Source organism: Taudactylus pleione, unplaced genomic scaffold, assembly GCF_031769625.1.
Source record: "Taudactylus pleione unplaced genomic scaffold, aTauple2 ptg000066l, whole genome shotgun sequence".
NCBI classification, from domain to species: Eukaryota; Metazoa; Chordata; class Amphibia; order Anura; family Myobatrachidae; genus Taudactylus; species Taudactylus pleione.
Genome location: NW_028284468.1, coordinates 28,102,806 through 28,174,894, shown reverse-complemented (window position 1 = coordinate 28,174,894; position 72,089 = coordinate 28,102,806). Strand labels below are relative to the sequence as shown.

General features: G+C 46.8%; 1 protein-coding gene across 1 annotated transcript; it reads right to left on the bottom strand.

Annotated features, from left to right (window-relative positions):
- Positions 1-14,469: 14,469 nt before the first annotated feature.
- On the bottom strand, positions 14,470-68,487 carry LOC148534548 (LITAF domain-containing protein-like). The gene is made up of 5 exons (XM_088466910.1): positions 68,375-68,487; positions 25,940-26,004; positions 24,010-24,072; positions 16,572-16,731; positions 14,470-14,818 (listed from the first exon to the last, which is right to left on the bottom strand). The coding sequence occupies exons 2-5, from the start codon at positions 25,989-25,991 to the stop codon at positions 14,710-14,712; spliced, it is 384 nt and encodes a 127-aa protein (XP_088323036.1). The 5' UTR covers positions 25,992-26,004; positions 68,375-68,487; the 3' UTR covers positions 14,470-14,709.
- Positions 68,488-72,089: the final 3,602 nt, after the last annotated feature.

Below are 72,089 nucleotides of genomic sequence, written 5' to 3'. Positions count from 1 at the left end.
AAGTTTATTGCATTGTGTAAAAAAAAAAAAAAAAACAATTAAGCTAATTGATATATTGATTGGCATGTTACGATTGAGGGAGGTAGGCAGAATAAACGAGCAGTTAATCGAAATGTGACAGTCCAACTTCCGGGTAGTACTAGTGCGTGCGTTCCCTTCAAACCACTTTGGGGATGTACGCTCGCTATTTGGCACGCTCGTTAGTTAGAGGAGGGGTCGCCTGAGTTTGGGGAGGATGTTTTGATGCGAACGAAAATACGAGCGTGTGCCTGAATTTAAATATTTTTTTACGTTCGCCCAACGTACGAACGGTCACTTGCGTCCGGGTCTGAATGAGGGCCTTAATCCCAGAGTAACTTGCATGTATACAGAAAGATTGATGTTTTTACAAGTTATTCAATTCTACTGACTCATTAAGACCCAAGGGACTCAAACTCTTCATTTTAAAAATCCAGAAGGCCTTTCTGCATAGTGTGTTGAACCTGTCGCCTCCCCTTGGGTTACCTTAATTTGTTCAATAGCCGTCCCTGTGATGTTTTGTAGATTACCTATACTGCAACCTGATAGAATATGGTAGATTATGATGGACTTCATATTTTTATGTTTCATCTGTGTTCCAGAAATCTTTTTGTTAAGTGTTCTTGTGGTGCGTCCAGGGCTGGTGCTTCCATTAGGCAGCTGCCTAAGGGCGCCGGGGACATGACGGGCGGCCAGCTGAGGCTGCCTTGGAGGGGAAATGGTGTTGCCTCTCTCCTGGAAGCCACTTGTGCTGGCTGAGACATGGGAAAACGTGCCTTCCCCGGCAGTGGGCACTTCTCTACTCCCGCTGCCACCCCCCATGACTACACAACACCGGATACTGGGCAAAGAGCAGAAAAGAGTGGGAGGAACATCGGTGTGTGTAGAAAATAGCAGAGCGCCAGCGCTTCAGACTCTCCACCCCACGTGTGACATCACCCGTCATCGTACTCTACCTGTCCTGTGACTGTCTTCCTGGATGCGCACCTCCAGCCCTGTGTACCACCTGCCGTCTTCTGTTCCAGGCTGTGGCCGGGGTGATGACCGGGTGAGTGCTGCCCTGGAGCCTGTCCTGCTGCTGGCGTTGGCCGGGGCTGAGCCCAGCAGGTGTAACGACTTTTTGCTGTGGCTGCTGCTGGGGAGAGGGCAGCAGCAGTACCATGTGGTCTGCTTCCCGGGAGACGTGCGGGCAAGTGCTAACTCTGAGTAACAGGCTGGCTCTGAGCTGCAGGCAGGTCTGCGAATTGAATTCTGCTGGCCTCTGCGATCATCCAGCCGATGCAGGGGTCATCACCCAGTGTATATATATATATATATATATATATGTGTGTGTGTGTGTGGGCAGCGCACAATAAACACTAATTCCCTAAGTTAAAGGTAAAATTACACAAATGTGTAACAAGTGCAATATGTGTGCCCAGGGGCTGGCTGGCAACTTTTAGCCTGGAGGGCAAATGCATGCAGGCGGCCCTGGCAGAGGAGTAGCGTGTAGCCACGGTGCCCGAAGAACGTGCGTGCTACGGCGCCGCCCCCCCTCAAGTGTTTCAGGGAGGAGGCGGGTCCATATGGGATTAATGTAAGGTAAAAATAAAGATATGGGGCAGCCCCCTGTCGTAGTGCCCATATGCAGCGCCCCCGTGTGCCACAGGAGATAACACCCTTATGCAGGCCTCCAGTAGTGCCCCCAGTAGTGATCCCCCCCTATGCAGTGCCCCTTGTGCCCCCAGTAGTGGTCCCCCCTGTTCAGTGCCCCTTGTGCCCCCAGTAGTAGGCCCCTTATATAGTGCCCCCAATAGTGGTACCCCCTATGCAGTGCCCCCAGTAGCAGTCCACCCCCCCATGCAGTGCCCCCAATAGTGGTAACCCTTATGCAATGTCCCTTAAATAGTGGCCCCAGGAGTAGTCTCCCCCCTATGCAGTACCCCCACTATTGCCCTTTATATAGAGCCCCCAGCAGTGGTCCCTCACAGTGCACCCAGTGGTAGTCCCCTCCCCCTATGTAGTGCCCCTAGTAGTAGTCCCCTCCCCCCTATGCAGTGCCCCTAGTAGTAGTCCCCTCCCCCCTATGCAGTGCCCCTAGTAGTAGTCCCCTCCCCCCTATGCAGTGCCCCTAGTAGTAGTCCCCTCCCCTTGTAGTGCCCCCAGTAGTAGTAGTAGTCCCCCCTTGTAGTTCCCCCAGTAGTAGTAGTCCCCCCCTTGTAGTGCCCCCAGTAGTAGTAGTCACCCCCCTTGTAGTGCCCCCATAGTAATCTACCCCCTGGTAGTGCCCCCTGTAGTAATCCCCCCCTGGTAGTGCCACCATAGAAATCCCCTCCCTGGTAGTGCCACCATAGAAATCCCCCCCTGGTAGTGCCCCCATAGTAATCCCCTCCCTGGTAGTGCCACCATAGAAATCCCCCCCTGGTAGTGCCCCCATAGTAATCCCCCCCTTGGTAGTGCCCCCATAGTAATCCACCCCCTTGGTAGTGCCCCCATAGTAATCCCCCCCCTTGGTAGTGCCCCCATAGTAATCCCCCCCTTGGTAGTGCCCCCATAGTAATCCCCCCCCCTTGGTAGTGCCCCCACAGCAATCCTCCCCCTTGGTAGTGCCCCCATAGTAATCTACCCCTTGGTAGTGCCCCCATAGTAATCCCCCCCTTGGTAGTGCCCCCCATAGTAATCCCACCCTTGGTAGTGCCCCCCATAGTAATCCCCCCTTGGTAGTGCCCCCACAGTAATCCCCCCCTTGGTAGTGCCCCCCCAGTAATCCCCCCCTTGGTAGTGCCCCCATAGTAATCCCCCCCTTTGTAGTGCCCCCATAGTAATCCCCCCCCTAGTAGAGAGAGACTTAATAAAAATAAAAAAAAAACACTTACCTGAAACTCCCGCTCCTGGTCCCGACGCTTCCACCGGCTCCTCTGGCCGCTTTGCATTATGGGAGAGACGTCGTCATGACGACGACTCTCCCATTACCCACTGCGGGAGCCGGAAGATGGCTCCTGCAGTGGAAGCAGCGGCAGCCGATGAGAGTCTGACAGACTCTCAGCGGCTGCTGATTACAGCAAACACACAGCTGCCGGCTCCGGCGGCTGTGTGTTTGTACTGTGTAGCGCTGACCGGACTCCATCTGGTCAGTGCTACACACGCGGTGCAGTCTGTGTCACACAGACTGCACCGGCCCGCGGCCCGCATAACGCTGCGGCCCGAGGGGCACGTGGCACCCTGCCCCCCGGCCCAGCCTGCCACAGTGTGTGCCCGCCCCGGGAAACTAAGAGGAGGAGCCCAGGAGTCAGGACTGGAGAAGTTCTGCTTGTGCCCCTAGGCTGCAGTGGATCCTGGACAGCAATCTGCACCAGGCATCTGTTCATCTGGATTGCAGCCTCACCAGCATTCCCACCAGGAGGAGCTCGCATACGCTGAAACATCCATACCCCCATGAGGGATTCCAAAAGGGTGCAAGGCATTTCCGGGAGGAGGACACATTACATGCTATTGAATTAGCGTTATCTGGTATGCAGCCTCTATATATAATTATTGCGCTATTTACAAGAACATACTTTTTTCTTTATAAGGTGTTCCAGTTGATGACATCCCATTCAAACCTATCCACTTTGATTAACCCATCCCTGGAGCTCAGATAAGTCTAAAAGATTATATTTTTGGTCCGCACACTTATTTCTATGAGCACTCGTTACCACTGGAGTTTAAATACTACACTATTAGGCGCATGTCTTCTTAAACCTCTGTTTCATATATATATATATATATATATATATATACTTACATACACATACACACATGCATGCATACATACTAGGGGTGAGCGGGTTCGGATTTCTGAAATCCGAACCCCCCCGAGCCCCCCCGATCCGAGTCCGATCCGAGTCAGGCTCGACTTTTCCCGCCTGACTCGGATCTGAAATCGAGGCAAAACGTCATCATCCCGCCTTCCGAGTCTCGCGGGTTTTGGATCCTATATAAGGTACCCGCGTCGGCGCCATTTTCTCACTCGGCTGTGGACAGTGAAGAGGGAGGGTGGGAGTTAGGGCTGTGTAGTGTAGTGTAGTGTAGTGTAGTGTAGTGCTGCTGTTGTCCACTACTTCAAAGTCCATAGGGGCTGGCTGTGTGGTGCTGTGCTGCTGTTGTTAATAGGGGCTGTGTCCACTACTTCAAAGTCCATAGGGGCTGGCTGGACTGTGTTGTGCAGTCAGTTCTCCATAGGGGCTGTGTCCACTCCAAAGTCCTGTGCAGTGTCCCAGTCCTAAAGGAGTGCTGTAGTGTTGTCCAGGGGGTGCTCTGTCCATCAGGGGTGCTCCCCCCAAGTGCTAAAAAAATAATATATTTTCTGTGTTTGTGAATTGTGTGCGCAGTAGCCGCACGTGCATCAACAAAGTAGTGCCAAGCGTGCGCCTGTGTCATAAGTAAAGGGCCGGCTGGCTTGACCGTTAAAGGGTGCTGTAACCCCCGAAAGTACACTCCAGTCCAAACCAAAAAAAAATTATTTTCTGTGTTTGTGAATTGTGTGCGCAGTAGCCGCACGTGCATCAACAAAGTAGTGCCAAGCGTGCGCCTGTGTCATAAGTAAAGGGCCGGCTGGCTTGACCGTTAAGGGTGCTGTAACCCCCGAAAGTACACTCCAGTCCAAACCAAAAAAAAAATTATTTTCTGTGTTTGTGAATTGTGTGCGCAGTAGCCGCACGTGCATCAACAAAGTAGTGCCAAGCGTGCGCCTGTGTCATAAGTAAAGGGCCGGCTGGCTTGACCGTTAAGGGTGCTGTAACCCCCGAAAGTACACTCCAGTCCAAACCCAAAAAAAAATTATTTTCTGTGTTTGTGAATTGTGTGCGCAGTAGCCGCACGTGCATCAACAAAGTAGTGCCAAGCGTGCACCTGTGTCATAAGTAAAGGGCCGGCTGGCTTGACCGTTAAGGGTGCTGTAACCCCCGAAAGTACACTCCAGTCCAAACCAAAAAAAAAATTATTTTCTGTGTTTGTGAATTGTGTGCGCAGTAGCCGCACGTGCATCAACAAAGTAGTGCCAAGCGTGCGCCTGTGTCATAAGTAAAGGGCCGGCTGGCTTGACCGTTAAAGGGTGCTGTAACCCCCAAAGTACACTCCAGTCCAAACCAAAAAAAAAATTATTTTCTGTGTTTGTGAATTGTGTGCGCAGTAGCCGCACGTGCATCAACAAAGTAGTGCCAAGCGTGCGCCTGTGTCATAAGTAAAGGGCCAGCTGGCTTGACCGTTAAAGGGTGCTGTAACCCCCGAAAGTACACTCCAGTCCAAACCAAAAAAAAATTATTTTCTGTGTTTGTGAATTGTGTGCGCAGTAGCCGCACGTGCATCAACAAAGTAGTGCCAAGCGTGCGCCTGTGTCATAAGTAAAGGGCCGGCTGGCTTGACCGTTAAGGGTGCTGTAACCCCCGAAAGTACACTCCAGTCCAAACCAAAAAAAAAATTATTTTCTGTGTTTAGCCGCACGTATATATCAAATCGATATAACATAAATGGAGGACCAAACTTTCTCCGATAAAAATAAAATAGAGAAAGATCAAGAACCACTTCCTCCTAGTGCTGAAGCTGCTGCCACTAGTCATGACATAGACGATAACATGCCATCAACGTCGTCTGCCAAGGCCGATGCCCAATGTCATAGTAGAGGGCACATACAATCCCAAATGGCAAAGTTCAGGAAAATGACCTTGAAAAAGACATTTAAATCAGCTGAAGAGAAACGTAAACTTGCCAATATGCCATTTACGACACGGAGTGGCAAGGAACGGCTAAGGTCGATCCCTAGTATGTTCATGACTAGTGGTTCAGCTTCACATGACGATGGAAGCCCTCCTCCCACTAAAAAAATCAAAAGAGTTAAGCTGGCAAAAGCACAGCGAAGAACTGTGCTTTCTAAGAAGATATCACAAATCCCCAAGGAGAGTCCAAGTGTGGTGGTGGTTGCGATGCCTGACCTTCCCAGCACTGGACGGGAAGAGGTGGCTCTTTCCACCATTTGCACGCCCCCTGCAAGTGCTGAAAGGAGCACCCACAGTCCACTTGCTGATATGCAAATTGAAGATGTCACTGTTGAAGTACAACAGGATGAGGATACTGGTGTAGCTGGCGCTGAGGAGGAAGTTGGCGAGGAGGATTCTGATGGTGATGTGGTTTGTTTAAATCAGGCTCCGGGGGAGACAGTTGTTGTCCGTGGGATGAAAAAGCCCATCACGGTCATGCCTGGGCAGAAGACCAAACATTCCACCTCTTTGGTCTGGCAATATTTCTATCCAAATCCGGACAACAACTGTCTTGCCATATGTACCATATGTAAAGGTGAAATAAGTAGGGGTAGGGACGTCAACCACCTAGGAACATCCTCCCTTATACGGCACCTGCAGCGCGTTCATAAAAAGTTACTGTCAAGTTCAGAAACTTTGGCTAAGACCGTAAGCAGTCCAGGGACACCTAAATCCCGTTGTCCTGTTGTATCCAAGCGCCTGCAAACCACACCGTCAACTCCCTCCTCGTCAATTTCCTCCTTAGTCAGGATCGGAAGTAGTCCTGCAGGCCATGTCACTGGCATGACTGACTCTCCTATCCGGGATTCCTCTGGAGGATCCTGCATTGCTACGCCTACTGCTGCCGCTGCTGCTGTTGCTGCTGCTGGGAGTCGTTCATCATCCCAGAGAGGAAGTAGGAACACCACTACTTTTACTAAACAATTGACCCTCCAACAGTCCTTAGCGAGGAGGATGAAGTACGACAGCAGTCATCCTGAAGCAAAACGTATAACTGAGGCCTTGACTGCTATGTTGGTGTTAGACGTGCGTCCGGTATCCGCCATTAGTGCAGTGGGATTTAGACAATTGATGGAGGTAGTGTGTCCCCGGTTCCAAATCCCGTCTAGATTCCACTTCACTAGGCAGGCGATACCGAGACTGTACAGAAACGTCAGAAAAAGTGTCCTCAGTGTCCTGAAAAATGCCGTTGTACACAATGTCCACTTAACCACGGACATGTGGACAAGTGGAACAGGGCAGACTAAGGACTATATGACTGTGACAGCCCACTGGGTAGATGTATCACCTTACGCAGCAACAGCAGCAGCGTCACCAGTAGCAGCATCTCAGAAATGCCAGCTCGTTACAAGGCAGGCTACGCTGTGTATCACCGGTTTCAGTAAGAGGCACACCGCCGACAACCTCTTAGAGAAACTGAGGGAAATCATCGCCCAGTGGCTTACCCCACTTAGACTCTCCTGGGGATTTGTGATATCTGACAACGCCACCAATATTGTGCGGGCATTACATCTGGGCAAATTCCAGCACGTCCCATGTTTTGCTCACACAATAAACTTGGTGGTGCAGAATTTTCTGAAAAGCGACAGGGGCGTGCAGGAGACGCTTTGGGTGGCCCGAAAAATTTCTGGCCACTTTCGCCATTCAGCGACTGCGTGCCGAAGACTGGAGCGCCAGCAAACACTCTTGAACCTGCCCCGCCATCACCTGAAGCAAGAGGTTGTGACGCGGTGGAACTCAACCCTCTATATGCTTCAGAGGATGGAGGAGCAGCAAAAGGCCATACAAGCCTATACATCCACCTATGACATAGGCAAAGGAGGGGGTATGCACCTGACTCAAGCGCAGTGGAGAATGATTTCCGTGTTGTGCAAGGTTCTCCAGCCCTTCGAACTTGCCACACATGAAGTCAGTTCAGACACTGCCAGCTTGAGTCAATCATTCCCCTCATCAGGCTTTTGCAGAAGCAGCTGGAGAAAGTGAAGGAGGAGCTAAGACGGAGCGATTCCGCTCGGCATGTGGGACTTGTGGATGAAGCCCTTCATTCGCTTTGCCAGGATTCCAGGGTGGTCAATCTGTTGAAATCAGACCACTACGTTTTGGCCACCGTGCTCGATCCTAGGTTTAAAGCCTATGTGGTGTCTCTCTTTCCGGCCGACACAAGCCTGCAGAGGTGCAAAGACCTGCTGGTGAACACACTGTCAGCTGAAGCGGAACGTGACACGTCAACGGCTCCTTCTTCATTTTCTCCTGCAACTGGGGCTGCCAGGAAAAAACTTAGGTATCCTAAGCAACCCGCTGGCGGTGATGCAGGGCAGGCAGGACCAAGTTTGGACATCTGGTCCGGACTGAAGGACCTGGCAACAATTTCTGACATGTCTACTGTCACTGCATATGATACTGTTACCATTGACAGAATGGTGGAGGATTACATCGGTGACAGCATCCAAGTAGGCATGGCAGACAGTCCATACCTGTACTGGCAGGAAAAAGAGGCAATTTGGAGGCCCCTGTACAAACTGGCTCTATTTTACCTGAGTTGCCCCCCCCTCCAGTGTGTACTCCGAAAGAGTGTTTAGTGCAGCCGGGAACCTTGTCAGCGAAAGGCGTAGGAGGTTGCTTCCACAGAATGTGGAGAAGATGATGTTCATCAAAATGAATTATCAGCTCTTCCAGGGAGACCAGCCTCCAGAAGGTACAGAGGGACCTGTGGTGGTGGATTCAAGTGGGGACGAGTTAATACTTTGTGAGGATGAGGATGTACACACTGAAGAGGGTGAGGAATCGGTGGATGAGGAGGATGAGGATGACATCTTGCCTCCATAGAGCCAGTTTGTGCAGGGACACATTAATTGCCAGCTTGTTTTGTGGGGGCCCAAACGAACCAATCATTTCAGCCACAGTTGTGTGGCAGACCCTGGCGCTGAAATGATTGGTTTGTTAAAGTGTGCATGTCCTGTTTATACAACATAAGGGTGGGTGGGAGGGCCCAAGGACAATTCCATTTTGCACCTCTTTTTTTTCTTTGAAAAACTAGGCCCCAAACTGTACATAATGCAAACTGCCATCCTGTCTGCCACTGCAGTTTCACGCCTAGATGGGTCACGTGTTTGTGCCGCCCACTCGTGTCGCTTAGCATAGTCATCCAGCTACCTCGGTGCAACGTTTTGGACATAAAAACACTATTGTGAGGTGTGAGGTGTTCAGAATAGACTGGAAATGAGTGGAAATTAAGGTTATTGAGGTTAATAATAGCATAGGAGCAGAAAAACCTACAAATTCTGTGATTTTAGCTGTTTTTATGCTTTTTTAAAAAAAATACAAATCCAAAACACAAAACCCAGAACCCAAAACACGGAAGGGTGGTTTTGGCAAAACCAATCCAGATCCAAAACACGAAGAAAGATCCATATCCAAAACCAAAACACAAAACACGAAAAGTGGCCGGTGCACACCCCTAATACATACACACACAATGGATCTGATCCTGATTTCGCCCATCTGCGCATGCGTATAATTCACAGTGCGTGTGCGCAAGCCATTAGTTGCGATCTGATTTTGGTTGCTCGTAAGTCACTATCAGGTCACTACTTTGAGTGACAGATAGTGCCATTTGTGGTGGTAACAGGGGAAGGTGCCTGTGAACAGGGGAGTGGATGTGCGAATGCAGGCGTGTCAGGCCGCCAAAACACAGTTTAGAGGGCGTGCATAACTAGCAAAGTAGCATCATTGTACACGTCACCTGCATGTATTTCAGCCAGCACTGATCGCTGTGCTTGCGGCAGGCTAAGGCAACCCCAAGGGCTCTGAGCAGCTCCGATGGCTCTTGATGGTCCCAATTAATCCTTTATTTCCCGGAGATGACGTATGTTGCAAGTGGCAAGGGGGCGCCTTTAGACACTTGCGAGCGCACTTTGCCGTAGCTCACTAAAACATAGTGGGCGTTCTTACGCGACGCAGTACGAGCACTTCATTTAAATATCCGGCCCCTTTTTGCCAGCGAGCGACCGCAACTTGCGAACAGGTCTGAATGAGCTCCAATGTGTGTTCTAACTAATAACTATATCTATCTATGAGGTGGATAGTAATGCAGTAGCATGAATTTATGCTAATGCTGCAGTATACCCACCGGCTGCAGTACCAGCAAATGTTGCATTTAGTTGGAGGGGGGGCACAGGCAGAAGTATTGCCTAGGGTACCTAGAAGCCTTGCACCGGCCCTGGGTGTGCCCTATATATTGCGCACCACATCCACACCCAATGAGATAAATTACATAAACTGAAGAAACCCCTCTATTTTGAAACGTTCCTCAGAGACGGATGATAAGTGTGTGACTTTTCTAGGTATGTGTTTACAGGTAATATACCATACTTGCCGATATCTCGCTCCCTCCTTCCAGGAGGGAGCTGTCGGACATTCTCGGCGGGAGGGCGGGTTGCGGTAAAAAGGGGGTGTGGCTGGCAAATGACACGGATTTGGGGGCGGAGCTTGGGACATGATAGCATCATTGTGGCCCCGCCCCCTCTTTACAATGCCGATATTAACGGCATAGGTGAAGCAGGGGGCGGGGCCACGATTGACACGATTCAGCGCAAATCGCGTCACCGGCCCCCTGCTGCCGGGGATTTACATTGTAACGGGGGGGGCATCGGGTCGCCGGGGGCTGGGAGGTTTGCCTGACTTTCCGGGGGGCCGGGAGTGGCACCCGATTTTTGGGAGGCTCCCGACGGAATCGGGAGGGTAAGCAAGTATGTAATACACCTGTCCCTTCCACATCTGAAAAAAAAATTTGGTCTTTCAGGAAATTTAGATATCACATCCATTTATATGATAGGAAGCTGTGCTTTAAATCAAGTACTGAAGTGCAAATCATGCACAGTTGTCAAAGTAAGCAAATGACTGCAATGGTCATAGAAAGAGCCTACTTTTTAGCATGGGAACCCACTAACATAAAATGTTTTACCATGGGTGTTACTGCATTAAATTACGCTGCACTAGGATGTTTTTAGCATCTTAAATGCTCCCAAAACCTCTCCCCCTTCCACCAGGTTCATGCAATTCATCAAACATCCCCTGTAATAATGCAACACTCATCCCCTGTAATAATGCAGCACACATTCCCTGTAATAATGCAGCACAGATCCTTGGCCACAGATCCCCTGAAATGCAACACACAAGCCCTGTAATGGTGCACACATCCCCTGTAATAATGCAGCATGCATCCCTGTAAAAATGCTTCACAGATCCCCTGTAATTAATAATGCTACACCCATCCCCTGTAATAATGCAGCACGCCTCCCCTGTAATAATGCACAGATCCTTGGACACAGATCCCCTGAAATGCAACACACAAGCCCTGTAATGGTGCCATCAGACCTGCCATCACCTGTAATAATGCAGCAAACATCCCCTGTAATAATGCAGCATGCATCCCCTAAAACAGGGGTTCTCAAACTTTTTTGCTCTGGGACCCCATCTAACAATAAAAACTATTACAGGACCCCAGCAAGTTACTGCAGAATGACTGCCACACATGCGTGGTCAGCAGACCGCTCATGCACAGTAGCACTATGGAGACGCAGTAGACTATGGAAACTGAAGTGAGGTATCTGCTAATGCAGGGGCAGAACTATGGGAGATAATGGAGGCGCCTCCTCTTTTGCCCACAATATAGTCACCCCACTTAAGGTTATTCTATATTAGTGTTTTTGTGCATAAGTGATAGATAGATAGATAGATAGATAGATAGATAGATAGATAGATAGATAGATAGATATGCACCACATTTATTTTCCATTTTGTTTTAGGGGGGCACAAAAATAACAACTTGCCTCCTGGCATCTGGTATGAACTTACGCCACTGCGCTAATGCGATCATTTCATTTAGACATTGCAGGGATGAGCTCCTTTCAAAGTCCCTGTCCCTGCAAGGTGAGGCAGAGAGTGACTGGGGAGACAGTGGGTGACTGGGGAGGCAAAGGGTGATGTAGGAGGTAGTGGATAACAGGAAGAAGCTGTAGGTGACAGGGAGAAACAGTGAGTGATGGTGGCAGAGGGTGGCATGAAAAGGCAGTGGGTGACAGGGGGTAGGCAGAGGGTGACAGAGAGGCAGTGGGTGGCAGGGAGAAGCAAAGGATGGCAGTGGGTGAGGGGGAGGCAGTGGGTGGCAGCAAGAAGCAGTGGGTGACAAGGGGGGGAAGTGGGTGAAAGAGAGAAGTAGTGGGTGGCAAGGAGCAGCATAGGGTGTCAGGAAAGACAGTGGGTGACTGGGGAGGCAAAGGGTGACATAGGAGCCAGTGGGTAACTGGAAGAACGAGTGGCTCACATGGGGAGGCAGAGGGTGACAGGGAAAGACAGAGGGTGGCAAGGGGTGACTGGATGACAGGTAGAGACAGGGTGATACGGGGGAGGCAGATCATGGCATGGAAAGGCAGAGAATGACTGGGTAGGCAATAGGTGACATAGGAGGCAGTGAGTAATAGGGAGAAGCAGTGGGTGACAGGGGGAGGCAGAGGGTGATGGAGAGGCAGTGGGTGGCAGGGAGAAGAAGAGGATGGCAGTGGGTGACAGGAGGCGGCAGTGGGTGGCAAGGAGCAGCAAAGGGTGGCAGGGAAGACAGTGAGTGACTGGGGCGGTAGTGGGAGGCTAAGGGTGATATAGGACACAGTGGGTAACAGGGAGAACCAGTGGGTGACAGGGGGAGGTAGTAGATGAGAAAGACAGAGGGTGCAGTGCGTTTCAAGGGAGAGGCAGTGGATGACAGGGGGGAGGCAATGGGTTTTTAATAAATTTGTTTTTTTCTGTCCCCCCCCTCCAGTTCCCACACTGTGTGCTCCCCTGTTCCCCCATTGGGTCTGTGCTCAACACTCCCCTCATTCCTCCTCCTGCTTAAGTTTCTTCTCCCTAAACAGCAATCAACACACATTATGTGTCCTCCCACCCTGGCAGCAGTGGTCCCCCAGGCTGCACTTACTTAACAACATCTGCACAGACTGCAGAGAGAGTGTGGCAGCTGGCAACTCTGAGTCTGCTGCTGAGGCTTGCTGCCTGTGTGTCAGTTTTTGCTGCTGGGCAGGAGGACAAGAGAAGCTGAGCACTGGGGTGGGACGGGGCTGCTTGATGACTCCTCGGATCTCCAAGCCAGTGATGCGAGGAGTCTGAAATAACAGACAGTTCAACTGGTTTCACTCTCCTCAGATGGGTCATCAACCTCACCCATGTGAGTCGCAACCCCAAGCTGGGATGGCCGCGACCCACTTTGGGGTCACGACCCACAGTTTGGGAACTGCTGCCCTAAAATAATGCAGCAAGCATCCCCTAAAATAATGCAGCATGCATCCCCTAAAATAATGCAGCACACATCCCCTGTAATACTGCAGCACACATCCCCTGTAATAATGCAGCGCATATCCTGTGTAATAATAAGGCACATATCCCCTGTAATAATGCAGCACACATCCCCTTAATAATGCAGCACACATCCCCTTAATAATGCAGCACGCTTCGCTTCCCCTGTAATAATGCAGCACCATGACTATCCCTGCGCGTCACAGGGGCGTTGGTGCCCGGAAAGGGAGCATGGCCTAAAATAAAGGGCGTGGTCCCGCAGGTGATAGCATCTCTCCAGGGGCAGCCTAGCATTGCTTGACATGCTGGGCTACCCCTGGAGAGTGGACTGTCAGCACTGTCAGCTCCTCTTCTATGACAGGAGCCGGGTGCTGCAGGAAAATGTCACACTGCAGCACCCGGCTCCTGTCACAGCAGAGGAGCCAGCATTTTGGTGTCACCCCCTCCAAGGGTGACACCCAGGTGCAGCCTGCACCCCCCTCATGACACCACACTGCAACATCGTACATCCTTCTTATTCTTCTCCCAAGAATTTCCTCCATGGTGGGTGGAGAGTAAAGATCTCATCATTATTCCTACAACACTATTTCATTAGGACATCTCCCTCACATTTAGGGAGTATGCATCACATAAACAGTTTTGATGGCAACAGAGTTTCTTATCATGTCATACGCTAAATGAAGGGGTTACCACTGGCAACAGCAGCATTATGGTTAGCGATAACCACCGCTGGTGGTGGTAAGATGCCTTTGTTTGGGAAAGCTTGTTTAACCATGACATTTGTACCACCGCAATGCATGTTCCGTTATCCAATAAATTAATGTTTTATTTTCTAATTAAGAATGTTTATGAATATTTTTAATAAGTATCATTTTGTTTCCCCTACATTTGGCCAATCCAGGCTAGCATTGTCATGGTATTGTAGCAAACTGGTGATGAATGGGTCATTTAGACCTACTGTATGGTGGCGGTCCTGAGTGATAGTGAGGAGCGTGGCCATGCCCCCTCTGCACAGTATTTTTGACTGATTTTTGTTTCACAGTGCTGTGCACTGCAATAGGGAGCATGTGTCCCCTTGAACAGATTGCCTGGGCTCCTCGAACAAGCCCAGGAAAGTGTAATTAATACTCACTGCTTCCATATCATCTCACATGATAGCTGCAAAAGCTTCTGGTAGGCCAAGCTAAATTCTCCTACAATCCCTTATTAATGTGGCCTAGTATAGTTCAATGGCAGATTACCCTCAGTACTATTCTCAACAAGTCACTTAACAAGTACATACTACACAAACTGACAAAATAATTCAAGATAATTTCTTTATAAAATAAAATGATTTGAAAATGATAATTTTAATGAACAATGTACAGAGGTACATCATTTTAAAGTGGAGTATAAAATGTATAAAGCATATGATCAGTAAACAGGCTCACATATTCTTATGAGCTCAAACAAATAAGACTGTTTTTAAATATAACTCTTGGTGTAAAACCTTGATCTTATTGTGCAAACAGTTAAGATACAAACTGTAATTATTCTGTTGTAGGACATAGCATTCAGTGGTGAGGAATCTTCATAGTCTTTTGTACTTAGACAGGTGATGATTACAACTTGGGCAAAAATGGTCAACATCCTTACAGCTGTCCACACAGAAGGGAATGAGGCAGCATCCCAGCCAGCAACTTCAAAAGAAAATATATTATACCAGTTAAAAGATTCAAATATAAAAGACTAGCCAGACCATTCAGTCTGTTTACTGTGATTCACTTTCTATAGCTTTGGTGTTCTTGGCATTCATTTTTTTGTCTCCATTTTTAGGTACTTCTTATGTAACTACATGACCTACAAGTCTGCAACAGCATGTTGTCAACTTGTAGTTCTCCTAACACCACGACATGTTGAAACTTGTAAGTCAAAACTAGGTACAACGTATTGCTATAGCAACCATCACCCAAGTTTTTTGTAAGCCCAATTTACCTAGGGAATACTTCCCCAGGATAAATGTGCTAGGGCTGATTTCATATTATGTCATGAATGCCATCTCTTAGCGCTGGAGCAGGGCGATTTTCTGCCCAGTACCGGACATGCACACCCAAACATATGACATCATGAGATTACATTGAGGGGGCGGGGCCATGGTCACCAGCAAGAAATTAGGGATGGACATCGAAAGCCCAACATTGAATGGTTGCCAGGCTTCCGACATCAAATCATGTGATGCAATGGCAAATAGCTATGGTATCACAACAATTCGATAGTATAACCATCGCGATGGTTATACTTTTGAGCCAAAATGGATGGAGCCTTATGGAAGGGGGCAGAGCCTAGCGGCAGAGCAGTGGTGTGTGGTCCCCCTCCCACAGCCAGCCATCAGAAGGTCATCGGAAAGCTGCCGATGGCTGGCAACCATTGAATTCCCGGTATTCAATGGAAAAAGTATTTCCAGCGAATCAGAAACATCGATGGTTGCTAACCATCGACTTCCGATGTCCATCCTTACAAGAAATGCACTGGACAGCAGCTCTGCAGCAGCTCTACCAGTTCCAGGCACTCTGCAAGCTTGGCTGTGGCACTGCTCACAATCCCCTAGTTACAGCCGGGCCATCTTTTCAATAGCATGGGACATAAATGTACACACTTGTATGCCTGCCATACTTCTGGCACAATTTTTAGTGCTACAGTTGGACATATCTTGAATTGTATCCGATAGAAAATATGCATAAAAATGAGCTCTCTCCTGTATTTTGCTGTGTACTTTCCAGGTATCCACCTCTAAATGAGCCCAATGCAGTTATTTCCTAGCCTTCAAAAATGTATTACTTGTGGGAGGTCTGGGGCAGATGTTGGATGAGGATGGTCATTGGCACTAGAAAACTGCTGCTAAATGGCTGACTGTGCAAGCACCACTGAAACTGATAGGTGTTTTTTTTTTTGCTTGGCCGTATATTTTACTGTTGAGTGTTTATTTTTTTGCTTTACTTGCATGAGACCATTAGTTCTGCTGCATTAGAGCAGTTTTTGAAGTTTTAATGATGCCTAATAGCGAATGTGTATTTTTCCATCAAAACAAATGGTTAAAAAACCATGGGCGTAAACAGAGCACATGCACTACTGGTGCCAAGCTGCACACATTAGCATATATTAACATTACAGGTTTTTTTATTAGAAATTACAACCAACTCTCCATTATGCCCATTATATTTCTAGCTTTATTCTGTGCTTTTCAGCCATGTATTTAATTCATTTAATTCTGGTTACTTTATTTTTTTCTGGCTATTTGATAAGCCACAGCTTGTAGGGTGGCAGATACAAGTCCATATACAATACATTAACTTATTACAGCAATACAGGTTCTAGTTTAATATTTATTTGCTATGAGTTTTTTTGACAAGTGCTAAATAAGTTAGTATAATCTGAACAGAGTTTGATGCTTACCCAAAAAGGATCAGGATGCCGAAGATAAGCCAAGTAAGGAGGCCAGAGTTATATTCTACTCGTGTCACTATGTTCTGATGACAGACTGGACACATGCATGATGCAGGTGTATCATGGAAGGACGTACTCAGCAGCACTGTTGTTGCAGGAGCTATAATCACTGTATGATAAAACATTTAAGAAAAAAAAACAAACCTGAAACTTTGGTTGCTTGTACATCTGAGAAACAGTGACCACAATAACCAAATTGTAACATTTGATGTTAGCCTCATTACTAATGCTGGGTACACACTGAAACAATGTGTTATGATTTGGACGATTTGGCTTATAGTGCAGTGTGTAGGCACAATATGCGCGCTCCTATGGTCACGTGACGTCGTCAGGTCTGATGTGCTGCACACCAAAACTGACAATTTTGCATGTGGTGCCATGCATATTAATGAAGAACAGAACGAGAGATCATTCCATCGATCATTAATTGCTGCAGTGTGTACCGGCAATCATACGATATCCAGGGAGAAGGCAAATCATCCGGAGCATCGTTACGATTGCCAGTCATTTCAGTGTGTACCCGGATTATTCTTCTACTATTGTTTGCAACATGTACAGCATATATATGCAAGCACACGCACACTATACAGAAATGTATGGAGTGTGGTTCAGACTGAAAATAAAGGAGCTTTCATGGCCAGATTAATTTATATTACTGAGCTTTTTTGCAACAAAATGTTGCTTAAACCAATTAAAGTTTTAGGGCCTTATTCTGAGGGGGAAGAAATGCAAAAAGAAGAGCAAGTAACTGTGAACCTGGACAAACCACGCTGCAATCAGTGGCACAGAGGGGTGGGGAGCAAGTACTAATTACCTGTGCCTAGGCGAGGAGAGGACCAATGGTGGCCTGGATCTGCTGCTAACGCCCCTCTGAAATTCCTTCAGGTTTATTGCTTTACAACTAAGGTAATTCCATAGTTATCTTGTTTGAAAACACCACAGCAAAAATATTCCTAGAAATGTGGGTGTCTGTTTACCAAAGGAAAGGGTGATATTTTGTTGTGTTTCTGGCCATTTACAGTTTATTTTTTGTCTTAAGCTAATGGCTGATTCTTTTTTTGCTATTACTGTACTACGGTTTTAGTGCAGTTTGGCGCCCTTCAGTAAATAGCCTTTGTGCAGAAAATGCTCATGGAACATATGCACCTTTTCCAGTACTTCACATTACTATGATGTGATTACATTTATATAATACATTATATATATATATATATATATATATATTAGGGGTGAGCGGGTTCGGATTTCTGAAATCCGAACCCCCCCGAGCCCCCCCGATCCGAGTCCGATCCGAGTCAGGCTCGACTTTTCCCGCCTGACTCGGATCTGAAATCGAGGCAAAACGTCATCATCCCGCCTTCCGAGTCTCGCGGGTTTTGGATCCTATATAAGGTACCCGCGTCGGCGCCATTTTCTCACTCGGCTGTGGACAGTGAAGAGGGAGGGTGGGAGTTAGGGCTGTGTAGTGTAGTGTAGTGTAGTGTAGTGTAGTGTAGTGTAGTGCTGCTGTTGTCCACTACTTCAAAGTCCATAGGGGCTGGCTGTGTTGTGCTGTGCTGCTGTTGTTAATAGGGGCTGTGTCCACTACTTCAAAGTCCATAGGGGCTGGCTGGACTGTGTTGTGCAGTCAGTTCTCCATAGGGGCTGTGTCCACTCCAAAGTCCTGTGCAGTGTCCCAGTCCTAAAGGAGTGCTGTAGTGTTGTCCAGGGGGTGCTCTGTCCATCAGGGGTGCTCCCCCCAAGTGCTAAAAAAATAATATATTTTCTGTGTTTGTGAATTGTGTGCGCAGTAGCCGCACGTGCATCAACAAAGTAGTGCCAAGCGTGCGCCTGTGTCATAAGTAAAGGGCCGGCTGGCTTGACCGTTAAAGGGTGCTGTAACCCCCGAAAGTACACTCCAGTCCAAACCAAAAAAAAATTATTTTCTGTGTTTGTGAATTGTGTGCGCAGTAGCCGCACGTGCATCAACAAAGTAGTGCCAAGCGTGCGCCTGTGTCATAAGTAAAGGGCCGGCTGGCTTGACCGTTAAGGGTGCTGTAACCCCCGAAAGTACACTCCAGTCCAAACCAAAAAAAAAATTATTTTCTGTGTTTGTGAATTGTGTGCGCAGTAGCCGCACGTGCATCAACAAAGTAGTGCCAAGCGTGCGCCTGTGTCATAAGTAAAGGGCCGACTGGCTTGACCGTTAAGGGTGCTGTAACCCCCGAAAGTACACTCCAGTCCAAACCAAAAAAAAAATTATTTTCTGTGTTTGTGAATTGTGTGCGCAGTAGCCGCACGTGCATCAACAAAGTAGTGCCAAGCGTGCACCTGTGTCATAAGTAAAGGGCCGGCTGGCTTGACCGTTAAGGGTGCTGTAACCCCCGAAAGTACACTCCAGTCCAAACCCAAAAAAAAATTATTTTCTGTGTTTGTGAATTGTGTGCGCAGTAGCCGCACGTGCATCAACAAAGTAGTGCCAAGCGTGCGCCTGTGTCATAAGTAAAGGGCCGGCTGGCTTGACCGTTAAGGGTGCTGTAACCCCCGAAAGTACACTCCAGTCCAAACCAAAAAAAAATTATTTTCTGTGTTTGTGAATTGTGTGCGCAGTAGCCGCACGTGCATCAACAAAGTAGTGCCAAGCGTGCGCCTGTGTCATAAGTAAAGGGCCGGCTGGCTTGACCGTTAAGGGTGCTGTAACCCCCGAAAGTACACTCCAGTCCAAACCAAAAAAAAAATTATTTTCTGTGTTTGTGAATTGTGTGCGCAGTAGCCGCACGTGCATCAACAAAGTAGTGCCAAGCGTGCGCCTGTGTCATAAGTAAAGGGCCGGCTGGCTTGACCGTTAAGGGTGCTGTAACCCCCGAAAGTACACTCCAGTCCAAACCAAAAAAAAAATTATTTTCTGTGTTTGTGAATTGTGTGCGCAGTAGCCGCACGTGCATCAACAAAGTAGTGCCAAGCGTGCGCCTGTGTCATAAGTAAAGGGCCGGCTAGCTTGACCGTTAAAGGGTGCTGTAACCCCCAAAGTACACTCCAGTCCAAACCAAAAAAAAAATTATTTTCTGTGTTTGTGAATTGTGTGCGCAGTAGCCGCACGTGCATCAACAAAGTAGTGCCAAGCGTGCGCCTGTGTCATAAGTAAAGGGCCGGCTGGCTTGACCGTTAAAGGGTGCTGTAACCCCCGAAAGTACACTCCAGTCCAAACCCCAAAAAAATTATTTTCTGTGTTTGTGAATTGTGTGCGCAGTAGCCGCACGTGCATCAACAAAGTAGTGCCAAGCGTGCGCCTGTGTCATAAGTAAAGGGCCGGCTGGCTTGACCGTTAAGGGTGCTGTAACCCCCGAAAGTACACTCCAGTCCAAACCAAAAAAAAATTATTTTCTGTGTTTGTGAATTGTGTGCGCAGTAGCCGCACGTGCATCAACAAAGTAGTGCCAAGCATGCGCCTGTCTCATAAGTAAAGGGCTGGCTGGCTTGACCGTTAAAGGGTGCTGTAACCCACAAAGTACACTCTAGTCCAAACCCAAAAAAAAATTATTTTCTGTGTTTAGCCGCACGTATATATCAAATCGATATAACATAAATGGAGGACCAAACTTTCTCCGATAAAAATAAAATAGAGAAAGATCAAGAACCACTTCCTCCTAGTGCTGAAGCTCCTGCCACTAGTCATGACATAGACGATAACATGCCATCAACGTCGTCTGCCAAGGCCGATGCCCAATGTCATAGTAGAGGGCACATACAATCCCAAATGGCAAAGTTCAGGAAAATGACCTTGAAAAAGACATTTAAATCAGCTGAAGAGAAACGTAAACTTGCCAATATGCCATTTACGACACGGAGTGGCAAGGAACGGCTAAGGTCGATCCCTAGTATGTTCATGACTAGTGGTTCAGCTTCACATGACGATGGAAGCCCTCCTCCCACTAAAAAAATCAAAAGAGTTAAGCTGGCAAAAGCACAGCGAAGAACTGTGCTTTCTAAGAAGATATCACAAATCCCCAAGGAGAGTCCAAGTGTGGTGGTGGTTGCGATGCCTGACCTTCCCAGCACTGGACGGGAAGAGGTGGCTCTTTCCACCATTTGCACGCCCCCTGCAAGTGCTGAAAGGAGCACCCACAGTCCACTTGCTGATATGCAAATTGAAGATGTCACTGTTGAAGTACAACAGGATGAGGATACTGGTGTAGCTGGCGCTGAGGAGGAAGTTGGCGAGGAGGATTCTGATGGTGATGTGGTTTGTTTAAATCAGGCTCCGGGGGAGACAGTTGTTGTCCGTGGGATGAAAAAGCCCATCACGGTCATGCCTGGGCAGAAGACCAAACATTCCACCTCTTTGGTCTGGCAATATTTCTATCCAAATCCGGACAACAACTGTCTTGCCATATGTACCATATGTAAAGGTGAAATAAGTAGGGGTAGGGACGTCAACCACCTAGGAACATCCTCCCTTATACGGCACCTGCAGCGCGTTCATAAAAAGTTACTGTCAAGTTCAGAAACTTTGGCTAAGACCGTAAGCAGTCCAGGGACACCTAAATCCCGTTGTCCTGTTGTATCCAAGCGCCTGCAAACCACACCGTCAACTCCCTCCTCGTCAATTTCCTCCTTAGTTAGGATCGGAAGTAGTCCTGCAGGCCATGTCACTGGCATGACTGACTCTCCTATCCGGGATTCCTCCGGAGGATCCTGCATTGCTACGCCTACTGCTGCCGCTGCTGCTGTTGCTGCTGCTGGGAGTCGTTCATCATCCCAGAGAGGAAGTAGGAACACCACTACTTTTACTAAACAATTGACCCTCCAACAGTCCTTAGCGAGGAGGATGAAGCACGACAGCAGTCATCCTGAAGCAAAACGTATAACTGAGGCCTTGACTGCTATGTTGGTGTTAGACGTGCGTCCGGTATCCGCCATTAGTGCAGTGGGATTTAGACAATTGATGGAGGTAGTGTGTCCCCGGTTCCAAATCCCGTCTAGATTCCACTTCACTAGGCAGGCGATACCGAGACTGTACAGAAACGTCAGAAAAAGTGTCCTCAGTGTCCTGAAAAATGCCGTTGTACACAATGTCCACTTAACCACGGACATGTGGACAAGTGGAACAGGGCAGACTAAGGACTATATGACTGTGACAGCCCACTGGGTAGATGTATCACCTTACGCAGCAACAGCAGCAGCGTCACCAGTAGCAGCATCTCAGAAATGCCAGCTCGTTACAAGGCAGGCTACGCTGTGTATCACCAGTTTCAGTAAGAGGCACACCGCCGACAACCTCTTAGAGAAACTGAGGGAAATCATCGCCCAGTGGCTTACCCCACTTAGACTCTCCTGGGGATTTGTGATATCTGACAACGCCACCAATATTGTGCGGGCATTACATCTGGGCAAATTCCAGCACGTCCCATGTTTTGCTCACACAATAAACTTGGTGGTGCAGAATTTTCTGAAAAGCGACAGGGGCGTGCAGGAGACGCTTTGGGTGGCCCGAAAAATTTCTGGCCACTTTCGCCATTCAGCGACTGCGTGCCGAAGACTGGAGCGCCAGCAAACACTCTTGAACCTGCCCCGCCATCACCTGAAGCAAGAGGTTGTGACGCGGTGGAACTCAACCCTCTATATGCTTCAGAGGATGGAGGAGCAGCAAAAGGCCATACAAGCCTATACATCCACCTATGACATAGGCAAAGGAGGGGGTATGCACCTGACTCAAGCGCAGTGGAGAATGATTTCCGTGTTGTGCAAGGTTCTCCAGCCCTTCGAACTTGCCACACGTGAAGTCAGTTCAGACACTGCCAGCTTGAGTCAGGTCATTCCCCTCATCAGGCTTTTGCAGAAGCAGCTGGAGAAAGTGAAGGAGGAGCTAAGACGGAGCGATTCCGCTCGGCATGTGGGACTTGTGGATGAAGCCCTTCATTCGCTTTGCCAGGATTCCAGGGTGGTCAATCTGTTGAAATCAGACCACTACGTTTTGGCCACCGTGCTCGATCCTAGGTTTAAAGCCTATGTGGTGTCTCTCTTTCCGGCCGACACAAGCCTGCAGAGGTGCAAAGACCTGCTGGTGAACACACTGTCAGCTGAAGCGGAACGTGACACGTCAACGGCTCCTTCTTCATTTTCTCCTGCAACTGGGGCTGCCAGGAAAAAACTTAGGTATCCTAAGCAACCCGCTGGCGGTGATGCAGGGCAGGCAGGACCAAGTTTGGACATCTGGTCCGGACTGAAGGACCTGGCAACAATTTCTGACATGTCTACTGTCACTGCATATGATACTGTCACCATTGACAGAATGGTGGAGGATTACATCGGTGACAGCATCCAAGTAGGCATGGCAGACAGTCCATACCTGTACTGGCAGGAAAAAGAGGCAATTTGGAGGCCCCTGTACAAACTGGCTCTATTTTACCTGAGTTGCCCCCCCTCCAGTGTGTACTCCGAAAGAGTGTTTAGTGCAGCCGGGAACCTTGTCAGCGAAAGGCGTAGGAGGATGCTTCCACAGAATGTGGAGAAGATGATGTTCATCAAAATGAATTATCAGCTCTTCCAGGGAGACCAGCCTCCAGAAGGTACAGAGGGACCTGTGGTGGTGGATTCAAGTGGGGACGAGTTAATACTTTGTGAGGATGAGGATGTACACACTGAAGAGGGTGAGGAATCGGTGGATGAGGAGGATGAGGATGACATCTTGCCTCCATAGAGCCAGTTTGTGCAGGGACACATTAATTGCCAGCTTGTTTTGTGGGGGCCCAAACGAACCAATCATTTCAGCCACAGTTGTGTGGCAGACCCTGGCGCTGAAATGATTGGTTTGTTAAAGTGTGCATGTCCTGTTTATACAACATAAGGGTGGGTGGGAGGGCCCAAGGACAATTCCATCTTGCACCTCTTTTTTTTCTTTGCATTATGTACAGTTTGGGGCCTAGTTTTTCAAACTGCCATCCTGTCTGCCACTGCAGTTTCACGCCTAGATGGGTCACGTGTTTGTGCCGCCCACTCGTGTCGCTTAGCATAGTCATCCAGCTACCTCGGTGCAACGTTTTGGACATAAAAACACTATTGTGAGGTGTGAGGTGTTCAGAATAGACTGGAAATGAGTGGAAATTAAGGTTATTGAGGTTAATAATAGCATAGGAGCAGAAAAACCTACAAATTCTGTGATTTTAGCTGTTTTTATGCTTTTTTAAAAAAAAATACAGATCCAAAACACAAAACCCAGAACCCAAAACACGGAAGGGTGGTTTTGGCAAAACCAATCCAGATCCAAAACACGAAGAAAGATCCAGATCCAAAACCAAAACACAAAACACGAAAAGTGGCCGGTGCACACCCCTAATATATATATATATATATATATATATATATATATAATATTAAATAATAGATGTTCATAATTATAGTTCTATACCTGTTGGCTGCGGTGGTGATCCTCCATATGGCGGTGGGGGTGGATAAGCTGATCCTACACCACCTATACACAGAAAACAAATATGTAAAACATGTAATAGGATTAAACTACATCTATAAGTATTTGCACATATTTTTACCAAAATATCACACTGACTTAACATGCATTGAAAGTAGAGATGAGCGGTTCAGTTTTGATTCAGATCTTCCCACCACATTCGGAGCTCAGAACAAGGCAAAATATGACCTTCATGAACAAAACATCATCTTTCGCCATGAAAGATGACATTTTGCATCAGTCTGAGATTCTTGCCAGGAAGATCTGAGTCAATCCCGATTCACTCATCTCTAATTTTAAGTAATAATTAACATTATATTCCTCTAATATGTGAATTATGGGTCCTTCAGAATTGGACTAGGCAGTTAATGGAAACAGGTTCTGTCTCCAGGGCAGGCTAGTGAGATTCTGCCTCCTCCTGATTTTTTGGACTTCCTTCTACGCTTTTCATTTATGTCTTTATATTATCAGGCTATTTGTGAAGAACTCGTTTTCAGTGAGAAAGAACTGATTGGTTCAGAGAGGGAGTCATTCTTTCCCACTGCGTGCGTATATATATATATATATATATATATATATATATATATATATATATATATTAGGGATGTGCAGGCTCGGATAGGTTCGAGTTTGCAGGAATGATGATGTTCGTCCATGTAAGATGACGTTTAGCCTCTTTCTGAGTTCCGTTTTTTTTGAGGGAAAAATCCGAACTCAACGTGCAAACTCGAACCTATCCGAGCCTGTACATCCCTAATATATATATACACACACACTCACAATATGTCTGATTGATCCTGCTTTCTGTGTAAAGAGATCTATATAAATAGCGCAAACACACTTCAGCAGCCTGTGATAAATAGTCTTCAGGCAGGTGACGCTGAGAACTGTAAGGCCTGCGGAGGGCACATTGCTGGGAAGTATCCGGAAAGGGTTAAGCAGGGAGCTACTGTATTGCTACTGTCTAATGTGAAATATCGGATAATAGACCACATCCCCCCCTCTTCCTAGGGGTGGGAATCGTGGCACATTGTTGCTTAAATTAGAGATGTGCCCGGACTCCCGTGTTTTGATTTTAATTCATCATCGTGTTTTGGTAAAAACCAGACTTAAGTGTTTCAGTTTGGATTCGGTTTTGGTTCAATTTAGCATTCCTTAAAAATCTAATAAATATCTATAAAACAAAAGATGTAGGGATTTAGGTTAGGTAAGTGTATCCCATGTTCTGAAGTTTTACCAATATTTAATACAGGTTGTGTCTCCCATATCCAAAATGCTTGGGAACAGGGGTATTTTGGATAACGGAATATTCTGGAATAATTGCATACCATAATGAAATATCTTGGGAATAGGACACAAATATACACACAGAATGCATGTATGTGTTATATACACCTAATACACACAGCCTGCAGGTAATTTTATACAATATTTTCAATAATTTTGTGGCTCAAAAAAAGTTTGTGTATATACATGAAATTCATTTATGTTTCATATACACCTTATACACACACAGCCTGAAGATAATTTTATACAATATTTTTAATAAATGAAAGGTTTCATTATCTCAGTCATGCCAAAAAAATTCCGTATTTCAGAATATTTAGATATGGGAGACTCAACCTGTACTACAAGTTTCATAAGTATGATAAGTGAAATAAACAAGTCTCAGTTCCTGGACCATGAAGCAGTATGTTAACGATTAGCATTCAGCTATTCATTAACACCAGCAAAATTGTAGTTTTAATCGCTGTAGTAAGGAAAGAGAAAATTACTACTTCACCAATCATAGTCATATATCCAATCTCTTACAGCTTTTATTAATATCTTTAAAAAAAAAATGAAATAATAAAACACTTTCAAAAATACCAACCTGGTTGTGGGTAAGACATGTTCTGATCCTTGTCTGTTTGTGGCTGATACATTATTAATATTCACCTGTATGGTAAAAGAAAGCAAAAAACCTTCTATATCAGGTTTTGAAAAGTAATTCATAAATGTATATTAAATACACAGATGAAACAAATAATAAATACCGCCTGTGCTTTTTATGAATGATAATGCAGACGCACACTTAGAGGAAGTTTCTAGTGTCCTATAAACCCCAAATCATGTGAATTGTCTATATGAATTTGCTTGCAAGTTGTAGTGCACCTAGTTTGACAAACAAGGTTGGCGCCACCCTGCTACGCTGAATTCTTTCAGCACAGTTAATAAAAAAGAAAATTTTAAAACGACACCTGAAAAATGGCAGCATGCAGCAACATTCATAGAGGGGTAATAAAATGTTATCAGACAGGGAGACGGAAAAATCTTATGCTGGAGACAAGAGCGCTGCGAGTATGGACACAAGATGTATGCTAAAGTCACTGCAGCTGGGATCACGTACGCAGTTGCTGTGTGAAAATATGCAAAAATGTTGCCGTCGCCAGGATATGTATTGAGACACACCGCCGGCATCGCAAATCCAAGTATCTGCGTACAAAGATGCAGTGTTGGTTGCAGATAATTTGATGTTAGCAGTCCTGAGTAACTCTATGACCACGCAGAATGACCGTGGGAACTGAGACACCGGAGCCACTTACACTGTGTACAGGATCGATCACACAGTGAATAATTAGTCGCTATGAGAGACTAGGGTGTTGTACCTTGAGTCATACGCAGTGCGACTCAGATGCATGCACAGATTGCCGATTATCGCTCAACTGTGTAAACACCGGAATAGCATACATCTCTGAATCATGCCCACAGAATCTTCAACTGCTGCGATTATCTGACCACACAGGGTAATTACAGGAATCTTTGCTTGGATACTACAAAGCAGTGAATACAATCATGTATTTTAGCATACCACCCAACATTTTCAATTGCAGTCCTGGTACTCCTTGCGCATGCTCAAAAAGGAAGGATGTCCTCGTGTCTGTGAGGTCACGCCCCCTAGTCTATAATGCTTTTCTCACCATGTTGGCAGCTTGCTCAGCATCTCTTGGTGCAGTGTGAATAATGTGCGCCCAATAATAATAATAATAGTAATAATAATAAATATGATAATAATGATAGTATATTGGAGATGTGCACACATGGTAAGTGTGGGGGGGTTTAGAATTTGGCTCTGGGCAGTATCAGGTAAAACAGGTTATCTATACCCCTTTTCCACCAAAACCCCCCAGGCATCAGCGTAAGCTTTGGTGCTCAGAAGAGGGGGGGACCCCTTTATTGGGGGTTCCCCATTACCCGAGATCCCTTCCTTGTGCTGACTAGCTATGGGCTGTTAATGCTTTGGCCGGGGTGACCCGGTGAAAGGGTCCCCTGGCTGTGGCATTACAACCCGGCTAGAATTGAATCCGGTGCTGGTTTTCAAAATAGGGGGGAAACCACACACATTCTATTCCCCTATTTTTAAAACCAGGACTGGCTCAGGAGCTCACTGCTGGTTCCTAAAATACGGGGGAGCCCTGCTCATTTTCCCCCCCATATTTTTAGAACCAGGACTGGCTCATGAGCTCGGGGCTGGTTATGCTTTGTAGGGGGGAGGGGGGGGGGGGGAGAGGCAGGCTCTACAGTTTTTTTGGGTTTTTTTTTACATTAACCATTTAGAAAGTATTTACTGCTAGAAACATATACAGACCACACTGATCTGCGTAAGTTTCTGGCAAACTCACAGCTCAGGGGGTAGTCTATTTAAAACTTCTATTTAGGACCAAGTTTGCTGAAATTACACCCATGATTATAATCACGATTCTTGGTAAATTCCCGAGTTGTATTTTTTCCATGAAAGGTTTGGCCAATGGTGTATTAATTTGAGATTGCATTCTCACCCAAGATTTTCAGTATAAACAGAATTCTCTCCCGAGTTTGCCTCCAAGTTGGAGAAAATGGTTGAACTCACCAGAGATTGCAATCTCGACCAAACAAGATTCTTAGTAAATTTACCCCTAAGTGTATACTACACACTACAGGTACAACACACTATACGAAAATCAATTACTAAGAAAACAAGAACTAGAGGGTCTCCAATTATCAATGTACCATTTAGTTGCTACTAGAATAACAACTATTTCTAACTTCATAAGTGTGATATTGACAAGAATATATTGAGGAAATACCATTACAAAATATTTAACCCCTCTTTAATCTACAGTATATGTATAAATAGTGGACAGGGATCCATTAAGCTCACATGTGACAGTAATATTTAGATTAGGGATGTGCAGGCTCGGTTCTACTCGGTTCCGTTCGGTTCTTTTTACCGAATCTTATTGGCTATCCAAAACTCGTGACAGCTGAAACCCAATAAGATCCGGTAAAAAGAACCGAACGGAACCGAGTAGAACCGAGCCTGCACATCCCTAATTTAGATGCATAATTATTTACTGTTTGGCAAATATTACAATTATACACTAGAAGAGAGGAGGAAGGCTCATTAGATTATGTTGCAAAACCACATGCCTAATGAACGGAAATTGGCAAGGATATTATATTACAAAGTATGATAACAGCTAAATGGAAGCTACTGTATCAGACATTTCCGCTCATACATAGAATGGAAAGCAAATGTGAACCAGACATTTTAGGGTGGAGTTGCTGACAGTATTAAAATCTGAAAGTAACTCAGGATCCATAATTACCTGAATAATGAAACAGCAGCATACAGTATATCAGGACAAGGAGAAAGACATAGGGCCTAATTCAGCTTTGGGAATAGTGTAAGATATAGCAAGTAACTGGGCATCTTGGTAAAACCATGGTGCACTGCAAGTATATCTTATCGCTGGCTGATCGCTCCGTCTGTATGCACCATTACTCTATTCCCAAAGCTGAATCAGGCCCATAATTAGGACTATTTCCAACTTTTAATTTGTTTATTTTCTAACTAGGAGTGAATATTAGTTCAGGCACATAAGTGTACCCATAAAGATAAAATACAGTGTTACAGTGCAGGACACATATGTAGCACTTCATAATACTTACCAGAAAGTAGCAAGGAGCAAATATACAATCCAGAATAGATACTGGATAATACATAGTAGTAAGAGGTTAGGTTTACATGATTTAAATATTTTAAAACAGTTATATATTTCGGATTAACACTTTAAAAAAAATAATAATTTTTGATGATCATTTTGTAGAAAATAAAAATTGATAAAACAATATTTCACCATATTGTGGATCCCAGGTATAAATAGTACTATTTGTATATAATCTTTAATAGTGGATATTAATAAGGTTTAATAATTTAATACAGATAGATTCTGAATACAATTTATTTCTCCAAAGTATCACTGTATAGAGCTCCTCCTCCCCCCCTCCCCATTAGAAATCCTGCATTTTCCCTGTGATGTGTAAAGGTCCCCATACACTAGCGATTGATTGGGGCAGTTTGCCAATCCCCATATGTCGGGGATCAGTGAAATCCAATATGTTGGATGTCACTGATATGCCGATCACAATCAAAATATGATCATGATCAGCAAGTCGTGCATTTTTAACATGAGGATATGCACCGATCCCCAATGGATCGGCGATCATCGATGGTCACCAGTTGGCATTTCTGACCGGTGGATCTGTGGTTCCGGTTCGATCAGGGAATCAGCGGATTGCCCTGTAGATGTATGGGGACCTTAAGTGGGCATCATTTCATGTATTCTATTGTCCGATGATTACAATAAGTCTTAATCATGATATTACCACAAATACACAGGTAGCAGAGATACTGTGATAATCCTTTATATTGTTATAAATAATGAATATTAATATCATTCAATATAAGAAAAATGAAACTCTTTAAAAACAATGCATTAAATAGAATAACAATTATTGTGTGATGTTGGGATAAAATGATCAAATAGCCTTGAACGAATGTGTTCTTTCTATGACCTATGCATGGCCACAAAACGCCATGTTTGTTGTTGTTTTTATAATGTGTGTTGCTCATGAATAATACATGATAGTTATAAACATCCTGGCACTTCCCCAGCCATGTAAATCACTGATGACAGCACACTAGAGGGCTGCATGTTGAGTGCCTCTGCTGTAGCCCCTGAATAGATAATGGGGTTTATGTATCAAGCAGTGAAAAGCATGGAGAATTGGACCAGTGGAGAAGTTGCCCATAGCAACCAATCAGCTCCTATCTATTATTTTGTAGACTGTACTGGATAAATGCTACTTCAAAGCTGATTGGTTGCTATGGACAACTTCTCCACTCTTTTCACTGCTTGATGCATTAATCCCATTGTCTGATGATCACAAATAACCACCATGCAATAACACTGGGCACTGTGATAAACATTGAGTTTTCTACAGGTTGGAGAGTTCTAATGCTCAGATGTCCCCCATCCTGGATCAAATAAGAACAGGATACGTTTCATTTAATGCTGTAGGTTTACTATTTTTAAAATTGGTATGCTTAATTGGGCTGCTATGGTATTCCTGCACATTGTATGTGTTTCATTGAAGATGGCAAATACTAGCCCATAAAAGCATTATAAATTTCAAGTGCAGGTTTTATTATAAAAACCTATGTATTTTTTGAACTATAAAGTATTTCTTGGTGGTTGAAACACATTTTAAGATCATATTTAGTTCAATACAAAATCAAACACTTTTTGGCCATATTTAGGTAGATTTTATTTGACCTATCAGTAAGAATTATGGGATTAAATGGTATTTTCTGAAATGTCCTCTGAAACTCTGAAAAAATAAAAAATAAAAAAATAAAACAATGCATAATGGCCCTGAATCAGAGTTATATGCTTCTGCACAGCAGCTGCGTCTGTGGATGTCCTCTGAATCAGGCTCAGTATGTGTGTGTATTGCATAAACTATTTAGGAGCCTATTTACTAAGCAGTGTTAGGAGACAGAGTGAAAAGTGATAAGGTGCCAGCCAATCAGCTCCTAACTGCCATCTCACAGGCTGTGTTTGAAAAATAACAGTTGGGAGCTGATTGGCTGGCACCTTATCACTTTCTTATCACTTTTCACTCTGTCTCCTAACACTGCTTAGTAAATAGACCTCTTAATAATATTGATGCTACAATTTGAGCAGCTCAAAAAGGGCCAAAATAGACTCAGCACAGAGGAGGTGAAGGAGTTGATTTGAGTGAGATCTAGCATCTTATGGAGCAGGGATAAGCAACCAGTGGCCCTGAAGATTCTGTGGAACTAGACATCCCAGCATTCCTTGCCATAGTTTTACTGGTAGGGAAAGTTAGAACTGTGGGCCTGATTCAGACCCGGTCGCAAGTGCTGAGTGCTCGCAACCGGGTCGATGGTGGCCCAGAGCGCATGCGTACGACGGAGCCGGCTCTGTCGTGCGCATGCGCGAGACCCGGATAACGACGGGCAATCCGCGCTCTGGGTCTTGCACCAAAGGGGAGGTGCTGTCGATGTTGAGTGACAGCATGCCCCCTTTGGTGGGCGGGTCGAAAGGGTGGCTGCGCAGACAGAGGCGTTCCCATGAGAACGCCTACCATCTGGGGGCAGCCCCACTGACATCACAATTGATGTCAGTGGGAGAGCTTTCGGCTCAAACAGGGCTTGCGGCCACGAGACCCTACCACAAGGGTCTCGTCACAAGCCCGATGGTCGCGATGGTCTTGACCATCGCGATCATCATCCTGGCCGCTCGCATTAGCTGTGGGTGGTAACCCACAGCAATGCGAGCGGCCGGGAGGCTGCTCCATAAAAAAAAAAGACGCCCTGATTCAGAACGAGCGCTCTGTCAGAGCATCCGGGTCTGAATCAGGGCCTGTGTCAGGGAATGATGGGATATGTCCTTCCATAGCAGCTGGAGTGCCACGGATTGTCTATTCCTGTTATGGAGCATGATGCAGGTTACCCGAAGATTGGCTCTGCCAATAGGAGGGGATCCGGTCTATAGATCTACAGTAAAAAGGTCAATAATGTCTAGATAGACACCAGGGGCCAAATGTAATATGGTGAGAGTTTAGAAAATGTGAGAGTTTTCTCACACTTCTTAAACTCGGCCAATGTAATAGAGTCTGAGAACAAAGCAGCACAGCAAACTCACGTTTTTCCGACTCAAAAAAACTCACGATATAAACTCTCATCCAGATGTTTTCCCATTTTGAAGATACAACCCGACCAATGTAATAGTGTTAGAGTTTACTGCTAAACGCTCACATTTTCTAAACTGGACCTTTTGATCCTGCCGACCATTTGTACATGTCGACCTCTAGCGTATCGACCTTTTGTCCATGTCGACCTTTTGACCTATTGACTGTCTAACATCTGGTGTCTATCTAGACATTGTCGACTTTTTTACTGTAGATCTTTGAATAATAGGAGGATTTGAGCAAATTGAGGTTAGGAAAGAGAATTGCTTAGCTTCTCCACATGCAGGGATGTCCATCGATGATTTCACGCTATCGATGTTAAGCACCGATGGCACCATCAATGGTTAATCTTTTGATGTTCATCCTAAGTGAGTGCTTTCCTTGCTAAGTATACAGTAGATTAGTCAATGCCCCTAGCGTGATACCTCTTTTATACCAAAGTGCCGGGTCTGACCCGGGAGTTGGAACACGGAGCCCGATTCAGACCGTTCGCTAGGCTGTGTTCGCAAGTAGCCTGCTGATGTTTGCAATGTGCGCATGCGTATAAGATGCAATGCGCATGCACGAACTAGTCCATGCGATTGTGAAGCTTTCACACCCTGTACACAGATGCCCCGCTAGAATGAGTGACAGGGCGTGCCGTTTGTGGGGTGGTCGATGGTAACGGGGGTGTGGTGGTGCAAATGCAGACATGTCTGTGCATCTTAACGCCATTTCAGGGGCGTGCATAATTAAGACGCAGCATCAGCACACACGTCACATGGCTGAAGTACACACTGCAGCATTCGCAGTGCTTGCGGTAGGGTATGGTCAGCCACAAGTGCTGCGTATGGGTCGAATGTTACCAATTGTTTCATACACTTCCTGGAGATGATGTTTGTTTTCTAAGGGAAAGTGGGTGTCTTGTCATCCCCAGCATCTCCTGCCCTGTCCTATCTCTTCCCTGGCCCTTCCCCATGAGGCCTTTCCCCTTTGTTGGGTGCATTATGTCCCTTTGAAAAATGAGGGGGCGCCACTGCTCTTTCTGGCACAGGGCACCAAAAAGTCTAGTTACGGCTCTGGCGATCGCACGGCAAGACATAGTGGGCATGCTAATGTCTTGCTAGCGATCGCAGAATTTGCATACTTTGGCAGCTGATGGCTGCGTGCAAACGCATCCTAGCGAACGGGTCTGAATCAGACCCAGAGTTCCAATCCAGATCAGACCCAGCACATAACCCTTTCATATTGCAGAGCCGGCGCCGTTCACACCTGAGCCAGGTGTACAGTGACCCGGCTCTTCCGGTGTTGCAGTGGATGATGTCATCTCCAAACGCCACTGAAGCCAGCCAATCGGACGGCGTGCAGCACGATCCGGGTCATCGTGACCCAGATCGCGTCTTTTACACTGCAGGGTGGCACGGGAACGACCCGTGGCCATCCCTGCAAAATACCCGCATTGTATCCCAGGGCCATGTGCATCAACTCAGGATTTTTATGTCAGTGTAAAAGGGGTATTATTGAGCAGAACAGATTTTGCAGGGTGAGATTATTAAAAAGAGATACCAGGGTAAGGGGTGCAATTTTAGGGACATTACTTGCTGAGCAGAAGGGAACATAGCTATTTCTTCTCTGCAAATGGATTGTTGCACAAGCTCAAATCATGCAGTGTCCTTGGAAACGATATTTAAACGTTGGCAGTTAAGGAAACACGATACAAACCTTTGTGAATACAAAAGAAGTCCTAAATGGATTACCATTACAGCATCACATTAATGTGCCAAAGCCTTAGCACTAACAAAATATTTACTGGCTCCATCCTCTTCACAGTTTTTTCCTGCTGTCCAACATATAATCATCTATATAATAAATGGTTACAGAACAGTTGGTTCAGCTCTATGACTTAAAGCGCACATCCACTAGCAGATATTAATGGACGACTGAACGATAACGACATGTAGACAGTACTCAGTGAAGAAATGTCGATCCACTGGTGTTCGGGTGAGTATTTATTCCTTATCCCTAATCCTAATCCCTACCCTTATCCTTCCTCTAGTGCCTAACCGTAACCTTCACTCGCACCCTAAACCTCCCATCTGCAGCTTAGCCATAATGTCGGCATTCTCAGAATGTTGACACATTGCCTTCAACAATTTAACAATGTTGACATCTTAACTGTCGACATTGTGGTTTAACATTATGAAATTCAACATTGTCATCGGCAACCTTTTGACTACATTCCCATGCACATGACAGGCAATGACCCATTCATTGTGGACATACTCTTATCTTGATTTAATTTATCCCCCCTTTAGACTCTTTTCTGTACCGTGCTATCCCTGCAGAATGTCACCAAATATTTCCATAAACTACTTTATTTATGCTCTACGCTCACCTCAATTTGGCAAAATATGGTCATTACAATCATGGCTGGCCATCGATTTCCATCGAATTACATAAACCAATCTGTTGGGTTAATGATGCTTTCAAATTTTACACAATGGCCAAGTGTTATTCTGAAATCATTTAGTAGACAGAGAACAACCTTTATATTAGAGATGTGCGGGTTCAGTTTTATTCGGCTCTTATCGCAAGTTCAGATTTCTCTTATTGGCTATCCAAAACACTTAACAGCCGGATAGCCAATATGATGCAGTATTTGAGATCCGTACATATCCGAGTAAAGCTGAACTGCACATCTCCACTTTATATATTCTGTTTCACCTTTGACTCTATAATTGTCCCCCTACTACAATTGAGGACCTGTTTAAAGTCAAAACTGTTTATTATATATATATATATATATATATATATATATATATATATATATATATATATGTATATGTAGACACATAGCTACGATTTAGGTTTTTATTTATGGCAACCAGCTTAGTGGTGAAACCTAGTCATCCAAGCCCAGACTTGTTCTCCTCTGCTAAGTGGATATTTATCTATAACAATGTTTTTGTGGTTACTGGCAGTATACAAGGTTCGAGTGGGTAATCAGTTCCAAAAATGTCACACCACTGATATACAGGCCAAGTGAACTTTATAGGTTGTTTCCTCGTATATGGGCTGATTGGGTTTTATGGTAAGAACATTTTTTACAATAAGATGATCCTTTGAACAGGTTTTTAAGTTATGACGAGATGATTTAAGTAATTAATAATCTTTTACAAACCAACAATTAACTTTGTCCCTTGCTTGGTATGTGAATCAATGTTTAACAACTTACTAGAAATGGGAAACAGAAGGTGTGGTGGACTGCGCTCATCGTACTCTAGAGGGTTTGCTGGTGTAAAAGGTGGGGCGGGGTCAGTGTGTGGAGAGTTGGGGTGGTGGAATGGGGTTGGGGGAAACGGGTAGGGGATGGAGAAGAGGCGATGTGTGATGGATATTGTGTGTATGTGGTGGAGGAAAGTGGGGGACAGAGTGCTGCACCGTCTGCAAGGGTACCCAATCCTGCATAGAATTAGAATGAAAAGAAGGGTCGGGTGCACTCTCTATAGTTTTGTGGGGAAGGAGGTTGAGGTGTCTCGTGTAGGGAAGGTGTGGTAATAAAAAGACGGACACTCGCGTTTTAAAGGCCAAACCGTTTAATGAGTAGTCACAATGCTGCTCTGGGTTGGTCTCAGGTGGTTAGTGGCTTAGGAGAAATGGATGGTTAGTAGGTTGAGGGGTGTGGGCCTGGGTGTGGTGCAGTGGACCTGCTCAGGGGGGAATGTTGGTGGACCCTCTCAGGGGGCTCCTTACCGTGTGGTTCTTGACCAGCACGTCTACCGTGCTAGACCTATGGTCAACAGTCTTATGAGCAGTCTAAGTCACAATGTCACTGGATGGGTGTATGGGTTGCAGGCGTCATCCGACACTGGTATGGGGTAGCAAGTCTTACCTACCGGTAGGAGCATTGGGTTTCTTATGTTGCGGATGATCAGTCCCTTTTGCTGGAGTAGGTGTCTCTGTCTCCTGGCATGGACGTGTGCCCTGTCATCACAATGGCGATGTAGGTCCCATGCCCTGGTGTCGGGTGGGCCTCGTTCGTGAAATACTGAACTCCACAACCCTGTGGGGTTCAAGAGTGCCACTCACATAGATGCCTGCAGATCCACATGAGGGAAGGGTCCACTTACCCTGTCTAGTGCAGCTAGCCGCTTGCAGATCATGCTTACGACTGGCCTGGGGTATTAAATGTTCTTCCCATGCTCTCTCTTCCCCACATTCCCATCTTTTCCCCCTATTCACCGTATATTTATGGTCATTTCACTCAGAATCCCCTGTATCATGGACTTTCTGTAGCTCAAGACTGATTATAGCTAAACTATTTGTCATTAGTACCACCCTAGGTACCACAGCCCAGCTTCCCCGATGCTCAGTATATGTGACTTCTTTGTGGTTGCAGCAGTGGTAATATGCAAATGCTTGTTTAAGCCTTCCCCTTGTCTTCCAGCATGCACTGTCTGAGATGACCACTTTCAATCAGAGCTGGATCTAGGCACGTTCCACCAGAGCGGCCTTTGTGGGCATACTGATTTCCCAACACCATATTCCCTCCCTCTGCCTGCTAACTTAAGCTTAGTTTAGCTGGCTAGCTGCTGAATTTTCTTTGCTCCCTGACTCCTAGCCACTGATTTCCCAGCCACCGCCCTACTCACTATACTGAGTGACAGTCAGCCTGGATAGGATGTGGCACCTTACAAAAAGCAAGTTGGCGTGTATCGTCACATGCAAACACTGTCCCTGCCCACGCACAGTGGCAGTGCTGTCTCCGGTAGGCAACGGGCTGCATTGCAGATCCAAACCAGGTGAGGCCAGTCAGTGTCAGTATGGTGGTTGTGTCACTTCACTGGTGTGATCATGATAGATGGAAATTCTCTTGAGCTGAGCAACACTGCAAGTCCTGTGTGCACAGGTGCTGAGTGAGGAGGGGGCTGTTGCTGAAGGGGGGGCTGGCTGAGCACGGCAGTGACTATTTCCTGAGGATGAGGGGCTGAACACTGTTCAGTGAACAGTGGTTGAGGTGGGGGCTTGCTGCCAGGCTGAGGAGCACTGACTGTGATTCAAGTGAGCAGGAGCTGAGTCTGGGGGTAATGGGCTGAACAGTGGCTGAGGATGTGTGGCTAAAGCCGGGTACATACTGAAACGTTGTTACGATTTGGCCAAATCATAATGACATATCATGCATATTGCGCAGTGTGTATGCACAATATGCTCGTACCCGCGGTCGCATGCAATGTCATCAGGTTTGATGTGCTGCGGTAGTGCATGTATGACAGAATGAGGGATTGTTCAGGCATTCGTTACATCACTCAAATGTGTACCCGTGGAACGATATGTCAGCCCGACATATTGTCCAGGTACATATCTTCCAGTCAGGGGCGGATTTGCCACTAGGCAACAAAGGCACCCATCTAGAGCCCGGCAGGTCCCAAGGGGCCCGTGGCCAGGGTTGTATGCAGTGAGTTTCCGGAGGATCACAAGCTTCCCCGCGTGCCGCGCTGGCTGAAGACTCTGGCAGCTGTCTAATTGCTGTTGGGTGCCACTGCCGGCTCCAGAAGCGCTTGCTAGTCCCTTCTACTGTATTGTGCATGTGACGTCACACGCATAGAGAGAAAAACCCAGATAGGAGGACGAGCAGTAAGGTGCGTGCTGGTGGCTGCTATTAAATACTGTATGGGGCATTCTACTATATGAGGGAGAGGAAGGGGGAGGGACTGAATACCTGGCTGCTATTAAATACTGTATAGGAGATGGAGGCATGCTACTATATGGGGGAGGGGCTGAATACCTGACTGCTTTTAAGTACTGTATAGGAGATGGGTGCCTGCTACTCAGTGCTTAAAGTGGTCCTAGAGAAGTGGAGGAACTCTCCCTCTTCTAAAAAAATGACAGCGCACGTTGCAAATAAGGGGCATGGTCTCAAAAGAAAGGGGCGTGGTCACAATATAAATGGGCGTGGTCACACAATAGTATTCCCAATTCAAATTACACCACACAGTAGCACAATCTTGATTCACCCAATTCATATTGCACGACATAGTAGTGTCCCTTATTCATGTATGACACACAGCAGTGCCCTTTTTACACAATGCCCACATTTGTGCCCCTTATACACAATGCCCACAGTAGTAGTGCCCCTTATACAGTGCCCACAGCAGTAGTGCCCCTTATGCAAATACAATGCCCATTGTATCGTTGCCCTTGATGCAATGCCCCCAGTAGTGGTGCCCATTATGCAGTGCCCACAGTAGTAGCGCCCCTTATGCAGTGACCCCAGTAGTGGTAGTGCCCCTTTTGCAGTGCCCTCAGTAATAGTGCCCCTTATGCAGTGCCACCATTAGTGGCAGTACCCCTTATGCAGTGCCCACAGTTATATTGTCCCTTATTAAGTGCCCCCAATAGTGGTGCCTCTTATGCAGTACCTCCAGTAGTGGTGCCCTTTATGCAGAACCCACAGTAGTGGTAGTGCCCATTGTTTAGTGTTTTGTTTAAACTTTTACCGCTTGATATCATAGAAAGTGCAATCAATGGAATCGATTCAATTCACTGGGAGTTGAATAGCACTGGGAGGGAGCTCCAGGAGCCGTTCAATTCACAACTATATTTACTCCGACGGGAAGCTGTTAAGTCGGAGAAATCATTTTCCGACTAAAGTGCCGCCTTTCTCCTATGACAGGCAAGGGGGGCTGCTGGTTTGCTGGGAAAAGAGAAGCTGTGTCCGGGCATCAGCGAGAGATGTGAATGGTGGGTGGGGACGGGGCCTCCTTTCAGCTCTTTATTTGACTTGCGTTAGACAGACAATAGCTTGCTTACATGATATGCAGTATAATGTTAATTAATGCCGATCGTTTTCGTAGTATTACATTGTGGAATCTATAATATAAGTAGGAATAGAGGTTCACTCTGGTAGTATAGTCGCATACTGTACTGTACAAATCAATTCTACTTTACTACTTATGGCATGTTGCAGTTCTCTTTCACAACTGAAGACTGCTTGGAGGGGAAGCTATCGGGAAGCCGACTGCCTATATACCGGCAGCCGGCTTCCCGACTGTCTTATCCCAGCAAGGGTGAAATGCCGGGCGTCTGGATGTAGACGCCAGCATTTCCCCAACGCCGGGAGACCGGCGCCCGGCATCACGATCGTAGTGATGCCGGGCGCCGCGAGCGGACAGCCGTGGGGGGGAGGGTTAGGTTTAGGGCTCCCGGGGGGGACTTAGGGTTAGGCACCCCCCCGGGAGGGTTAGGGTTAGGCTACGGGGAGGGAGGGTTAGGGTTAGGCACCCCCGGGGTGGACTTAGGGTTAGGCACCCCCCGGGGGACTTAGGTTTAGGCAGCGGGGAAGGGGGTGGTTAGGGTTAGGCACTTAGAGGGAGGATTAGGGTTAGGCACTTGGGGGGGAAGTTAGGGTTAGGCACCCCTAAGAAGGGTTAGGGTTAGGTTAGTGGAAGCTCATGATTTTTGGGGTAACCCACCGCACCCCCGGAAGGGTAGGCACTTCTCCCTCATTATGCCCACTTCCTAGTGAAGTGGGCATAATGGGGAGAATTTCCATGGTAATCGTGGGTCTCTGTCCAGGGGGCGGTGCTCAATGACGTGATTCTGCATGATTCGCATCATTTAGCACCATCCTCGATTTAAATTTGATCCAATCGCGGCAATTTGCCATGAGGGACGGGGCTTAATGACGCGAATCGTTAGCCCCCCCATCTACACCCTCCTGCTTGTATTACCCGGGCATCTCCCGGGAACACAAATACTGTATAAAGGAAGGCAAGTATGATCTACACCATGCAATAAAAAGAATAATAATATGCTTTTCTATTCGAAAATGAGTAAATCTTTGGAGCAATTAAAAGAGTGCATGCAGAGTTTGATATGAAAATTATTTTTCTTAACTACTGTACATATTAATTTAAATACATATTTTCAGAAAACGATTGTCTATACTTATAATAGAGTTGTAATGGTTGTGTCTGTGCATAGAATTTTTTTGTAGAAGAAAAAAAATAATGAGCTGTCACTGCTAACTGGCTGCCAGTCCATGAGCTCTCCATGTTTGCCTGCTTTCCAGTGCACCAGCTGTAATCAGCTGGTGGGCCAGCACCAAGTCAACAACGCTGACACCCAGGCTCCCCTAGGCAGCTCTGGCTGAACCAGCCCATCTTGTGTGGTGCAGGGGGAGCAGCAGGCCACAGTGGCAGCTCGGGCATCATAGCAGCACCTTGCACCCATGGTAGTTATCACCCGTTTGCAAGCAGGTTAGCAAACAGTGGGGTACTTTTCAGGATCAATGGAATGGGGTTTAAGGTGAGGATAATTTAAACAAATAAAGGCTGCTGGTGTATTTCAGGGTCCAGTCTTCAACCCGGCAATGCCAGGTATCCCAGATAGTATAATATAAAAAATATATATATTTTTGAGCATAGATAGTGTGTTCTTTTCAATACTGTTACTCAATGGTTGTGGAGGGGATGTAGTCATAATGTGGACACCATAATGTCGATAGTTATGACGTCGACATTAAACATGTCGGCATCTGCAGAATGTTGACATGTTCATAATTCACTTGCTCCACAGATTTACTCATTTTCAAATAGAAAAGCATATTATGGTTAGGCAATAGGAGGGTTAGGCTATGGGAAGGGAGGGTTAGGCACTAGTTGGAGGGTTATGGTTAGGCTACGGAAGGTGAGGGTTAGGGTTACGCACTAGGGGGAGGGTTGGGGTTAGCCGTATTCACTGCCGTATTCACTGCCGGAAGCACTGCAGGATCTGCTGGAAGTCATCAGAACATCACAGCCAGACCGGTAAGACACCACTGGTGCCGCCAGACCAGGTAAGTCACCACTAGACCACCAGGGATGTTTGTCGACATTCTAATTATGTCGACATTTCATCAGTGTCGACATGATTTATGCTGCCATTGTCAATGTCGACATGACGCATGTAGATATTACGGCCATGTCAACATTCACGTGTCAATATGATGATGATGATGCTGGCGTGGGCTTGAATGAAGTGATAATGCATGGGTCACCACATGCTATTTATTCTGGGGCTTCAAAATGGCCCCCTGTGGTCATATTGGTCTCAAATCTGCTTTTTATAGTAGTTTTACTATTTTATTGTGTCTGTTATATGTACCCATATTTGGTTTTTGTATTTGAATCTACAAAAGGTGGATTGGCCGTTAAAATGTCACTGGGAAGTTTCCCGGGAGGCACACCACATGTGGGGCTGAATGCCGCATGTGGCTCCACCCCCAGTAGTGTATACTTTTTAACGGGCACCGGCAGCCCGCTGCCACCTGTCAGGGGCCCGTAGCTTGGAGGAGCTCTCATCCTGCGAGACAGAGCTCCTCCATTCACAAGTTCCCTCCTTCACCCAGCGAGACAGAACTGCTCAGCGTCACACAGTGAGAGACACATGCAGCGGAGATCGCTGCTCTCCTCTCTAACCCCCCCCAAAGATCCAACCCCTCTCGCCCACACAGGTTCCCTTCTTCTGCTCTTTCTCCCCTCACAGAGCCAACACCCCCATCCGCAGCCCTCAACCACTCAGGTTCCCTTCTTCTGCTCCACAGCTCCAACCCTCTCCATTCGTAGGCACTCCTTCCACCACACAGGTTCCCCTCTCTTGCTCTCTTTCCCCTCCCAACTCCCTTCCCCCATCCGTGACCTCCCTTCCCCACACAGGTCCACCTCTTCTTTCCCTCACAGCTCCAAACGCTCCCCAATCCGCAGCTCTACTGACCCCTCCCCCGCAAAGGTTTCCCTCTCCTGCTCTCTCTCCCCTCACAGCTCCAAACCCCCCCATCCGTGGAACCCACAATCCCTCCATTCCCCACTTCGGTTCAACTACAGCAGAAAATGAACCCTGAAAGAAGGGAGGGTCATCATGACATTCCAAACACCGACACAGCCTCGTCCTGGGAGAAAGCTACAGTACCAGTGTATCCTGTTCCTCCATCTGAAGGTAAGTCCCTTACTGTACATGTTACACTTATGATTAATTATGTGTAGTATAAATTAATAAATCATTAAATGTACTCATTTCTACATTATTCAGGATGTCAACATATTCATAATATCGACATTCACAATGTCAACATTGCTGTGAATGTCGACAGCCAGAATGTTGACACATGAATTTCCGGTTAGGATTAGGCTGAGATTAGGTTTAGGCTGCCATTAGGGTAAGGCTGCAGTTACGTAAGGGTTAGGATTAGGCTGTGGTTAGGGTTATGCTGTAGTTAGGGTAGGGTTAAGATGAGGCTGCAGTTAGGGTTAGGCTGCAGTTAGGGTTAGGATGAGGCTGCAGTTAGGGTTATGCTGTAGTTAGGGTTAGGATGAGGCTGCAGTTAGGATTAGGCAGCAGTTAGGGTTAGACTGTGATTAGGCTGAAGTTATGGTGGGGTTAGGATTGGGCTACGGTTAGGGTTAGACTGCAGTTAGGGTTAGCCTGTTAGGTTAGGATTAGGTTGTGGTTAGGGTAAGGCTGCAGTTAGGGTAGGGTTAGAAATTAGAATTAGGCTGCGGTTAGGGTTAGGCTTTAGTTAGGGTATGGTTAGGATTAGGTTAAGGTTAGGCTGCAGTTAGGGTAGGCGTAAAATAAAACTGCAGTTAGGGTTAGGCTGTAGTAAAGTTAGACCGTGGTTAAGGTAAGGCTGTAGTGTGGGTAAAGTTAGAATTAAGATGCAGTTAGGGCAGGGTTAGGCTGCAGTCAGGGTTAGTCTATAGTGAGGTTTGGGTTAGGCTGTAGTGAGGGTAGGGTTAGAATTAGGCTAAGGTTAGGATTAGGCTGTGTTTAGGGATTGTTAGGATTAGGCTGCGGTAAGGGTTAGGATTAGGCTGCGGTAAGGGTTAAACTGTAGTGAGGATTGGGTTAGGGTTAGGCTGTATTTAGGGTAGGGTTAGGATTAGGCTGCGGTAAGGGTTAGACTGTAGTGAGGATTGGGTTAGGATTAGGCTGTAGTAGTTACGGGGTATGCAGTCGGGAAGCTGGCGGACCTAACCCCGACAGCCGGCTTCCTGACTGCTTAATCCCGGCGAGGGTTAAATGACAGACATCTAGAGACCTGCCATTTTTCCGGCACCAGGAGACCGACGCCCGGCATCCCGATAGAAGTGATGCCGAGCGCGGATAGCCGTGGGCGGGGGGGTAGGTTTAGGGTTCCCGGGGGGGACTTAGGTTTAGGGGGCAGGGAAGGGGGGGGATAGGTTAGTCTATACTTACTTTAGGGACGATTGGGATTTTCACCAATGTGGGGCAGCCGCTGTCGAGATTCCAACCGCCGGACTTGCGTTCGGCGGTAAATCATACCGATTCCAATTAGGGTAGGGTTAGTGTTCGGATGAGGTTAGGTTGCTGTTAGGGTTGGCTTCATTTAGGGTTACGGTGCAATTGGTGTGCGTGTTATGGTGCATTTTAGGTTTATTATAAGATTGTGAACATCCGAAAGCATGAACAGTTGCAGCACTGCAGATAGAGGTGTATCTCTAGATGCATTGGGGTCAGACTAGCATGTGTTATAGCATGTGGAGGCATGTGGTGCGGCCAGAGTGGCATGTGGTGCGGTCAGAGTGGTGTGTTGTGGTATGTGGAAGCAGGTGGGATGGTCAGAGGGGTAAGTGTGTTGGAAGCAGGTGGGGTGGTTTGAGTTACATCTGGAGACATGTGAGGAGGTCCGAGTAGTATGTGCTCTCACTGCTCTGCCATCCTCTTTTTAAGGTGTGTGGATAGGGACACTTTGGTGTTGGCTCCGCCTACAGTTGAATTGGTGCCGCCCACGTGAGGCCACTTTGACAAATTTTTCCAGGGCCACTGTTAGCTCCCAATCCACCCCTGAATCCACATATTTGTAGTATCATTATGATTTCAAAATGAATAACAATTGCAAATAAGTGGTTTATGGAAAAATAATCTTTTAAACAATTAATATAATATTGAATATCTCTGAACTTTGTCCTAGAGGCTCCAACATGTCACTCTGGGGGCGTGGTCACACCAAATTGGGCGCATACCTTGCAATTCAATGGTGCTAGGTTCCCCCACCACCCTCCCACATCAAAAAAACATTGAATTGCCCTGTCCAGCTTTGATTGGTAAATGGAGACTGACCTCCCAACTACTCACCAACTTCCTAACAAATCATTAGACCTTAGCTAATATTATCTACTATTTACATACATTTGAGCATAAAACACAAGTAATAAACAAAATGCTTTTTTACGTTTCAGACCATCTCATTTCATACAATTTAAGAGTTAAACATGTGAAAAATAAGTGATGAATAGATGTGATATTATATTGCCACTATTATGTAGGGTGTGCTAACACAATCATTAGTATTTCACCACATCCTCTTTTTGTGGAGCATGGGGTAGAGGTTGTGACTTGTATGAAATAAACTTCCCTTTACGCTCTCTTTTCTCCATCAATTTCACAAGTCATTCTGATTCCATAAATGTTAAGTTACTATCATCTTAACCAACTCTTCAGTATGCCAGGGAATAGATATGTTCTTTGAGGTTTGCCCTGCTTTCTCACAGTTAGTGGTGGGCTGATGGCAATAAATAGCATTTGTCAGATTACAACAAGATTTTCATTGAAATTTCATCTCACCTCTCACCAGGGCCACCAAGAGGAATCTCAAGCCCTGATGTTGTCTCTGCTTGGGTTACGCAATCTGCTGTATGTGCCAGTGCTGCGCATGCAGCATAGGAGCATCTGTCTCATATCCTATCTATCTATCCACATGCACAAAAACACTAATATAGAATATTTACCACAACATAGAATAAGTGACTTTGGTTCTATTAGGCTTATTTACTAAAGTAAATTTGCAGGATAGCCCCCCAAAACACCCTTTTTTGGGAGATATCTTAAAACTTATAGAATCCCTTGAATCCGAGACTGTCCCTGGTAGCTAACACTATATCAAAGTGGAGTTAGCTGCTGTTGCCTACGGGCCACAGATTGCAAACGTACCAGGAGAGGGATCTGTACAGGGGCATATTTATAATGGGTGCAAGGTGTGCGCTGCAGAAATCACTTGGACAATGGCCACCGTGGCCATTTCCTCTGTGATTTACAGATGCGCAGTAGAGATGTCCTGGGACCGTGGCATGGGCGCCATGTTCCTGGAGACCTGCGCATGTGCAGTAGACACTGGCACAATGCCAGAGTCTACTGCACCCCTGGAGAAGAGGGGGCCTGATCGGAGCCTGCACACGGGCCCCCTCCTCTCTTAAAGCGCCTCTGGATCCATAGCAACCCTCGCTGGCACTCTCCACTCAGACCATGCATGGAGAGTAGTGCAGAAGGAGAAGTGAAGGGTTTGCATTAAGGTTGTGTACAGACAGATACCCTTCAGTTAATGTGCTTGGTACACATGTAAAGGTGTACAGCTCTCCCATCGCATACCAGAGACACAAGATAAGGAATAACATTGCAACATTGTCTATTATAAAGATGGGGACTGCACTGAGGAATGTAATGTATTTGTATGAAGAGTGACCTCCACTACAGCCCTGGGGTTAATTAGGAGTATATACAGCTATGCATTAGTCACAGATAAGATAGTGCCTATATAGTGCAATTAGCATGAGGCTAAAGGTGGGTACACACCTGACAGATATATCTGCAGATCGAGTGAGCTGCAGATATATCTGCAGATGATAGTCATTCATACACAATGAACTACCATCATCTGCATGCTACAGCCGGTCCCAGCGGCCAGGTGGTGGCATGGCCACGCCTCCTTCAAGAAACAAAAAACACCTTTGCGGTGCTGGGGAGGGGGGCGCTCTGTGTCCCTCAGCCTGGCGCACAGCCAATGGGGGGCGCGATCAGCGTGATCGCTACCCCCTTTGGCATAGGAGACTGCTTGGGCTGCCTCGGACAGTCTCCCAGTGCAGCCCAGCACACAGCAGCATGTGCTGGGCTGCTGTGGATGGGGAGCTGTGCCGGACCCGGGTAAGTAGTACCCGCTCGTGGCTCCCCGCCCCCTCTGCACCCCTGTGTATGGGCGATCGGCTGATTGCCCGTACACACTTGCCAATGGACAGATATGTCTGCAGACATATCTGTTCATTTGCTGTGCAGCACAGCCAATGCGATATGTCTGTGAGCAACGTGTCCGATGGGAACACGATATATATTGGCCGATCAATTGATCGGCCAATATATCGGCCAGTGTATTCCCAGCATTAGAGTCCTCCTGATGGAGATGAAAGCCACCTGATGTGGGGTGTGGAACCCTCCTGATACCCCTGAATGAGGGGAAAACCAACTGATGTGGGTGGGGAGCCTCCTGATACCCCAGATAGAGGGGAAAACCACCTGATGTGGGGGCTTTGAGGACTGAGTTTGAGTGAAGATATTGTAAGACTGCTACTGTGGTGGAACTACAAAATCACAAAATGCCCAGTCTACTGCCGACTTCTTCACATGCCGGGAAGTTGCTCCACCAAAGATCTGCCCCCATACTCAGTCACTGGTGCCCCAGACCCCCGCCTCCCATGCTCTCTTTCCAACAGCTCTGTCTGATGCATCCTTGTTGACATCCAGCTCCTGAAATATCTGCAGCCGCACTCATGCTTGGACCCGCCGCACAGGTCCGTGGCTAGAGCTTCCACCAGAGAGGAGTGGGACAGGAAGTTTTGGGTGAGGGGGGGCGCCAGACGTAAGACACTGGCATGAGAAGCTGCTGAGGAGCAGCAACATTAATGAGCAGGGACAGGCTATAGATAGACGAAAGCAGCATCTGAGGGTCTCACACAGAGCCCTCCACTAGTATATTGTTATGGTAGCTTCCTAGGTGCCGGGAAGAGGTGCCATGTATTGGGCGGCTGTGACGGTACACTCCGGGTACATATTTACAGCCCTAAGTGGGGTGAATATATTGTGGGCAATGGAGGAGGTGCCCCTTCAGTGCTGGCTCTGGTGGCAGACGCCTCCATTGTCTCCCATAGTTCTGCCCCTGCTAGGAGGAGTGTGACCGCAGGAACCAACAAGAGCTTAAGGTCTCTACAGTAGGCTTTGACAATCAGCCCACTGACATCGATAATGTGCATCAATGGAGTATTGACATCTGCTCATAAACGACAGGTAATCCTGGAATATCTACAGTATAAGCAGTATATGCACAGAAGACCTACTTATTTGTTCACAGAATGCAGCAGAATTAGTAATCTAAGCAGACAGGGTTGGATTGGCCCACAGGGGTATAGGGGAAATCCCCAGTGGGCCCCACTAGGGATAAGATTGTCACAGTGTTTTACTAGCCGAGCTCAGCATGGCTCAAATCAGGTAACTGTTGAACCACTAGTTTAATGCACAGCACTAGAAAGGTTAACTCCATGCCTGGGACATATATATACACTAGTATGTAACCCAATAGACCACATCCTGACACTGTACTTCCACGTCTAGAAAGGATTAACGGTCATCCCAGCCTGTGCCAACTGAGCCAAGACCTCCACATGTTGGGCAGGGCAACTAAGTGATCCAAAGACCAAGTAGTACAGTCTCCCACAATCTCATATGAACCAGACACTTGACAGTGTTCCTCAACACCCCCACACACCTGATCAGAGAGGGCACCCCAATATACAGCATGACTCACACAACTCAGGGGACCAGCACCACAATGAAGTTGAGAAATAACATCAATGTCAATATCGGGACAAAATCCTCAATATCTCAGACTCCGATTATCAATGCAGAAAAACCCTTATCAATTATCGAACCCTGAGCACTGACTATTTTTTGATGTTGCTCCCTACTCTGCAGTCACTTTCTTTCATCCATACAGTATTCAAGCTCAACTAGAATTGACACCTCAGGGTCCCAAAGTGAGTCCAAGGCCAGCCACATTGTTTTAACACCACCATCTTGGCTACACCCCTCATCCTTCCTGGTCCTCCAGTGATGCTGCTGCCACATAGGATTGTGATCAAGCCTAAATCTATGATTATAAGAATCAAACAGGACATATTAGAAATGTAATAGCTCAAAATAATTGTTAATAACTCAAAATAATGTTTGTTGTGTGACAACACTTTTCTGTAGGTTCTCACCTCTAAAGTGATAAATAACTGTTTTCTGCTTTATGTATATAGGAAAAGGAAGCGGCTCAAGGCTCTTTGTCTAAGTGGTTTGAAGTGAAAAAAAAAAAAAAGCTATTTGGCCCATTGCTGAAATTGTTTCAATAAGCTCATTTCTAGCACTTAATTGACTGATAAAAGAAAACAAATACCTTAATGTTAATTTTATGTACATTTTATTTTATTTCAATGTATTTTTCCATTTGACCTAGTCTTTATAAACTCATATTTCATTTATTTATTTAATGATGTATATTGGTGGGCTGGCAGTAATGGTTTACAGATTCAGCTTCAGTATGAATGTAATCATTAAATGTCTACCTCCATATCTGCTTATTGTGGCAATATCACACTAGGGACCTGATTCAGTCCCGGTCTCTAAGTTGCGCTCGCTCTGAGCGATTTTTCACCATCTGCGCATTCCTATAATTCGCAGTGCTCTTGCGCAAGCCGGTCTTTGCGATCTGTTTTTGGTTGCTTGTAAGCCACTATCAGGTCACTGCTTTGAGTGACATATAGTGCAGTTTGTGGGTGGTAACAGGGGAAGGTGCTTGTAAACGGGGAAGTGGTGTTGCGGACGCAGGTGTGTCAGGCCGCCAAAACACTGTTTAAAGGGTGTGCATAATTAGCAAAGTAGCGTCATTGTACACGTCACCTGCATGTATTTCAGCCAGCACTGATCGCTGTGCTTGCGGCGGGTTAAGGCAACCTCAAGGGCTGCGAGCAGCACGATGGCTCTCGATGTTCCCGATTAATCCTACATTTCCCGGAGATGACGTGTGTTGAGAGTGGCAAGGGGGCATCTTTATACACTTGCGAGCGCACTTTGCCGTAGCTCGCAAAGACATAGAGGGCGTCCTTATACAATGCAGTGCGAGCGCTTCTTTTAAATATCCAGCCCCTTTTTGCAAGTGAGAAGCCACTACTTGCGATCAGGTCTGAATGAGCTCCTAGGTGGCGATAGTCATTCATGTATTCTGTGTAGGCCTTGAGGGACTCATGCACACAGGGTAGAAAAAGGAACTGTGAGCACACCTAGAGGCTGCCTTATGGAGAGAGCTCAGGTGAGGGCTAACGAGGCAGACCAGTCAAGCTGCATGTGGAATCAGTCCAAGGAGGACTGTGGCAGCTACAGAGCCCAGAGTGCCTGGAGGCCATTGGGCGCCAGGCTTAGCCAGTGTCCAGACCTGCAATCATTCAGGGAGGAAATCTCTGGGACTTTGTGTGACTTTGTGGAAGTCAGGCCAGTGTCCAGACATGCAAGCCAGGCAGGGAGGACCACAAGAGAAACTTTGTGCAAAGGCCAGGAGGATGTGTTTATACCTGTAAGAGACAGGATCGGGACTACAATAGACTGTGTTACATTTTTAGACTAGCTGCCCATTATAGTCAAGGTTCAAGGAGTGAGGTAGTGCCCTGCATGGGGATGTAGTTAATAGACCAGTAGACGCAATGCCGCCGGTCTAAATCCCGGCTGTACCTGCCCGACAAGGGACTTAAGATAGGCGTCGAAATGCTGGCGCCTATCTTAATCCCGACACCGGAGTACAGACCCCGCCATCCCGATCGTCCGCTGATGGGCAAGTATAACACTCAGCCCGGGGATGGGGAGGTTAGGTTTAGGGACCCCCATGGGGAATAAGGGTTAGGGACCCCACCCCCAGGGAAGGTTAGGCTAGGGGAAGTAGGTTTAGGGTTAGGCACTAGGGGGGGAGGTTAGGGTTAGGCAGCCCCACAGGGAGGGTTAGGTTAAGGGTGCGGAGAGGGGGGGGGTTAGGTTTAGGCATCCCTGGTGGAGGTTAGGATTAGGCTCTAGGAGGGGAGGTTAGGGTTAGGCACCCCTAAAGGAGGGTTGGGGGGGGCTTAGGGTACATACCAACACCCAACAGGATCTCTCACTGTCAGACTCTCACTGTCAGGATTTGAACCGGTGGCTGTTGAGCCGCTGGTATTTCAATACCATTCCCACTGCATGAGGGGCTAGGTTGTGTATTATTTTGTTCCTGAAATGCTGACAGTAAAGCTCCATTTATTTTCATTTTAACCTGCAAAGCTGCGTGTGCATCTTTATTATGCACCTACTCACTGCACCACTGACCTCTAATAACACCAGATATATCACATTATGTATTAGTCCTGGATCATATCCTTGCAATCTGCCGCGATTGGGTGAAATTTACATAGGGGGCGGAGCCAAATGCTGTGATTCATGCAGAATCACATCTTAAGCCCCGCCCCCTTCACGGAGACCTGCGATCGCCACGGGTATTCTCCTCATTCTGTCCACTTCACTAGGAAGTGGGCAGAATGCGGGAGAAATGCCTACCCTTCCGGGGGTGCGGGGGGTTACCCGAAAAATCGGGAGCCTCCCGTGAAAACCGGGAGGGTAGGCATGTACAACTGTGCTGCTGCTGCCTGCCCTGTGTGTTCCGCCCCCACCCCCGACTCCTGCAGTGCCTGCAGGGACTGAGAGAGACGCCATAAAGTTTCTCCAGTTCAGTCCCAGAGTGCCCTGTGCAGAGGAGCCGTGACGGAGAGACTGTCTGACAGCCTCCAAGCTGGTGTCAGACCGAGACAGTGCAGCAGCAGTGAAGCACTAGTGTGTACCTCCCCTGCCCTGCTCACAGTCTCGGATTGGGGGTGAGTGCTGCAGCAGCCCGCATATGTTATTAATTAAAAAATTATGAGGAGTAGGAATGATGATGATGAGGAGCACTGTGCTAGACAGCTTTAGTTATTCCACCACACTCTCACCATAGGTGCCAGTTTTGTAGGTTCTGTGGTATTTGAACACCCCAATATTTGTGCTGCCATTACACTACACATACTGTATCTTTGCATGACATGTTTCTGTCATATGGTGGTGGTGTGAGGTCACATAAGCAAACCCACTCATTAAAAAAAATAATTCTGGATTCTCGCACTACATATTACAAGAGGTAACTTGTTTATGTAAATAAGTGCATATATTATGTAAATAAGTACCTGCCATGCATTGTTTCTGTGAATATGCAAATCATGCTTAAATTGACTTCCTCAAATTCATTGTATACTAGCTAGACTTTAGTGTTAAGTGCAATTACAGTTTTGTTTTTTTAACAGTTACACTTTCCTAGGATGTGATGGTCAACATGTGATGTGATGATAACACTACCCAAATTGTTAACGACTGAGAAAGAGGACACATACTTACCTACTCTCCCTGATTGTCAGGGCGACTCCCTAAAATAGTAGCAATCTCCCTGACTCCCTGAAGAGTCTAGTAAATTTACTAAGAATCGAGTCTGATCGAGATGACAATCTCGAGTAAGTTTAGGTATGTTTTTTATCTCCAAAGTTACTAAAGGCAAACACTGTTGAGTTTGGGAGAGAGTTTTTCTCTTCTCACTCATAAAACTCAGGTGAGATCGCAAACTTGAATCTTATCACCATCGGGCAAACTCAGAATTACTTTTCACCTAAAATACACAGCTCGCAAATTTACCAAGAACTGAGATGACAATCTCGGGTGAGATGACAGCAAACTCTCTGCCAAATTGAAGTTTTAAATACCTCCAGATCTGCAAGTATGCTAGAAACTAGGGGTGAGCGGGTTCGGATTTCTGAAATCCGAACCCCCCCGAGCCCCCCCGATCCGAGTCCGATCCGAGTCAGGCTCGACTTTTCCCGCCTGACTCGGATCTGAAATCGAGGCAAAACGTCATCTTCCCGCCTTCCGAGTCTCGCGGGTTTTGGATCCTATATAAGGTACCCACGTCGGCGCCATTTTCTCACTCGGCTGTGGACAGTGAAGAGGGAGGGTGGGAGTTAGGGCTGTGTAGTGTAGTGTAGTGTAGTGCTGCTGTTGTCCACTACTTCAAAGTCCATAGGGGCTGGCTGTGTTGTGCTGTGCTGCTGTTGTTAATAGGGGCTGTGTCCACTACTTCAAAGTCCATAGGGGCTGGCTGGACTGTGTTGTGCAGTCAGTTCTCCATAGGGGCTGTGTCCACTCCAAAGTCCTGTGCAGTGTCCCAGTCCTAAAGAGGTGCTGTAGTGTTGTCCAGGGGGTGCTCTGTCCATCAGGGGTGCTCCCCCCAAGTGCTAAAAAAATAATATATTTTCTGTGTTTGTGAATTGTGTGCGCAGTAGCCGCACGTGCATCAACAAAGTAGTGCCAAGCGTGCGCCTGTGTCATAAGTAAAGGGCCGGCTGGCTTGACCGTTAAAGGGTGCTGTAACCCCCGAAAGTACACTCCAGTCCAAACCAAAAAAAAATTATTTTCTGTGTTTGTGAATTGTGTGCGCAGTAGCCGCACGTGCATCAACAAAGTAGTGCCAAGCGTGCGCCTGTGTCATAAGTAAAGGGCCGGCTGGCTTGACCGTTAAGGGTGCTGTAACCCCCGAAAGTACACTCCAGTCCAAACCAAAAAAAAAAATATTTTCTGTGTTTGTGAATTGTGTGCGCAGTAGCCGCACGTGCATCAACAAAGTAGTGCCAAGCGTGCGCCTGTGTCATAAGTAAAGGGCCGGCTGGCTTGACCGTTAAGGGTGCTGTAACCCCCGAAAGTACACTCCAGTCCAAACCAAAAAAAAAATTATTTTCTGTGTTTGTGAATTGTGTGCGCAGTAGCCGCACGTGCATCAACAAAGTAGTGCCAAGCGTGCGCCTGTGTCATAAGTAAAGGGCCAGCTGGCTTGACCGTTAAAGGGTGCTGTAACCCCCGAAAGTACACTCCAGTCCAAACCAAAAAAAAATTATTTTCTGTGTTTGTGAATTGTGTGCGCAGTAGCCGCACGTGCATCAACAAAGTAGTGCCAAGCGTGCGCCTGTGTCATAAGTAAAGGGCCGGCTGGCTTGACCGTTAAGGGTGCTGTAACCCCCGAAAGTACACTCCAGTCCAAACCAAAAAAAAATTATTTTCTGTGTTTGTGAATTGTGTGCGCAGTAGCCGCACGTGCATCAACAAAGTAGTGCCAAGCGTGCGCCTGTGTCATAAGTAAAGGGCCGGCTGGCTTGACCGTTAAAGGGTGCTGTAACCCACAAAGTACACTCCAGTCCAAACCAAAAAAAAAATTATTTTCTGTGTTTAGCCGCACGTATATATCAAATCGATATAACATAAATGGAGGACCAAACTTTCTCCGATAAAAATAAAATAGAGAAAGATCAAGAACCACTTCCTCCTAGTGCTGAAGCTGCTGCCACTAGTCATGACATAGACGATAACATGCCATCAACGTCGTCTGCCAAGGCCGATGCCCAATGTCATAGTAGAGGGCACATACAATCCCAAATGGCAAAGTTCAGGAAAATGACCTTGAAAAAGACATTTAAATCAGCTGAAGAGAAACGTAAACTTGCCAATATGCCATTTACGACACGGAGTGGCAAGGAACGGCTAAGGTCGATCCCTAGTATGTTCATGACTAGTGGTTCAGCTTCACATGACGATGGAAGCCCTCCTCCCACTAAAAAAATCAAAAGAGTTAAGCTGGCAAAAGCACAGCGAAGAACTGTGCTTTCTAAGAAGATATCACAAATCCCCAAGGAGAGTCCAAGTGTGGTGGTGGTTGCGATGCCTGACCTTCCCAGCACTGGACGGGAAGAGGTGGCTCTTTCCACCATTTGCACGCCCCCTGCAAGTGCTGAAAGGAGCACCCACAGTCCACTTGCTGATATGCAAATTGAAGATGTCACTGTTGAAGTACAACAGGATGAGGATACTGGTGTAGCTGGCGCTGAGGAGGAAGTTGGCGAGGAGGATTCTGATGGTGATGTGGTTTGTTTAAATCAGGCTCCGGGGGAGACAGTTGTTGTCCGTGGGATGAAAAAGCCCATCACGGTCATGCCTGGGCAGAAGACCAAACATTCCACCTCTTTGGTCTGGCAATATTTCTATCCAAATCCGGACAACAACTGTCTTGCCATATGTACCATATGTAAAGGTGAAATAAGTAGGGGTAGGGACGTCAACCACCTAGGAACATCCTCCCTTATACGGCACCTGCAGCGCGTTCATAAAAAGTTACTGTCAAGTTCAGAAACTTTGGCTAAGACCGTAAGCAGTCCAGGGACACCTAAATCCCGTTGTCCTGTTGTATCCAAGCGCCTGCAAACCACACCGTCAACTCCCTCCTCGTCAATTTCCTCCTTAGTCAGGATCGGAAGTAGTCCTGCAGGCCATGTCACTGGCATGACTGACTCTCCTATCCGGGATTCCTCTGGAGGATCCTGCATTGCTACGCCTACTGCTGCTGCTGTTGCTGCTGCTGGGAGTCGTTCATCATCCCAGAGAGGAAGTAGGAACACCACTACTTTTACTAAACAATTGACCCTCCAACAGTCCTTAGCGAGGAGGATGAAGTACGACAGCAGTCATCCTGAAGCAAAACGTATAACTGAGGCCTTGACTGCTATGTTGGTGTTAGACGTGCGTCCGGTATCCGCCATTAGTGCAGTGGGATTTAGACAATTGATGGAGGTAGTGTGTCCCCGGTTCCAAATCCCGTCTAGATTCCACTTCACTAGGCAGGCGATACCGAGACTGTACAGAAACGTCAGAAAAAGTGTCCTCAGTGTCCTGAAAAATGCCGTTGTACACAATGTCCACTTAACCACGGACATGTGGACAAGTGGAACAGGGCAGACTAAGGACTATATGACTGTGACAGCCCACTGGGTAGATGTATCACCTTACGCAGCAACAGCAGCAGCGTCACCAGTAGCAGCATCTCAGAAACGCCAGCTCGTTACAAGGCAGGCTACGCTGTGTATCACCGGTTTCAGTAAGAGGCACACCGCCGACAACCTCTTAGAGAAACTGAGGGAAATCATCGCCCAGTGGCTTACCCCACTTAGACTCTCCTGGGGATTTGTGATATCTGACAACGCCACCAATATTGTGCGGGCATTACATCTGGGCAAATTCCAGCACGTCCCATGTTTTGCTCACACAATAAACTTGGTGGTGCAGAATTTTCTGAAAAGCGACAGGGGCGTGCAGGAGACGCTTTGGGTGGCCCGAAAAATTTCTGGCCACTTTCGCCATTCAGCGACTGCGTGCCGAAGACTGGAGCGCCAGCAAACACTCTTGAACCTGCCCCGCCATCACCTGAAGCAAGAGGTTGTGACGCGGTGGAACTCAACCCTCTATATGCTTCAGAGGATGGAGGAGCAGCAAAAGGCCATACAAGCCTATACATCCACCTATGACATAGGCAAAGGAGGGGGTATGCACCTGACTCAAGCGCAGTGGAGAATGATTTCCGTGTTGTGCAAGGTTCTCCAGCCCTTCGAACTTGCCACACGTGAAGTCAGTTCAGACACTGCCAGCTTGAGTCAGGTCATTCCCCTCAGGCTTTTGCAGAAGCAGCTGGAGAAAGTGAAGGAGGAGCTAAGACGGAGCGATTCCGCTCGGCATGTGGGACTTGTGGATGAAGCCCTTCATTCGCTTTGCCAGGATTCCAGGGTGGTCAATCTGTTGAAATCAGACCACTACGTTTTGGCCACCGTGCTCGATCCTAGGTTTAAAGCCTATGTGGTGTCTCTCTTTCCGGCCGACACAAGCCTGCAGAGGTGCAAAGACCTGCTGGTGAACACACTGTCAGCTGAAGCGGAACGTGACACGTCAACGGCTCCTTCTTCATTTTCTCCTGCAACTGGGGCTGCCAGGAAAAAACTTAGGTATCATAAGCAACCCGCTGGCGGTGATGCAGGGCAGGCAGGACCAAGTTTGGACATCTGGTCCGGACTGAAGGACCTGGCAACAATTTCTGACATGTCTACTGTCACTGCATATGATACTGTCACCATTGACAGAATGGTGGAGGATTACATCGGTGACAGCATCCAAGTAGGCATGGCAGACAGTCCATACCTGTACTGGCAGGAAAAAGAGGCAATTTGGAGGCCCCTGTACAAACTGGCTCTATTTTACCTGAGTTGCCCCCCCTCCAGTGTGTACTCCGAAAGAGTGTTTAGTGCAGCCGGGAACCTTGTCAGCGAAAGGCGTAGGAGGTTGCTTCCACAGAATGTGGAGAAGATGATGTTCATCAAAATGAATTATCAGCTCTTCCAGGGAGACCAGCCTCCAGAAGGTACAGAGGGACCTGTGGTGGTGGATTCAAGTGGGGACGAGTTAATACTTTGTGAGGATGAGGATGTACACACTGAAGAGGGTGAGGAATCGGTGGATGAGGAGGATGAGGATGACATCTTGCCTCCGTAGAGCCAGTTTGTGCAGGGACACATTAATTGCCAGCTTGTTTTGTGGGGGCCCAAACGAACCAATCATTTCAGCCACAGTTGTGTGGCAGACCCTGGCGCTGAAATGATTGGTTTGTTAAAGTGTGCATGTCCTGTTTATACAACATAAGGGTGGGTGGGAGGGCCCAAGGACAATTCCATCTTGCACCTCTTTTTTTTCTTTGCATTATGTACAGTTTGGGGCCTAGTTTTTCAAACTGCCATCCTGTCTGCCACTGCAGTTTCACGCCTAGATGGGTCACGTGTTTGTGCCGCCCACTCGTGTCGCTTAGCATAGTCATCCAGCTACCTCGGTGCAACGTTTTGGACATAAAAACACTATTGTGAGGTGTGAGGTGTTCAGAATAGACTGGAAATGAGTGGAAATTAAGGTTATTGAGGTTAATAATAGCATAGGAGCAGAAAAACCTACAAATTCTGTGATTTTAGCTGTTTCTATGCTTTTTTTAAAAAAAATACAGATCCAAAACACAAAACCCAGAACCCAAAACACGGAAGGGTGGTTTTGGCAAAACCAATCCAGATCCAAAACACGAAGAAAGATCCAGATCCAAAACCAAAACACAAAACACGAAAAGTGGCCGGTGCACACCCCTACTAGAAACATAAACAGATCAGTGTGATGTGTGTTGCGGCCTGTAAATATTAAAAATAGAGTCTCTAAAAAAATAAATTACGTAGGTCCCCCCCAAAAAAAAAGCTATAACCAGCCCCAAACTTGTCAGCCAGTCCTGGTTCCGAAATTTACGGGGAACAAAACGAGTAGGGTTCCACCGTAATTTAGGAACCAGCACCAGGCTGCAGGGCCAGTGCTGGTTTTAAATATAGATGAAAAAAAAAGCATAGGGGTCCCCCTGTATTTAAAACCAGCACCGGACCCAAAACCGACCGGGGTGTAATGCCACAGCCAGGAGATCCATGGCCAAGGCATTAACACCCCAAGCCGGTCAGGCCAAGCCAGGGATCTCAGGGGAGGTGGGGACCCCCCCAAAAAAGGGGTCGCCCTCTCCCAAAACCCCAGGCTTGGTCTGAAGCCCAGGGCTCTTCCACGCACCCCTGGAACGGTGGGTACGGGGGTAATAATGTGTAAAATAGAAGAAAACTATTGTATTTTTCAGTGGAACTACAGGTGCCAGCATGCCTGCCCTTTTGCACTTGTGGAACTACTAATGCCAGCAGGTGGCCGGCACCTGTACCTCCACTGTAAAATAAATAGTTAAATAAAGATAGTACACACACAGTATACAGTACAAGTTTATTACATAAACCTATCACATGGAACCAGCCAATGAGCGTCCGCTACATGTAAAGCAGCCGCTGGTTCCTAAACTACGGTGGAACCCTACTTGTTTTGTTCCCTGTAATTTTTGGAACCAGGACTGGCTAACCATTCGGGGCTGGTGATGCTTTTGGGGGGGAAGGGGGGACTCAACGTAATTTTTATTAAAAATTAACCTTTCTTTTACAGGTCTAACACACAAAAAAACACTGCAATCTTGAGTGAGGAATCTCATCTAAACTTCACACCATCTTTTCTGTGATCAAGCCAGCATGGCGAAACGCGCGTCCGCAGCAGGGCAGTAGACGGGTGTCCGTGAATCTACTACACGGTACACCCCTCCATCAGGTTTTGTATCCCCAAGGACTTGTCCCTATTAGTTCCTACTACTGCTTATTTATGATCTTTACTGATGCATATAATTACTTAGTTAGATCTTTCCTTTATAAGCAATTACTTTAACCGTTCTATCTATCATGATAGAGGTTACTTGCAGTCACTTCACATTCTGACAAGCCTGTTTCAGCATCAAATGCTGTATCCTGTGTAATCATCTACACGAGCACTGTTTGATTCACTTTTTTTTATACTGTGGCAGCAAAGATGTGCTAAAATATGTGCGGTCACTTTATTTTCTGACAAGCTTGTTTTAGCGCTATATCCTGTGAAACTATTTGTACAGGCATTGTTTGATTGACTACTTGTGACATTGTGACAGCATAAATGTGTCAAAATATTAATGTGCTATATATGTTGCTGTAAAAAGGATAGATGTACAATTTATGTTAATTAAAGCTATTTGTTGATATCTTTCAAAATTTGCTAAAACAGAGGATCACTGTGGCAATTACACTATCAGTCAAGCATGTGTTAGCGTTATATATTATATGCTGTTAACCTCAGATATAAGAAGAGTAAAACTGATATAGCAGTTTCACAAAGACAGAACAAATGTGTGAAATATCGTTATGCCATTAAACTTATAATAAATAATTATTTTTCTAAATATCGCTGACAATTCTATTACAGGCTCATTTAAAAATGTTATTTCCGCTATACCATGCATTTTCACACAAACTCAAGTTAATTACTGTCAAACACCTGTTTTAGTGCTATATATTACAAATTGTTAGCTTGCACGTAATACGCAGCTTGCTGCAACCTTTTCTTACAGGCAGCATTTAATGTGTATACCTGTTATATTGGGAATTGGTATGATTCCCGTCAGTGGCAGCCCGACAGAAGCAGAGTGCGGCGCAGCGGAAGCCCGACAGCGCTGGAAATCCCGATCATGGATAGGTAAGTATCCACTAACCTAATCCCCCTAACCCTAACCCTCCTTAGGGGTGCCTAACCCTAACTTCCCCCCCAAGTGCCTAACCCTAATCCCCCCTCTAAGTGTCTAACCCTAACCACCCCCTTCCCCGCTGCCTAAACCTAAATCCCCCGGGGGGGTGCCTAACCCTAAGGCCCCCCCCGGGGGTGCCTAACCCTAGCCCTCCCTCCCCCTAGCCTAACCCTAACCCTCCCGGGGGGGTGCCTAACCCTAAGTCCCCCCCGGGAGCCCTAAACCTAACCCTCCCCCCCCGCGGCTGTCCGCTCGCGGCGCCCGGCATCACTACGATCGTGATGCCGGTCTCCCGGCATCGGGGAAATGCGGGCGTCTACATCTAGACGCCCAGCATTTCACCCTTGCCGGAATAAGACAGTCGGGAAGCCGGCTGCCGGTATTTAGGCAGTCGGCTTCCCGATTGCCTCCCGTTATATTGTGGTAGATCGTTTAGGTTGCATACGCTGTGATTAGATAACAGAATATCAAGTAACATATATTTGCTATTATCAGTATTTGGGATTCCTATTTACTCAATCTATTATGATTACTGTGATATGATGACTTATTAACAACAGTAATTAGGATAGACATAGTGGCAGAGTGCTATTGACAAAAGAGTCAGTTACAGGGGTTTTCATTTAGACCACTGACTTTTTATGATTAATCAGCTTAATGAGGATTATTATGGTTGGTTTATCTGTTATCATATATCTTTATAATCTATGTTTATAGCTATTTCTCTATCCCTCTATTAACCGATGGCTAGTTAAGTAGTTCTCTCATTGGGGGTCTAATTTTATACAGTAAGACCCCCAACAAGCAGAAATGAAAACTTGAGTAACACTGCGGTTATACTGTTGTTTCCAAGGGCAACCTGCCTTTCCGGCAATCTCTCACTCTTCATAGATAGACTTGGGTCCAAGTCATACATGCCTACCCTCCCGGTTTTCGCGGGAGGCTCCCGATTTTTCGGGTAACCCCCCACACCCCCGGAAGGGTAGGCATTTCTCCCGCATTCTGCCCACTTCCTAGTGAAGTGGGCAGAATGAGGAGAATACCCATGGCGATCGCGGGTCTCCGTGAAGGGGGCGGGGCTTAAGATGTGATTCTGCATGAATCACAGCATTTGGCCCCACCCCCTATGTAAATTTTACCCAATCGCGGCAGTTCTGTCGTGAGGGGCGGGGCTTAATGACGTGAATCGTTAGGCCCCGCCCCCATCGCCCCCCTGCTGCTTCTCTTACCCGGGCTTCTCCCGGGAAGAGATTATTAAAGGTAGGTAAGTATGGTCCAAGTGAGGAGAAGTAGAATGAGGTTTGGCAGCTTCTATGCCCGGACTTTTCTAATTCTTATTTTGGGACATGTTTTATGTTACGCATCAGGGGATAAACCGATGTTCTTATATTAATGCTATTTAAGCTTGATACTAATTGAACATTATTATCTGTATATTTCGCCATCTTTAACTGACAAATAGGAGGGTGTTTGAATTTTACTATTATTGTGTCTATGTTTTGTATATGTTCTTATAGTGAATATCCCCGTAAGGGACCGATGTTTAGGATCTAGTGTGTATGAGATTAACAGTAGTTTTTCTGGCACCTTATTATGTGTTTTGTACAACTGTGTGTCTACTTATTATTTGTGATGTATTAAAAGTTATGTTTTAATCTATATAAGATTTACAAACAGTTTAGAGTGCTCACCAAATAGAGTTCTTCTTTTTTCTCTTTTTCAAAACTGCTTATATACTAATAACTCTAGTGAGCACCACCACTACCTGACAATTTATAAATATAAATTATTATACAAATTATTTTGGGAATAGTGGCAATATATATTCATATCTTTAATTAATTTGCCAGTGCGACGTTCTTTCCATTTTTCCCTTCCCCTTTGTTTGACATGTTTAAGTATATGTTGTTACAGCTCGCAAAATGACAGATGACCAAAATCATCTGTTATTTCTCACGGGCTGCTAGCCAATAAGCGGCTGCTTTACATGTAGTGGCCGCTCATTAGCTGGGACCCACGTGGAACCAGCCAATGAGCGTCCGCTACATGTAAAGCAGCCGCTGGTTCCTAAAGTACGGTGGAACCCTACTCGTTTTGTTTCCCTGTAATTTTTGGAACTAGGCCTGGCTGACCATTCGGGGCTGGTGATGCTTTTGGGGGGGGCTCAACGTCATTTTTATTAAAAATTAACCTTTTACAGGTCTAACACGCAAAAAAAAGCACTGCTATCTCGGGTGAGGAATCTCATCTAAGCTTGCAACTCAGGGGAGATATCTCAATCTGCATTACCATCGGAAAACTCACTTTCAGCTAAACTCACTTCTTAGTAAATTTGCAAGATGAAAAACTGGAAAATCACCCGAGATTCGATGATGCCAATCGAGATTAAAAAGAAAAAAAAAAGAAAAACTCGACCAAACTCGAATATTTGTAAATTTACCCCTAGCAATCTGCCTGATTGCACCTTACCCCAATTATGGAGCTGTTATATACAAAATAAACAGAGATTTATAGATTGACATGGGATCATTAGTATAATTTCCCTGCATTGGTTATAAGTAGAGATGTGTGCCGACCCTCGTGTTTTGCACATGTCGGAGCCGGCTCCGGCATGCGCAGTGGCCAAACATCGACCTATGCGTTCGCGAGCGGGTCTGAATCAGGCCCTTAGTTGAGGTGAGACCAGGCATCAGAAGGTTCTAGTAGAGGCCTTAAAGTTCCGTACACACGGAGATATCGTTGTCTGATCATCCTGCATGTGCTGGATGTTCGAACATCCAGCACATGCACCAACCCCCAAACTACTATAACGACCTGCGATCAATGATCGCGGGTCCCTATAGTAACCAGGCTAAGCTGGTCGATATTGACCAGGTTGGCCTGCATGCACGGGCGATGGTCGATATCGACCATCTGTGCCCGTGCATCGACCATCATTTAGGGGTTGGAAGGGCCCAAAAACAGGACGATATGATCGATATCGTTATCGTTCTTATCGTACTGTTATATCTGACCGTGTGTATGCACCATAAGCAGAACATCGCTAATTTGTTTACATATATCTGACAAATTGAAGATTGTGGTATTAAAAACAGAAATACTGAGAAATGTGACCAGGAATGCACACCTGCACAAATCACGCTGTGATTTTCTTAACAGATCCATAAACATTATTATTGTGAGCAAACTTTGCCAAGAGAAGAATATCTGCACTGTTGTATTGATGCATGGACACACAGGGCCTGATTCAGCAAGGATCGCAGTAGCCAAGATGCACGCAATTAGCAGATTGTAGTGTACTGCGCATGCATCAAAGTGCGCGCGTGCAAACTGGACACTGCGATCGGGACTGTGATCACAGCGGTAATGCAGACCAATTGCAGATAGATTGACAGGAAGTGACGTTTGTGGTGGTGGCGGGGAGGTGGTCGGCCGAACGCAGGCGTGTCAGTGCGTTTGAACGCCGTTGCAGGGGAGTGCATAAATTATTCACTATGATACCATATGCAGCCTGAACCAGTGGCATATCTATAATGGGTGCACACTAGAGTGTGCCCGGAGTCTACTGCGCATGCACAGAACACCGGAAAATGGCAGCCGTGGCCATTTTCCCGGTGTTCTGAGCAGCAGTGACACCCGACGCGGGACCTCGGACAGGTAAGTTTAGAAAAAATATGGGTGCAGTGTGTGCGGTGCGGGGCCCCCTCCCACACTCTAGTGCCTGGAGTCAACTAATGCTCCGGTGGCTGGCCAGCCGCGTCAGTCGGCTGCCAGCCACCAGGGATAGAGGAGGGGACCTCGCACGAGGAGTGCACACTGGCCCCATCCTCTCTTAAAACGCCCTTGGCGTGAAAACCTCATAGCATGCGCTGAAGTCAGGGGCTGGCTGGCAAAGTTTAGCCTGGGGGGCATGCTCATGGCACTGGCCCATGAGTGGCAGCCCTAATTTTTAACTATCAAGGTGGTACTGCCTGTAATACCATCCACATGTATGTCATCAGAATTAAAAACAAAATGCTTGATTCTTGGAATAAAGCATTTGTTTAATGCAACACTATGGGGTCAATCCTATAATGTGCGTAGGGTGCGAGTTGCTGTTGCAACGGCGTTAAAACGCCAGCAATGGACCGGTACCTCGCACCCTTAGCAGCCCACTCCGAGCCCAAATTCCCTGAATTTTGCTCGGAGCCCTATGGAGCTGCGAGCAAAATTCAGCGAATCTGGGCTGTCGTAAAGTGCGGCCATTGCCACGATGACTTACACCGGAGAGATCACTGCGCCTAATAGGATTGACCCCTATACCTCCCAACATGATTATCCCTACTATTTACTAAATGTAACGCACAGAGACAGCGGTAGTGATAACCGTTGTCCCAGAGAGTTACTTCCCCGGCATATTGGAGGAGTCTTTCACAGTTTGCTGCAAGGGGATGAGCCTAATGACACCCAGTCCCACCCTCATCTACAACCTGCAGCTCCTGTATAGTAAGTGTGTGGGCGTAATGTGGATTATATACATGCATGTTATAATATACTGTACAGCAGTGGCGGATTTTGCCTAGGGGCTGCGAGGCTGCAGCCTCCCCAGTAAAATCTGACACCTCAGTGTAGTCAGTGCAGTCTGTGACTGCACTAACTACACTGTGACTGACAGTGGCTTCCTAATGGAAGCGCCACCTGCTAGTCACGTATACAACAGGCAGTCTCAGGGGGAAGTGTCTACTTGTCTCTGCTATTAGCAGAGAGCGGCTTCCAGTAGGAAGCCGCTCTCTGCTTTTCTGCCAGCCCTACCCGGCTCCTTGGGGCTGCAGATGATGCAGCCTTTGGAAGCTGGTGACATGCGCATGGAACGGTGCGCTAGGTCCTGGCACCTGTCAGATTGATTACGGAGCAGGAGGCCGGGGTGAGAGATTCTCGGCGGCGGCAGCCCCCCCTCATCTAAGACGTAAGAGCCGCCATTGCTGTACAATAATATATATATATATATTTACATACACACAGTATATACATACTGTATCTGTGTGTGTGTGTGTGTGTGTGTGTGTGTGTGTGTGTGTGTGTGAGTGTAGACTATATAGCTTTTTTGTCTTACCTTGTGAACTGGATGGGGGTCGGCCATGCTCTGACTGCAGTTCCTTATGGCCCCTCTTCTTCTTGATGTGTAGGAAGCCGAGTCGTTGACATAGGAGGGACCAGTAGGCTGGGACAGGAGGAGGAGTGCTGGGTAATAGGCATAAGAGGATAGCCAGGGACAGGCGTAGTAGGCAGGCACAGGAGGAGGGGGGGTGCTGGTTAGTAAAGGAGAGCCAGGGACAGGAGGAGCCAGGGACAGGAGTGGTAGGCAGGCACAGGAGGGAAAGAGCTGTAACTGGGATAGGAGTAGTAAACTAGGACAGGGCACAGGAAGTCAGGTACCACCGTGGAGGCGTGGCCAATTCACGGGAGGCATGGCCACGCCCCCTGGGAGGAAAAAAAAACTTCTTTGCACTGCACAAATCGAGGAGTTTGGGGTTGGCGCACGATCATTGTGATCACTACCCTCCACTCCCCCCCCCAGACAGAGGAGACTGCTCCCGCTTAGTAGAAGTGAGCAGCATCCCAGTACATACAGATAGGTACTAGGTAGGAGGGGGGGCGGTGTTATCCCCCCTCTCGGTGACCCTTCGGCTGAGCATTAGAGAGAGACACTGACAGTGAGGGGACTGCTGGAGCCAGGCGTGCTGCATGAGCATGGCCGCTTGCCTTCAGACAGCAGGCGGGGGGGGGGAGAGACTCAGACCAGAGCCAGTGGATAAAGTGGGTCGGTGCACTATTCCTAAGCATTTCCAAGCACAGCCCATTCTGCAAGGACCAGTGGCCAGCCCAGAGTGCTAAAAATGGGACCGGTCCTGGGGCATCTGTCACCCTGCCCCCCGGCCCAGCCCACCTTTGGCTGAAATAAGCAATTTCTGAGTGAGATCGGACCTGTCCTAACTGTGCATATGGGTCCGATGTTATTCAATTGCACCGATGTTTTCGCAATCTTGCTAACCATTACGGATGTGCGTGTAGGTGAAGTGGGCGTCCTTATGTAGTGCTGCGGTGGCATTGCGATCGCTATGGATTAGCATACTATTGCAGTTGAGCTGCGTGCGTTCGCTATATCGAGATCCGTTGTGAATCAGGCCTACAATTTCAGTGAAAATTTTCAAGGATCTAACCTAATATTTTAAACTATATATATTTTTTCTCTATATTACTAATCCTCCTTTCACACAGACACTATTAACCTGGGTTTTTGCCAGGGCTTGCAGCTCAACCCGGGTCTCGGCTTATGTTTGACTTGAAATTACCCAGGTCCATGTCCCGGGCCCCCTGACCCTGCTCGATACCAGGGTTATTCCCGGAACCGACCTGGAATGCCTGTAGTGTGAACGGTGTGACCCTGGTCACGAAGACCCAGTAATGCCTAAAAGGAGTTGGTTGGCGGGCACTGTTCACCAAGCGTTGGACGGAAGACCCGGGTCACTGGAAGGCCCAACTCTGGTGTGAATGGTGATGACCCGGGAATAACCCAGGCCATCACCCAGGTGTGAAAGGAGGTAAGTACTGAAACCCTGGCTTAAACCCATGTTTCGTGCGAAGTGTCCGAGCCGGGTTAAAGCCGGGGTTTATGTGTGAAAGAGGTATTAAACTAAAAGCTTAAAATTTTGTTTATTGCCTTAGGCAGCGTATGCATAGACTCCACCCGCAAAAACTGCCGGAGTTGTTTGGTATAGAAAAAAAATAAGATATCAAACTTCTCACTGTAAACAGGGTTATCAATATATCTGCCCTAGTTAGATATCTTTGCATTCCTTATCAGCAGACAAGTAGCACGGCACAGACAGGATGGCTACTGTACTACCAAATAAAAGGAGCCCAGTTTGTCTGAGTATCTTAATATACAGGGTCCAACCAGGGGCGCCGAGAGGGGGGGAGCGGGTACAGTTTACCCGGGCCCGGGCTTCCAGAGGGGCCCGGCGGGGGCCCGGGTCTGGCGCCACCCCCCCTCACTTCCTCCCTCCCTCCCTCTGCAGCAGCGTGTGCTGGGCTGCAGTGGGAGATTGCTTGCGGCTACTAAGCAGCAGCCACAGCAATCTCCTATGCCTGAAGGGGGGAGCGATCACACTGATCGCGCCCCCCACTGGCTTTGCGCCGGGCTGAGGGGCTCACAGCGCCCCCCCCCCTGCGAGCAAAACACGACTTTTTTTTCAAGGGGGCGTGGCCACGCCTTCTGCAATTAGGCCATGCCCCCCCTCTTTACCGGGGACCCGCATGGCTCTCTACGCCCCTGGGTCCAACATCAACCTGAACAATGTCACACAGATGCATCTTAACTTAAGGTGCCTCTCCACTAGGCGATTAAATTGAATGATAACAATATCGTTATCATTCGATAATCGTTCGATAATCATTTGAAAATCATTTGCAGATTGTTTAAAAGTTTCTAAAACGACCGCCCCAATACGGAGTCATTGCCCACCCACGCCCCCCACTGTATGCAGGCATTCAGGTTCCCTCCCGGAAGGAGGGAGCTGAATGTCGGCAAGTATGCCCTCAGTTCCTCCACTCTCTGATAGCTCTGATTGGCTCTCTGAGACAGTGAGAGACAATCAGTGTTCAGCGCTGGTCCTGCAGCAGTCACTCACAAACACACACAAATCCAGACTCCCAGTGTCAGCTGTGGCATAGCAGCAGCAGGGGAAGTGACAGTGTTTCTCTCTTAGGTCTGCCTGGCCTCAGCTTTTTTTTTTTTGCTTCCGCTTCGAGTCCCGCCCATAAGCCCCGCCCCCAATCCCACCCCTTAACTATTCATATTAATAGTTTTTGCCATCTAATTCTTTTGATGCAATGGTTAGTTACCATCGCATTTAAAGATTCAATGGTGGAAGCAATGCCATCATATAATGGTGGGCTTCCGATGTCCATCCCTACAAGGAAGTGCACACGTATGCAGCACTTAGGACAGCCCTGAATGTGCAGATTTTTGTTTGCAGCCCCAATGGACTACATACAAACATCTGTGAGTCCAAGGCAAGTTGATGTACTGTTGTCAGTGTTTATGTACCATTGCCATGGAACACCGCCTCGCTTGCGGCTAACTGAATCAACCCCTCTCTCTCATATATAGTAGACATATAAAGTACAGATATAGGGGTCTATTTACTAAGCAGTGTTAGGAGACAGAGTGAAAAGTGATTAAAAAGTGATAAGGTGCCAGCCAATCAGCTCCCAACTGTCATTTTTCAAACACAGCCTGTGAGATGGCAGTTGGGAGCTGACTGGCTGGCACCATATCACTTTTTAATCACTTTTCACTCTGTCTCCTATCACTGCTTAGTAAATAGAGCCCATAGTTTTACTTCTGTTCCTGTCTCTGTACATGTATAATAATGTCTAAAGAAACCTTGCAGTCAGTTTGTGTATTGGGCCACACTCCCATTTCACTAATGCAAATGCCTGCATATCACCTTAGATAGATAGCAGTGAATGGAGGGCGGGTGTGTCGATAACAGCTTGCAGCAGTCCCAACTCCTTAAACTGGCCACACATCTAAAGATTATCTCTCCAACCAGCCCACTAGTTAGCTTTTTAGAATGAAAATCTGATAATGTATGGGTGCAAATGACAATCAGACATCTGCTCCCAAACTCTGGAAAATGGACATAAAAGGTCATTCAGACAAGTTGAATTTATCAAATGGATTTAACCAACGTTCCTGAAAGACAGATTGGGTTTTTTTCCAACATTTGGGAGCAAATGGCTGATTGTTGTTTGCTCCTGTATATTGCCAGATTTTTGTCAGATATTACCTGGACGTTTCCAGATTATCTTTAGATGTGTGACTGGCTTTACACAGCAGCACAGAAGGGCTATACTCTGCTAGCTTGTTCATTGATCTCCCAGCCTGTGAGAGTCACACTGTTACAATGTTGTTGCAGAAACATAGCTTGGAGTTGCCAAAACAAACCTGCTGCGCTAAACATACATCTCCAGCATATATCAGACAGATAGAACAATATTTCCCAAATCATATTAAACAACTGAATTAAAGTCCAACCCCTTAAAATTACATTTGTACTTGCCAAGAAGTGCTTGAAAATTGTGAATTATCTTAATTAATGAAATAATCAAACTATTTAAGAACATGGGTCACAGATCCCAAGTGAGTACAAATAATGTAAGTTAGAAGACTTGGCATTTAATAATGTTAAAAAAATATTTGTAGCCCATGAAAGCATAACTCACCAGCAGCCTCCACAGACTGTGCAGCAGGATAATGACTGTTCTGTGTGAGGTGCTGCTAGAGCTGGTGAGAGGGAGGCGTCTGTTGTAAGAACTGATGTCATTCCTAGATGTACTGCTACAGGCTGCCCTGTGTACTGGTTGTGCCACTCTAATCATTAACTCAATAAACAGGTTTCAAGACATTGGTTAATTGTCCTCATATAATGAAAATTATTTATTCCAACCTCATTATTAAATTATGCAGCAAGTTCATGATTATTACATAAGAAACATTGAAACACTCTTACTGATTACATAGTAAAGTTTAATGCTACAAAAACTTATGTAAATGAGTATGACACTAGAAACCATTTTTTCTAATGCCATTATAACCGCTGAACCTGTTACTAGTACCTGTTGGTGTTCTGTTTGTACTGTAGTTATCAGAACACATCATGGAGATGATCAGAGCCGGCCCTAGGCATAGGCATAATAAGCTAATGCCTAGGGGCGACTGGAATGCCTAGGGGCATTCAAGTGTCTGCCGCTGCCTCCCACACACCGCTGCCGCGATCGGAGCTATGCTCCGACCTGGCAGCGCACCTGTCAGCCGGTCAGGTGACGGTGAACGGTCAGAATGAGCTTCTGCACAGAAGCTCATTCTGACTACAGGAGGAGGAAAGATGGCCGCGGGAGGGCATGCCGCGCATGCCCAGCCATGGCCACTCCTCCCATGGACCTTTGCAGAGCAGAGCCATAAATGACGACTTACGCTCTGCCTCCGCCTCTGCATGAGCCACCGCTACCGGAACCCAGTACTCGGACCAGGCATCCTCAGTGTAGCAGCAGCATTTGCGGCATCAGGCTAGCTTAGAGACAGTATGAGAGGGGCTGTGGGATTGGCATCCACTGGGCACTGAGGGGGCAGAGAGCGTTGCTGGCCCCTGCTGCTACCTACTCTGAGAGGGTCTGGAGTGCAGTGGCGTAACTAGGGCAGGGCGAGCGGGGTTCGTGCCCTGGGCACCGTTGGACCGGCGGCGCGGGGGGGCACCGCCAGCCATGGTACCGGCCCGCCCGCCCTAGTTAGCCAGTGTAGCGCCGACCGCAATGAGTGCGGTCAGCGCTACACATTTGCACAGGACCGGCACTAGGCTTCCAGCGCCGGTCCTGTGCTGCACGCCTGAGCCCGTTCCCTCCCCCTGAGCGCTTGCCCAATAGCGCCAGGAGGCGGGCTCAGGCTGTGCATAACACACGCATCGCCGCCAGCGCTGGCGGCGATGCGTGTGTTAAACAGCAGCCAATGAGAGTCAGATAGACTCTCATTGACTGCTGCAGCACCCACTGCAAGAGCCGGACTTCCGCCCAGCTCCTGCAGTGGGTAATGGGACTGACGTGATGACGTCATGACGTCAGTCCCATAATGCTGAGCGCGCTAGCCCGGGCGGACTGGAGGGTGGGAGCGGCATCGGCATCGTGGACAGGAGCAGCGTGGAATCAGGTAAGTATATTTTTATATATATTTATTTATTTTTAAACCCATATGCACAACGGGGGAGGGGTTGGCTACTACGGGGGGGGACATCTACTGGGGGGGACATCTACTGGGGGTGCCATTGGGAGGACCTCTACTGGGGGGGGCTACTCTACTGGGGACTACTCTACTGGGGACTACTACTTGGGGGGGGACTACCACTGGGGGCATTCTAAAAGGGGCCTAGTATTACTAGAGGCACTGCACTCGGGGGACCACTAATGGGGGCAATAATAGGAAGGGCCACTACAGGGACCACTGGATAGGGGGGGTCACTACTGGGAGCCTGCATCAGGGGGACCACTACTGGGGGCACCGCATGGGAGGGGGGGACACTACTGCTGGGGGCACTATATAAGGGGCTTACTGCTAGGGGCACTGCGGGGACCACTACAGGGGGCACTAGATAGGGGGGATCACTACAGGGTGCCTGCATAAGGGGACCACTACTGGGAAAACTGCATGGGGGGGACTACTGTTGGGGGCACTATATAAAAGGGCACTGCATAAGGGGATACCGCTACTGGGCGCACTGCATTGTGGGGACTGCTACTAGGGGCACTGCATAAGGGGGAACACTACGTGGGGCACTGCATTTGTGGGGGCCACTACTGGGGGTACTGAGTAAGGGGAACTAATTGGGGGCTGTATAAGAGGGACCACTACTGGGGATACTGTATAAGGGGCACTACTATGGGCCTGCATGAGAGGGACCACAACTGCATACTGGGGGTACTACTGGGGTTAAGGTGCATATGGATAGGAATGTTCAGTTTGAAAATAAAGGGGTGTGTCATGTTGACACGCCCCATTTTTACGCCACTGCTGGAGTGTGTCATATATATATGTATGTGTAAATATATATATATATATATATATATATATGTAGAAAAAAAGGGGGGGTAGCACTCACCAGTCTTCTTAAAAACTTCTCTTTATTATATCTCAGTAAAAATGTTACAACATTTCAAAATCCAACGTTTCGGTCCTGTGCATGGACCTTTGTCAACCTTGACAAAGGTCCATGCACAGGACCGAAATGTCGGATTTTGAAATGTTGTAACATTTTTACTGAGATATAATAAAGAGATGTTTTTAAGAAGACTGGTGAGTGCTACCCCCCCCCTTTTTTTCTACTTTTGCATGAAGAGGATTATTGTGATCCCATATGGGTGTGTCACCCCAGCAATTTATTATTGAAGACGAGAGTGTGGACCTTTTTGGACTATATATATATATATATATATATATATCATGCAGTCCAGATACTCGGCACTATCACCTAAACATTCAGTAACTGTAAAGTGCCTTCCTCAATTCAACAAATGCAGTAAGGGAAAGTAATAGGCGGCACTTTCCCTTACTATATATATATATATATATATACATATATATATATGTGTGTGTATATATACTGTACATATGTATGTGTATATATATACATATGTATGTATATATATATATATATATATATATATATGACAGCAAAAGCAAAATGAACGGCACTCAAGAGACTAATAATGAAAGCAAAAATTGACCATGACACCAGTCGGCGTGTAATCAACGCTTCAGGGACCTATCCCTTTTATCAAGACTTACGTATCACATAGAAAACAGACAATAAATACCTTAGTGCGACACCCCAGTGAATCAATCAGCCGCACGGCACCCGAGTGGAGACCTGATGATGTCACTGGCGCGACCATGCGCCCACGTTCCAGACGTCTCCAGGGGGCGTGGCTGTACTCCGTGCACCATCACCATGGTGATGTATAAACAATAACACTGCAATATAAAACAGAACTGTTATAAACCTCCAAGATGCTTAAATAAATGAAGAACATCTAGACATACAAAAATATTTAAAAATATGTAAAAATAAATGTCATGCCTATAACCCCTAAACTCCCATTGTATATAATAAAATATGACTATAGTAATCACATGCTAAGAAGGAAGAACTGCTGTCTGCATCAGTAGCTAAACTATGGACGAAAACCAATATATGGACAATGAATGCATTGTAACCTACAAATAGTGGACTAAAGACCAAAAAGCAATAAAACACATTTACAAAAAACAAGTAAGGGACGTTCCTTCATTAAGTCCCAGTGGATGAACGGTTTGTAACATGTGAATCCATTTGGCCTCTCTCTGGAGAAGGGCACGTCCTCTATCACCACCCCTGGGATCAGGGGGGATCCA

Excerpts from the sequence above, each read along its gene's own strand:
- LOC148534548 (XM_088466910.1), bottom strand. The coding sequence starts at position 25,991 with ATGTATCAGCCACAAACAGACAAGGATCAGAACATGTCTTACCCACAA. Across the intron at positions 24,073-25,939 it reads CATGTCTTACCCACAACCAG|GTGGTGTAGGATCAGCTTAT; the intron begins GTTGGTATTTTT and ends TTCTGTGTATAG. Across the intron at positions 16,732-24,009 it reads ATCACCACCGCAGCCAACAG|TGATTATAGCTCCTGCAACA; the intron begins GTATAGAACTAT and ends TTTATCATACAG.